This window comes from Trifolium pratense, linkage group LG2 (genome assembly GCF_020283565.1).
Source record: "Trifolium pratense cultivar HEN17-A07 linkage group LG2, ARS_RC_1.1, whole genome shotgun sequence".
NCBI lineage: Eukaryota > Viridiplantae > Streptophyta > Magnoliopsida > Fabales > Fabaceae > Trifolium > Trifolium pratense.
In genome coordinates, this window is record NC_060060.1 from 20,352,779 (window position 1) to 20,413,726 (window position 60,948).

At 34.1% G+C, this 60,948-nt stretch overlaps 6 protein-coding genes across 9 annotated transcripts in view; 4 read left to right on the top strand and 2 right to left on the bottom strand.

The window, feature by feature from the left end:
- LOC123904350 overlaps nucleotides 1-810 on the bottom strand; it is a 16,296-nt gene extending 15,486 nt beyond the window's left edge. Inside the window, exons 1-3 of the mRNA XM_045954028.1 lie at nucleotides 739-810; nucleotides 402-486; nucleotides 21-79 (exon numbers count right to left, since the gene is read on the bottom strand). Of these exons, the coding sequence (XP_045809984.1) occupies nucleotides 21-79; nucleotides 402-486; nucleotides 739-810 (216 nt within the window). The remainder of the gene's footprint in view (nucleotides 1-20; nucleotides 80-401; nucleotides 487-738) is intronic.
- A 15,631-nt stretch (nucleotides 811-16,441) lies between these two features.
- LOC123908624 (polygalacturonase At1g48100-like) lies at nucleotides 16,442-22,303 on the top strand. The gene is made up of 7 exons (XM_045959317.1): nucleotides 16,442-16,970; nucleotides 18,267-18,398; nucleotides 19,098-19,319; nucleotides 19,529-19,573; nucleotides 19,674-19,881; nucleotides 20,863-21,053; nucleotides 21,448-22,303. Exons 1-7 carry the CDS (start codon nucleotides 16,542-16,544, stop codon nucleotides 21,838-21,840), a joined length of 1,620 nt encoding a protein of 539 aa, XP_045815273.1. The 5' UTR covers nucleotides 16,442-16,541; the 3' UTR covers nucleotides 21,841-22,303.
- Nucleotides 22,304-29,543: 7,240 nt separating this feature from the next.
- On the top strand, nucleotides 29,544-41,348 carry LOC123908625 (phosphatidylinositol 3-kinase, root isoform). Of its 2 annotated transcripts, XM_045959318.1 has the most exons (18): nucleotides 29,544-29,855; nucleotides 30,097-30,193; nucleotides 31,360-31,456; nucleotides 31,674-31,826; nucleotides 31,938-32,147; nucleotides 32,796-32,974; nucleotides 33,591-33,738; nucleotides 36,386-36,481; nucleotides 37,057-37,192; nucleotides 37,282-37,403; nucleotides 37,854-38,048; nucleotides 38,236-38,406; nucleotides 38,613-38,750; nucleotides 39,348-39,502; nucleotides 39,876-40,019; nucleotides 40,124-40,271; nucleotides 40,348-40,529; nucleotides 40,885-41,348. In XM_045959318.1, exons 1-17 carry the CDS (start codon nucleotides 29,744-29,746, stop codon nucleotides 40,483-40,485), a joined length of 2,439 nt encoding a protein of 812 aa, XP_045815274.1. In that variant the 5' UTR covers nucleotides 29,544-29,743; the 3' UTR covers nucleotides 40,486-40,529; nucleotides 40,885-41,348. The 2 variants fall into 2 exon arrangements, with proteins under 2 accessions (XP_045815274.1, XP_045815275.1); XM_045959319.1 differs by lacking the exons at nucleotides 29,544-29,855; nucleotides 30,097-30,193 and having other exon boundaries at nucleotides 31,946-32,147.
- Nucleotides 41,349-45,051: 3,703 nt separating this feature from the next.
- On the top strand, nucleotides 45,052-48,383 carry LOC123906264 (ADP-ribosylation factor 2). Of its 2 annotated transcripts, none has more exons than XM_045956132.1 (7): nucleotides 45,052-45,216; nucleotides 45,539-45,711; nucleotides 46,637-46,707; nucleotides 46,843-46,962; nucleotides 47,504-47,622; nucleotides 47,707-47,788; nucleotides 48,041-48,383. In XM_045956132.1, the coding sequence occupies exons 2-7, from the start codon at nucleotides 45,564-45,566 to the stop codon at nucleotides 48,044-48,046; spliced, it is 546 nt and encodes a 181-aa protein (XP_045812088.1). In that variant the 5' UTR covers nucleotides 45,052-45,216; nucleotides 45,539-45,563; the 3' UTR covers nucleotides 48,047-48,383. The 2 variants fall into 2 exon arrangements, with proteins under 2 accessions (XP_045812088.1, XP_045812087.1); XM_045956131.1 differs by having other exon boundaries at nucleotides 45,057-45,216; nucleotides 47,707-47,791.
- A 1,249-nt stretch (nucleotides 48,384-49,632) lies between these two features.
- LOC123906265 (ADP-ribosylation factor 2) lies at nucleotides 49,633-53,214 on the top strand. Its single transcript, XM_045956133.1, has 7 exons — nucleotides 49,633-49,828; nucleotides 50,266-50,438; nucleotides 51,047-51,117; nucleotides 51,235-51,354; nucleotides 51,969-52,087; nucleotides 52,172-52,253; nucleotides 52,864-53,214. The coding sequence occupies exons 2-7, from the start codon at nucleotides 50,291-50,293 to the stop codon at nucleotides 52,867-52,869; spliced, it is 546 nt and encodes a 181-aa protein (XP_045812089.1). The 5' UTR covers nucleotides 49,633-49,828; nucleotides 50,266-50,290; the 3' UTR covers nucleotides 52,870-53,214.
- Nucleotides 53,215-54,577: 1,363 nt separating this feature from the next.
- Nucleotides 54,578-60,342, bottom strand: LOC123906263 (type 2 DNA topoisomerase 6 subunit B-like). Of its 2 annotated transcripts, XM_045956128.1 has the most exons (12): nucleotides 60,217-60,342; nucleotides 59,900-60,005; nucleotides 59,435-59,515; nucleotides 59,293-59,319; nucleotides 58,798-58,903; nucleotides 58,630-58,708; nucleotides 57,949-57,969; nucleotides 57,357-57,553; nucleotides 56,569-56,713; nucleotides 56,274-56,467; nucleotides 55,903-56,032; nucleotides 54,578-55,093 (listed from the first exon to the last, which is right to left on the bottom strand). In XM_045956128.1, the coding sequence occupies exons 1-12, from the start codon at nucleotides 60,250-60,252 to the stop codon at nucleotides 54,785-54,787; spliced, it is 1,431 nt and encodes a 476-aa protein (XP_045812084.1). In that variant the 5' UTR covers nucleotides 60,253-60,342; the 3' UTR covers nucleotides 54,578-54,784. The 2 variants fall into 2 exon arrangements, with proteins under 2 accessions (XP_045812084.1, XP_045812085.1); XM_045956129.1 differs by lacking the exon at nucleotides 57,949-57,969 and having other exon boundaries at nucleotides 60,217-60,334.
- Between the last annotated feature and the right edge of the window lie 606 nt (nucleotides 60,343-60,948).

Genomic DNA, 60,948 nt, shown 5'->3' on the forward strand with positions numbered 1-60,948 from the left:
GGACGATTGAAATCACTTACTTCCCAAAGCCTGATAACTTTTGCCTTAAAATTCCATGTAGCTTTGTCTGAATTAATCTCTGAAATGCTTGAAAAATATGTTGGATTACAGCGCATCAAAGCCATTTGAAAACAGAAGTAAATTTTAAAATACTTTTTTAAAAATTGCAATATTAAATTATTTTGGTTAAATAAATAATTAAGACCAACAAAGGATGAGAGAAAAGAAGTGCAAGCAAATGAATTGCTTGCGGCGCATTTTCACAACTGACCCCTAACCCCTTTATATAGCAAACTATGAAGCCCTAATTTCAACTAACAAATGAATAAATCTAATGAAACTAAAGGCGGGATTATCAGCAATTTCAAAATTCGAATTTCAATTTGGGTTTAGGGTTTTACCTTTCACCTTTACCGTGAATTTTTGTTGAATCGATGTATGTATTTGGTGGTATTTTCGTTGGTCAGAGATAGATTTTGAATCAACCTGCAACCACAAACAAAATTATCACTGAAATGGCCATTTTTTCAACCTTGGAGATTGCTTCATGTAAAGACAACAAAAGATTAGCATAAAACAGAATGAGATTTGAATATAGGTAAGGGTTAAGATTGGGATTTCTCCCGATATATGCAGAGTGAGAAGATGAAATTTCATGAATCAGTATTTGTGATATTTGATTATAAAGTTGAAGAAATATTATCAGGATGAGATTAGCCAAAAATGGTAGTCAAAGACTGATGCATCAGACAGAATGAAAGGGACGGATGGAACACGCTTCTGAACCCTCTGCCTCTGCTTGTTCTTCATTTTTTTTTTGGCCGTTAACAAATTGTTTCACTTGGGCCGGTCTATATTGGATGAGCCGGTTTATATTGGGCTTATTGCAATGGATCCAATGTGTTATGGCCCATTTGCTGAAACAATTAAAGGAGGGAAACCAAATTCAAATTGATACCCAAAGAAGCAAAAATTTTGTCATTTAGGCCACCTAGGATTTTTCCAACTTTGATTGTGAGCTTGACACTTGTAAAATTTTGCCATTTAGATGTGTTGGATGTGTGTAGTTGGAAGGATGATATTTTACCTGCAAAGCATAGGTTATAACATTTCTAAGAAAATTATTTGATACTTATAACTAATTTGATATGATTGGAAGTCACACCTATTGTGTATGAACAGATGTATCATAGTTCTTATCAATTAGGTGGATTTTAAATGAACCTGCCAAATATCACAATAAGAACCCAACATATTAAAGAACCACCACCAAACAAATTTACTTTAAAAAATGTTAATGATATTTATAAGAGTAACAACACATCACATTTATAAGAATAAACTATCAATTTAGTTTCTAAACTATTACTCACTCTTTAATTTTAGTATGGAAACTATATAGGATCTGGCTCTTCAAATTTGAGCAATCACTTTAGAGTGTAAATGTGAGTAATCTTAGTCATTGATAAATCAAAGTTTATAGGTCTTAGAATTGAGAGTTATGCCTCTTCAACCCTACCAAACCGGCTCGTAAGGTGAGGATTGTCCTCACTTATAAACATATTCATGTCATATTGCAACTGATGTGAGACTCTTAACACACTTCATTGCGCCCAACATTATTGGGCTTGGTGCGCGAATATAAATTACTGGTGGCCCGATCATAAACCTGATAGCAGGGATCATGGAGGAGACTCTAATACCATCTTAGAATTGAGAGTTGAGTCTAATTCAACCCTACAAAATCGGCTTGTAAGATGATGGTTGCCTCTTGCTTATAAATTCATGTCCAGAGCAACTCATCCGATGTAACACTTCTTAATAAAAGGATTCTAGTCTATCTATAAATATAATAAGTAGTCACTAAAGTATTTTTAATTTTTCGATTTAGTCTATGCTAGGGAAATGCTAACGAGTGTCTCCAGAATACTCTTTAAACACAATAAATAGTAGTAAGTTTTTGTGAAATTTTTGTGGAAATGTGTGAAGTCAACGCATTGAGAATTGAAATATTTTACTTTTTGAATAAATAATAATTTCTTTAAATGAAATGCTTAAAGAGTGTCCTAGGGGAACTCGTTAGCAAAAACCCATTACTTTTAATTAAGGACTTAATTAAGAGACGTATTTCAAGGATTAAATTGACATATTTTTAGGACTATTTATTTAGTTTATACACTAAATTAATGAAAAAAAATTGATAATTCAGAAACCAAATTAATGGTTTATTCTATCTATGAATAACTATCATAGAGAAAAGGAACGAGGTTTTGAAGCGACGAGAACAAAAAATCGTGAATGAAAGAGCGTGACGAGGTTTTCTCCATTCGAGATGTTAGCTTCCTCAAAATGGTATCCCATATTCACAAGTATCAACAAGGTTTCATCCTTCTCAAACGCAAAGTCATTTTCTTATATAGGAATCAATGTAATTCAATGATACATAGATAAGAAGGTAAAATGCTATTATAAACTGATATAGAGTATTACTTATACGGCAAGTATTCACATTGTAACCACAATGCGATTTAGAACCATGAACACTACTTGAAAAATAGTAACAAAAATAAAGCTAGAACAAAAGAGAAACAAAAAATAATCACCTAAGTTTCGGTATCTTAATCAAAACTAAATTTGTATTTGTATGGGTTTGGATATAGATTCATCGAATGAATAGTACTCCGTAGTAAACTTAGAGAGAGGACATAAACATGTTTAACATTCCATGACTTGGTTAAATTAACCGGTTTAATTTCATAACTCAGATATATGAATTAATCTTGACCGGTATTGAACCATTTCAGCCAAAATAAACCGGTTAAACGGACCTAAACCGTTTTAAAAACCCAAACCTAAAATTTGTTTACTCATTTTAAGTTCAGTTGAATAGAAATAAAGAAATTGGTTAACCATGCATACATAGGATGGGAGAGAGAATGATTATAATTTGTCATTGTCATATATGTCTTTCTTGCAAATGAATTTCTTACTTAATATTCCCTCCGTACCAAATTTTTAATCTTTTTATCTTTTTAATTTTATCCCAAAATTTTAGTCCTTTTAAAAAATCAATTTACATTTAATGATATTTTACCATTTGTATCCTTACAAAAGTTAAAACGTTAATTAAATATATTTTTTCTTTCTTAATAAAGTAAGGGTAAATATGACTTTACTTATCATTTCTTAATCTCCGTGCAAAACTCCAAAAAGACTAAAGTTTTGGGACGGAGGGAGTAACATTTTCTAGAAATAAATCCCTTACAATTTTGCACCACGTTGTATTTTTAAACAAGTCAAAATGAGATATATTAACAAAAAGCCTCCTTAGCACAAGATATGCCGAGAATGACTACAAGAGATAAAATCATTAGATGAAAAATTTATCTCACTAAATCTAATAATTTTCATAACTGTTGCAGTGATCCAAATCCGTCAATACCCTTTAGTACCACCGCTGCAATGTACAACCATTCGTTTTTAAACCACAGTTTAAGAACAAGTTTACCAATTAAGATTTTTATTTTTTCAATTGTCAAATTACTCTCAAGTTTCAACTAATATTACCATTTTTTTTATTGCAAAAAAAAAAAATAACAGTGCTACATTAACACTTTTTTTTTGCTTTCCCCACCAGTTTAATCTGGTTCGGGTCGGTTCTGTCATCAAATGATTTCAGCCCCCTCCAATTGCAGTTGCGGGGATTGAATCGTTGTCTTCCCTACCAAATTCAGCGCCAACCACCATTAAACCAATTAACGATTGGTTACATTAACACATTTGTTAGATGTAATCGGAGAAGGAAAGTCAAATTACAATATTAGTCCTCAAACAACTAGAATACTGCCAACCCCTTCTACTGTGAGGTTGATAAAATTGGATTGTGATATATTGGTTTTTTTTCTTTCTTAACAGAAAATACTATATTATTATAATAATTAGGTCTTTACACAACATGAACAAACATCCGTAAAAGAGACTACAAAATAAAGACGTTGTATATAAGCGTAACTATTGGGCCTTAAGAATTAATATACTAATAATATAATAATAACACGTGTTCTTGCCAACTAGGTCCAATTTTATATATGCAAAGTCTTTGTTCTTTAATTTTTATTTAATAATTTATTTACTATATTTTGGAGCTAAATCCAGTTGAAGTTTGAGCGGGTAATAGATTTTTAGTTAATAATAATAATGTTCTTATTTGGCTTTGTGTGGTAAAAGAGACACACACATGAGTTCTGCAGAAGAATTTATATAAGCCTTGCAAGACATTGACAGCGTGGTCCACCATATGGATGACTAATTAATTTGTTACACAAAAATATGCTAACAAACATTAGAGAAAGGAAAAATAACAAAGAGGACATTGTTTCTTCAACAGTTTTCTAATTGGTTTCTTTTGTTGTTTGTGTTAGATGCCATCGAAGAGGGGCGGATTTTAGGGTGGGAGACCCTAATAGGTTTCTCACCAATGTAACATATTTTTTAGGAATTGGATGAAATGGATTGAATGAGATGCATGATATTATGGTGTACTGTCAGTATTATATATATATTTTTTTACTCTATTTTGTATCAGCAATATTGGTTGTTTATCGCAACCAAATTTTATGTCCAAATCATTGGGGCCCAAATTTAAATTAATTTTTCTCAAAAAAATTGAGAACATTTTTCCCCGAAAAAATCGAGAACTTTTTTTCCAAAAAAAAATATCGGAACTTTTCCCAGAAAAAAGATCAAAAAATAATTTTCCGAAAAATGTTCGAAATTTTTTTCCGAATAAAATATCGGAACTTTTTTCCAGAAAAAACTCCGGAATTGTTTTTATTTGAAATCGAAAAAAAATTTCCCCCAAAAATCGGGAATGTTTTTTTCAAAAATTTTTTCCCAAAAAAATATCGGTAACTTTTCTCAGAAATTTTATTTTATTTTTTATGAAAATTATATAATACTGACAATATCCTAGAATCCGCCTCCAAGACGGGGTAGAGTCTGAGTGTAGTTTAGACCATGACATTAAGGTTTTTGATGTTTTTACGACCACAATGCAATTTCGATTAAAGTCGCATCAACTATATATATTTGACATTTTGACCATAATTCTAAGCAATACCAAAGATCACGCGTGATTGGTCCTCCAACTATGATCTAAACCCTTTCTATCAATTAATTAGGGTAGGATTATTTGACTACAAATTGAACATGACATCAAGGTTTTTATGTTTCTATGACTGCAACACTAGAGCTGTCAAAATGGGCTAGCCCGAATGGGCCGGCCCGCCAAGCCCGATTTTTTCCCGGGCTCGGGCCTTGAAAATCTTAGCCCGAATTATTTCCGGGCTTTTTAGCCCGGCCCGACAAAGCCCGATTAAAATATGGGCTAGCCCGAATAGCCCGCGGGCGGCCCGCAAGACCGAAAAAATTAAAATTAAAAATAAAATAAAATATAAATATAAATATAAATAATTTGTTTCGGATGATTTCAAATTAGTTTGTAATATAAATTATAAAATACCGTCTGCTACTTAAGTAGCAGGAGTAAAAATAGGGCACCTAAGAAACTCGTAGGTAGCGGATGAGTAAAAATAGGACGCGTGAGAAACTCGTACGTAGGGGATGAATAAAAATAGGGCGCGCGAGAAACTCGTACGTAGCGGATGAGTAAAAATAGGGCGCGCAAGAAAGTCGTAGGTAGCGGATGAGTAAAAATATGACGCGCGAGAAACTCGTAAGTATAGGGCGTGCGAGAAACTCGTACATAGTGGATGAATAAAAATAGGGCGCGCGAGAAACTCGTAGTAGCGGATGAGTAAAAATAGGGCGCGCGAGAAAGTCCTAGGTAGCGGATGAGTAAAAATATGACGCGCGAGAAACTCGTAAGTAGCGGATGCGTAAAAATAGGGCGCGAGAAACTCGTAGGTAGTGGATGAGTAAAAATATGGCGCGCGAGAAACTCGTAGATAGGGGATGAGTAAAAATACGGCGCGCGCCAATTATATAATATTTATAGCGGATGAGTAAAAAATAGGACGCGCGAGAATTATTAATGTTATTTATATAGTTGAGTTTGAGCACTAAAAGTAAAAAAAAAAAAAAAAAGAAGATAAACCGGGCCGCCCGAAAAGCCCGACTACCCGTACCGGGCCGGGCTCGGGCACTAATTTTGGTAGCCTGTTTTTTATCCGGGCTTTTTAGCCCGGCCCGACGAAGCCCGAAGCCCGACCGGGCCGGCCCGAAATTGGCCGGGCCGCCCGTTTTGACAGCTCTATGCAACACAACCTTGATTAAAGTTTTGCATTTTAACCGTGATTCTCTATAATATTAAATAGACTTAAATGCACTTTTGATCCTCCTATTTTTAAAAAAATGAAGTTTTGGTCCCCCTATTTTAAAAACCAACTTTTTAGTCCCCCAATTTTATTTTATTTTGAGTTTTGATCCCCCATTCCATTTTAAGGCTAATTTTGTTAATGTGGCATTGCCACTAATGCATATCATCATCCAACTTTATATAAAACCAATCTAGAATTCAACTTCAAACTTAAAACAATTTCTGGGTTTTCATTCAAAGTCATAAATAGTTTAAAGAGTATGAGTAATTTCTATTGAAACACAAAATCATCTCTAATTTCTTTTCGTTTTTAAAAATCCAGAAATTGTTGAGTTTGAACGGAAACCATAGGATTGATGAAATCCGTAAGGAAGGATTCTCTCTGACGGTGAATAAAATTCTAGTAATTGAAGGTTTGATAATTAAGGTTTCAAATTTCATATTTTATAAGATTTAACAATTATTATTTCAGTTGAATATATAATTCTAATAATTAAAATATTTTATAAATAAAGTTTTATTGAATTTAAAAATATATAATAATGACATGGATATTAAATTTGTCCACATGAATGTTGCCACATCATTAGTTACAAGGCCACATCAACAAAATTAACCCCAAAATAGGATGGGGGATCAAAACTAAAAAAAATGAAAATACGGGGACTAAAAAACTGATTTTTAAAATTGGGGGACCAAAACTTCATTTTTTTTGAAAATAGGGGGACCAAAAGTGCATTTAAACCTATTAAATATTGTGATATTATCAAGTAATTGTTCTCAAATGATTAATGAGTTCTCTTAAGAACGAAATGTCCAGGAAAACTCAAATTTAATTTCTAATAAGAATAATTTTTATAAAATTTTATTTATCTTGCGTCGAAACTCTGAATTACCAGACGATTCCACTATAATTATATATTTTTTAAAATATTTCAAATTAATTTTTTGTATTTATCTCTCTTCAAATTGAATTACTTTCCATTTTTTTTAAGGGTGACTTGCTTGAACTTCAAACCTAAAATGGGTAGCCATTGCAATATCAAGGTCACATGGGTTTCAAACTTTCAACTTTGAACAAAGTGTAAAATGATATATAGATGAGATTTTAGCATCTTTAATTTACTTCGGAACTTGGATATATGTGATTATAAAGACAATACATAAATCACTATTCAACATGCAGATGTAAAGGTCAACACTAAATAGGACATATCATCCCTCATTTTTGTGCATCTCATCTTGAGTGCATTCCTTTGGACCATCTTAATCTTTAGATTCCACTCCAACATACTCTCGTGTTACCTAAGCATAAATACTGGTCCACCATAGTAAGAAAAAAACAAATGGTCTAGATTCTACTTATTTTAATTGAAATTAAACAGGTAATTACTTAACCACATTAACCATCAATTATTGAAAAATTATCTATGTTATAGAGTATCATTCTGCCAAATTGTTTAGAAGAATTAGAAAAACGGCTTTGTCTTTTCTTTTGTTGAGTTTTGATTGTCATTGATATGTCTATGCATATATGTATGTCATCATGGAAAGCTAGGGTCCCCTATCTTTTCCTCTATTTATAGTGACAATTGATTATATCAAGTGTTACATGATATAACTATGAATGAATGATTAATTTAAAAGAAATTTGTATTAAAAAAATATAAGCATTACCTTATGGCTTGTTCAAAAAAAGCATTACCATATATATGGTTGGGAATTTTACAAGGAAGAATTTTAACGAACTACCATATGGGTTCTTACATTTTTGCAAAGCTTTCTTGAGTTGCAAGATTTGTTTTTCTCGATTGATATTTTATTAAACTACTTTGATAAAATGAACAAATAATGTTTTTTTCAAACAAAATATAATCAAACATCAACCTACTTAATTAACTACAAATTTTAAATTTATATAAAACTTTGTTTTTGATCATTGACATATAATATGACAATATTCAACGGTTGAACTGGTGTTAATTATATTATTTTTTTTTACAATAAAAAACTCATATCGTTTCATTAGCTAATAAAGAGTTAATACAAATAAATAGGTGACAAATCAAAGATATAGCGACGATGTCATGTTAATTATATGTTTAGTCACTCTATTTTTTCATTGTTTTTTAGTCTCTCGACTTAGAGAAATACCCAATGTGGTATAAAAATTGAACACCATCTAAATTCATAGACCATAAATATAATAAACTTAAATTATTTGAAAATGTACAACATCGATCGATCTTTTTCTCCTGCATAAGTTTAGTACTTGTGGACATAGTACTTATTTGGAAGCTCAGATCTAATCTAAAAGACACAAATGAACATTCTATATATAGTGACAAAAACCCAAAAAGGTCACATGGATGGGTAAAGAAATTACACACTCTTAAATGAAGTTATTGTCTCATTGTGAATGTGTCACTTCGTTATTTGCCGTGGGATTAGGGTCACGTTTGCACACAAATAAAATCTCTTACTCCAAAGACTTATTGATGAAGCAATTGATTAGAGTTCAAAAGTGATCCGTGAATCTATATTGCTAGCTAATATGTCTTTCTGTAAGGAAGTTGGGATACAGACATAAAGATGAGGGAAGTTCGCGCTTAATCAGATCATAACTAAGCTAGTTGATTCTCTTTCGTCTATCGGTCCCGACTTTAAGCAACCTTCACATTTTTTACTGAGATCCCAAAAGTCTCCATAAAATGAGGACAATCATACATTTCTTTGTACGATGGACTTAGGATGAACTTCGATTATTTGAAGGTCCGACCTGAATATTAAAAATAGACTCATTAATAAAAAATGAAAAGAAAAAAAATGCATGGAGGGAGAAGAAGATACGCGTGTTTTGTTTGTGATACAGGGCACATATTTTTTTTTGTTCACTTTTTTTCTTTTTCAGTTTTTCTAAAGCATCAATGGGGTGGCAAAACGGGTTGGGCCTACCGGACCGACCCGTTTGACCCATCATTTTTGGCGGGCCGGGCTGAAGTTTTCGGCTCGCTACCTTAAGGTGGCCCGCCCCTGCCTAACCCGCCTAAAAAATGGGGCAGGGCGGGTTAGCCCGCGGGCTTTTAAATTTTTTATACTTTTTTACTTTTACTGAAAATTGGGCTTGGAATGAGGAGCCCAAATCTCAATTCAGTAATATTTTTCTCTCATATAAAACTTCACGTTTCTTTTTTTTGCCAAAATTAGGATTGTTTGTTTCATTCATTCATTTCATCCGCCGTCGTGCTCCCTTTATGCTAGTATTTATCCTTTTATCTTATATTGTAATGAATTACTTATTAACTTAGTTGATGTTTCTGTTAGTTTAATTAAGGGTAATTGTAAGTGTTAGTTTAATTAAGGGTAATTGTAAGGAATTACTTATTAACTTAATCAATGTTTTTATTAGTTTAATTATCCCTATTCTTTGCTGCAATCTTCTCTCAACTCTTAATTATCCCTATTTTCTGTTAGTTTAAAAATAGGAGGTAAGAATTTTAAGGAATTGTGAAGTTATAATTCAACTTGCTTAACTTCACAATCTTCTCTCAATGCAATCTGCTAGTATTTTTTTTAAATCAACTAGGAGGTAAGAATTGTGAAGTTATAATTCAAACTATTAAAAAAAAAAGTATTTGGCGGGTCGGCCCGCCAACCCGCCAACTCGCCAATAAACGGGCGGGCTTGAATTGTTGAACCCGAACACCTAAGTTGCTCCGCCCCGCCCCGCTTTTAGGCGAGCTTAAACGGGGCGGGCCTAAACAGGGCGGGCATGCCCACTTTGCCACCCCTTATGTACCTAGTCATTTTAGGTTGAGCCTTTCAAATAGTTTTTAACCAAGATAGATTAAAAAAAACATTGTCCATTTTTATTCTAATTTTTCGAATCAGCTTTTTCATACTTTTTTTAGAGACCTTCCTACCATATAAATTTCTTTTAGGCCCCAAAAATGGAGGTCTAGCTCCATAGGACACCTTGCATATGTTGTAGGCCAACCCGGGATGGAATCATATTTGACTTTAATTAGGGTGGCTTCATGGGTAATAACACTAAGAAAACTATCGATCATTTTAATTTTTAAGATGATATCAGTGTCTTTTCAAGATTAATTATTAGATTATTTACAATTAGATTTTCGTTATCCAATCGCTTACTATTTATATCCGTACACCAAAATCATATAGAACATGAAATGATGTTAATTAAGAGTTTCACGTTGGATGAGAGAAGACCCAAAACTATGTTTCTAAGTGACTATAATCTTAATTTTCTTCTTAAAAAATGATTTTATAAGAATGAATTAGACTCAACTCAAAATTTTAAGAAAATAAGAGGATAAAAAATTTAACAAAAAACATATAAATTGTGTAAATTATCAAATTAATATTTTGTTCACCGAAATTGCACAAAATAAAAAGTTGTATGTTCAATACCATAAAAATTTAGGATTTAATTGATATGCACCGACGGTGTAAAATAATTTTACACTATCAATACCAACCATGTTTTCCGCCACATCATCTCACTTTCTTGACATGACATGACAAAATGATGGTTATTTATTGGAAGACCGTGTAAAACTATTTTACACCGCCAGTACATATCAATTAAACTCAAAAATTTATCTTATATTATTCTATTGTATATTGTCTTTGTTCAATACTTAATAATTATTTTTTACAAATTAAGCGGACTCTATATAAATGTTAATAAGTGGATTACCAAATCCAAATCCATAAATAACACGTTGTCAAATGGCTCATCTTCCGACTGAAATTTCACATGCACAAGAAGCCATGATATGAATCTGCATTGCTGCTTGTGAATACACGTATAACCAACCTTTTATAAAGATGTGAAATTCATTCAGCTTCAAATTTCTAGTTTGATCCGTGAACCAAAAAGCTGTTACTATCTAGAAGAAGTAGAGTATAACCATTTATAGTGTAGCACATTTTATACTATCATTACCAACATTTGCATTTGTATATTATGATTGCAAGCAACAACGTAACAAAACGTTCTAGAGTATATGCTTTAAAAAAAAAGTTCTAGAATAGTTTATACCATGAAAGCACCAAGGTGTTTCATATTTGGAATATTCCAATTTTCTCAATCATTTGTTTTTTTTTTTTTTTTTTGGTTACAGTTTCTCAATCATTTGTATTAGTGAGTAAGAAAATATTGTGTTAGCCCAAAAGGTTTTTATATTTGTTGTGTGTTTGGAAAAGTGTAGCGTGTACTTACCAAGAGATATACTTTGATTAAAGGATTAAATTTTATTATGTGTGAAAGAATCTTAATATGTGTAAAATGATCTGATTAATTTTTCCTAAGGAAGCAATATATACCTATATTTATTGTGTAGGCCACCCAATTGGCCCATGTCCAACAAGCATGAAATTATTTATCACTATTGGTCACACAAATTTTCACAAATTAATAATTGAGCAAAAGCAACCCTAATAATAATATTTGTGCTCATTAATGTTCACGAGTTAACTTAAAAAGCTCACGAGATGGACACAAGCACAAAAAGACGTTTAAGAAGGACGTACCGTACTCCTTAATTTCTCTATTTTCTTTCAATTAGACTATATATTATTTTTATAGTCAGCACATAATAAGGGAGGAGTATGCAAACTAATACAAATTGGAATTAAATAAAGGTATTAAAAGATAATAAGATTTGGCATTAGGAAAAAAAGTATACATGTGGGTTTTTCATGTGTCCTCAGGTATAGGAAACATTTCTCAAATTTGTATGTATGCATGATCAAGTTGTGTGTATAATATGCAAAATATAATAGCTGGGATTTGATTAAAAGATGTCAATTCATGATCGCATGCATTCTTTCAAAAAAAAAATAGTTTAGTATATTAAAATGGTAATCAATTCGTAAGGGTGATTCAGTTGGTAGCTATTAGAGATATATTGAAGGGGTTGGGGTTTAAATTTTGAATTTGCTATATTTATAGTTTTTTATTCTAATCACTAGACTACTAACAAAAATGATAATCAACGAATCTCGTAAATACAACTTATAACTAATAGCTAGAAATATGTTGATATGTAGTGAGGGTATCCTCTCATGTGACATTTAATTTGTCATGTGAAATTTCATCCATTCATCTTTTTTCGCAACAAATATTTTTAATTATTAAAATGATAATTGAAGGTTGAGAACGGAGACCGGACAATTTCCAATTAATAGTACAAGGGAGAGAATCCTTTTCCCGATATGTAGTGTATTAGTTTGAATTTGAGATTCTATATTTCTTTGTATTAAAAAATGAGGCCGGCCGCTAAATAATTACATAAAAATAGTAATCAATGAAAAGGATAGAAAAACAATTAATTGCAAAAACACTCAATTACTACGCGCCAATTAGGGGTGGACATGGTTTGGTTCTGAAAGAAAATTGAACCGAATTGAACCAAATTGTTTTCAAAATTCATAGTAACCAAACTGAAATGAATTGTTTGTCTTTTGAACTGAACCGAACCGAATTGTTAAAATGATTTAGTTTTATGGTTCTGAACCAAACCATAACTAATTTTTCACAAAAGCGAACCGAACCATTAAAAGAACCGAACCAAACCAAACTGATAACCATGAACCGAACCGAACCAAACTGATAACCATGAACCGAACCGAACTATTTCAGTTCAGTTTCAAAACTGTTAGTTATGGTTTAGTTTTTTTTGGTTTGGTTCGGTTTAGTTCGACGGTTCAGTTTGGTTTTTTTGCCCACCCGCGCCAATGACATGTTGGAGGTAGTCTCAATTGTCAAGACCCCATATTTAGACTCTACTAATTACTAAACCGCTTAATTATATACCCCTTTCTTCCATATAAACCAAATATATTAATATATTAATTATACAATAAATTTAAAAAATGATTTTTGTTTATATTTTAGCGCGGTCTCTTAAGCATAAGAGCATGAATAAGAGGATAACTATGATCAAAGGGAAAGAGATGGATGGAAATTTGTAAGGGGTTCTGAAATGCACATTCTAAATGATGAGTGGTTTTGAGGCAGTGGCATTTACGTTGACAATCCACCGGCATAGCTGACATTCAACCAGCACCTATTCTGAGTGACTATAGTGAACAATATGGAAACAACAATAAATCCATTTTTCATTATTGAAGATGTATTTATTCATAATTTCTCAAGTGAGATAGACCACAATGGATGGTAAAATTCTTCCTAAGTTGAAAGATATCACTTATCATATCATCTATTTAGTGCTCTTGATTTTTTATACTGATAGTATATACAAAATAATTTATTTTTTACTTTTTATTTATATTTTATACCAATGTCCATAAACTCATCTTCCGACCAATTCAATTCATAAACTATTTAATTATAATAAATAGTTCCTTAAATATATGAAATCCGTTAATTTAGTTCTAAACTATTACATTTGTCCCCAAATATAAGATTACCTTAAAAAATTACGGATATTAAAAAAGTTGATTGTAATATTAATTTTGTTGACAATTAGTATTTTATATTTTTATAAGACAGAGGGAGTGACATATTTTATATATTTTAGAAACTGTTGACTACATTTTTAAAGAGAATGTGATAAATGGTCCTTCAAGTTGTGCAGCTACGATAATGTCAGATTGATTGTGCAAATCCAGCTCTGAATCTGTTGTTGTAAAACAGTACTATGCCTCTTAATCTTGCGTTAAATTAATGCATTCAACATTACTCCCTTACATAGGGATTTTAACATGATCTTAGGAAAAGTAATATATATATTTTTTGTTCATGAGCTTATTCTTTGTAATTATTTCACTTTATCCTATTTTTGGGGCCTCAATAGATTTGAAAAGCATATGCACAGAAATTTTGTTCAGCATTAGCAAGATATTGTACTTTTTATTTTGTTTTATTCACTTGAACAGAAAATGTTGTCTACCAAAACCATATTGATGAAAATAATAAGGCAATAAAACTATGGGCGTAAAGAGGGTTTCTTTTCTTGTCCAAAAACAATAGGGTTTCTTTCAAATGCTTCCTCTCAAGTCTCAAGTACTAATTAACCTAGTCTTTAAGATATTGCACATAGCAAGTGTTTGGTTTTGCGGCGAAAAATATATTTAATTTTAGTTAAAAATAACTTAAATGTAAAATATAAGAGAGAGTTTGAGAGTTTAGTTCTTGAGATCGACAAAATTAATTCTGATTGATTTTATTTAAATGTGTTAAAATCAATTTATTATTATTTTTTTTGAAAAAATTCTAGTTCTTTCTAATGCCAAACCAAATACACTTATTTAGCAACTATGTATTCAAATTGTACAAAAATAAATTGACAACACTTGATTTTGATGCAGTCATGATGCAGTTAATGCATCAGAGTCATCATATGGCTTAAATTTAAAAGTAGTTTTGAATTTTTATAAAATTAAAATTCTAACCTTAAATCTAAATCGCCTGATCTTGATCAAGCAGTCTTGATTTCACTGAATGCATATAATCATAGGTACTGACTGAACCCAATTCAAATCCAAATTGTACACTTAAGAGAGAGCTTAATTTTAATAATGATTGATATCTTCTTGTTTTGAAGTAAATCAAATATAATTAGATTCATGCACTTTTACTTAATTGAATTTCTATAATCGATTATGTCACTAGCAAAATAGCACTTTTTTGATGTAACAAGTAAAAGAGGAACAGAAAGACCAAATTCAAGGAAATAGACTAAGAAATGTTTTTTGTGATGAGTATAAGAATGACTTAAGAAGACAAAGTACACAAAAAGTTTTGGCCCGTGAAGTTTGCATGTGATCATTAAGAGCTGTTATAATCAGTGCCTTTGACACCTTATAGACCCACTCACGTGTATCACTTGTCTTTTGCATCAAATCTTGATTCATATTATTATATTACTAACACAAATTTAAGTTATAATTTAATAATTTTTTAATATGTTATTTGTATATGAAGGAAGCAAACAAGAAAAAATTTATATATGTTTATGTTATAATGTTCACTAATCACTCTTCTTGGTTGGTTAGGACCTTAGTGAAAATGGTAGATTGTTTTAAGCTCTTACCAATGAAACAAGTCTTGTATCTACACAAGAAATTTTTTAGGACCAATCATGAAAGTTTTTAGGACCAATCATATTTGGTTTCAATATGCATGATAAAATAGGCCAAGCCTTGAAGGAATATCTTATCTTCAATGCATTATTCATTAGTTTTATATAATTTGTAATTTGATGATATTAAGCAAATAACTAGTAAGATCATGAAAATAAAGTATAGGACAAGACAACATTTAGATACTGCCCTCATCCAATAGTAGTATATGTTTGACTCTTATGCATCTATGATCAAAAGACATTTATAACTCTAACAATCAACATGGTGTTATATTGTAATAAAATAGATAATTATATCTCTTAAACATGTGATCAAAGATTAGTAGATTAAAATCGAGGCATATGGACTAGAGAGGTTAAAATTTGGATCAATTTCTTAAATAGATTTCAATATTTCGGAGGATCAATTTCTATCTGTTAGATAAATCAACTAATAATATCTAAATTTTTGAAGAAAAAAATAACAACCAATTAATCTAATCACAATATGGTGTTTTTCCTAGTCTTAGATTATATTATGTGATAATGTAATGTGGTGAAATATAATTCCCAAATTCCCTTTTTCATTCTCATTAGGTACAATAGGACCACACTTGCAATAAAGTATTTAGTCACATGTATTAACATTTTGGATTTTGGATATGTGGCAAATAAATAGTAGTCCTATTGATCACAGTAAACAAAGTTCACAAAAAAGAAAACAAACTAATTAATAAAAGATGAAAAAGAAAGAAGAATTTTGGATAAAAATCATAAATGGCCGGAATTGTCAAGAATATTTTACATTTTTTATCTGCCTGAACAATTATTATACCAACATTGACATCGATGATAATATGAGAAAATGACATAATTAAATATAGTTACATGATCGTATTGGTATCGGGTACTGATACGTGTCAACACCTAATACGTCTTCTATTACATGTGACATTATATTATAAGTCTTGAAAATGTCTCTCACTATATAAACAAAACCGTCACATAGTTTTTTGCAAATAAAAAGAACACTCTCCTCTGTTTTCTCTCTGCCTCTTCACTCACATTTCAACATTAAACCACTAAAAATGAGTGGTTTAACCTTAAAAGGCTTCACATATATGCTTCTAATTGCATTTCTAATTTGGTCTTCTAATTTTGAGTGCTGCATTGCAAGAAGAGGTAAGCATTGGAGAAACACAAGAACTTTTTCATCTTCTTTGTTTAAGAAAAAAGGAAAGAGTTACAATGGAAATAGTCATAATAAAAATCACCACCATAGTGGAGGATCAAATTCAAAACCAAAGTCTTCACCACCATCACATAAAAGCACTCCACCACCATTATCACCAAAAGCTCCTCCACAACATAAAAGTGTTCCAATATCTCCACCAATTTCTAAACCAAAATATTCTCCTTCAATTCCACCACCAAAAGGTAACAATGGAGAGCATTCAACTTTCTTCAATGTGTTAGATTATGGAGCTAAAGGAGATGGTAACACTGATGATACTAAGGTAACAAACTCCTTTGAATTTCAATGCATTCATAAAATGGCTTCATTTTATCACAAAATTTAGTTTGTTAGTGGAAATTAAGGGACATGCAGGGTAATTTTTTCCTTGATTCCTATGCTACAAAATTAGAAAAGATTGACTCTTGAGTGAATAAAAACAGAAAATGTTAAATGTACTTAGAGTATTGTATAGGAAATTGTGCATTTATTATTTTCATTTATGTTTGATATGTACTTTTAAAATGAAATTTCTTTTTCTAATTTTTTTTTTGACAACTTTTTCTAATTTTCTTAAAAACGACCCTTAGAAGAAGAAAAAAAATGACCCTTAGAAGAATTACAATAACTTGTATAATAAAAAATACATTATTTTTTGTTTGCGTAAACTAAGTATTCTCGGGCAACTGCAAAGACCAATCTTTCGAGCCTTTGTGAGACTCAAATAGGCGAAAAACTCTTCCCGAAAGTTTTAACGTTACTGCCAAAGAAAAAAAAAACTACATTAACAAATACTAATACATACATACATACCAATAGAATTGTAGTAAATTAAGAATTTAAGTATATTACTTCTGATAAGGGATCACCAAAGTTTATGAATGTACTCATATTTTTACATTTTTCTAAACAGAGAATCCATTTTATTAAGAGTTTTTTTTTTCTTTTCCTAACCATGAAGATTGGAGTATATAAATAAGTAATTTCCTTTTGTCTTCTCTGTTTAGGAAGAACTACTTGTGACTTGAGAGTAAATTAACTATATAGAAAGTTTAATGTGAACATAAATCGATTAATATAAAATTGAAAACGGAACAGTAAAAGATACAAAGAGGTAAAAGACACAAGAAAAAACCAAAAAAATTGGGACCCTCTTGACGATTGATTCTCGTTACAGGTTACAGCAGTTACTAGGTCACGATTCCTACAATAATTGTATTAACACATACACACATGCAAAAACTAACACCTAACCTTAATTACAAGAAAATTATTTGTTGTTACTATGGTCTAAATTTTGTTGTTGTTATGTTACTATGGTCTACACCAACATAGGTTGGTCCGACCAGTCCGATTGATAAAAAAGTTGACTTATATATCACAAGAGCATGATTCAACTTTCACTTCTTCTAATGTAAAGATTTCCTTAGTGGATAATATGTAAATTTTTTGTTCTGCTCTGGCGAACACCTGAGACTCAGCTGCTCGCGTAGCTAAATATTTGTTTTATAAAAAAATATTACATATTTGTATTGAAATTAAAGTTGAGATTGAAATTTTGCAATGCAATTCAATGCAGGCATTTCAAGCAACATGGGCAGCTGCATGTAAAGTAGAAGCATCAACAATGGTGGTTCCAGCAGATTACATCTTCTATGTGGGCCCTATTTCATTCTCTGGCCCATATTGTAAGCCCAATATTGTTTTTCAGGTAAATGCAACAATCAAGAGTAAAACTAGTAAGCAACATGAACATTTTATTATTCTTAATTACAAAAATAAAGAAAAAAACAAGACTAGGTAGGTAACACGTGAATACAATAACATGCGCCTGTCTTTTTCGCCAGTTCAGAAAATCACATAACAATGCATACAACAGTTAGTGTATTTTTTTTGTCCTGCTTAACTACCACCATTCTTTTTTCACTAGTCAAATCCTATAAACCACGGACACAAAAACGCCACAGACACCAATACAACATGTAATCGTTCATGTTAGTATCGGATACTGTGAGACGCTTAATTCGAGTAGTATCAGATACTATGAGACGCATTTTAGTTCTATGTATATCTCTCGATTATGCAATTTTGATTTCTTAATTTTTCAGTTACGTGGTTGATTTCAATGAATTATGTTAGTAACACGCTCTCTAAGTTTGTGTTAAAAGAGTGTTGGCCACGTTAGAACTTAGAATACAATATTATACCGGAGGGTTGAGTTGATGACAACTCAATCCCTATAAAATCGAATTGTAAAGTGAAGATTGTCCGCCACAAATGTAATGTGAAACTTTGAACACTAACGAGCAGGAAACTTGAAACCAAATTCGTGCAATCAAAATATCATTCCAAAACTTCACAATTATGATAATGAGGATTGAGGACTAACATTAAAGTGGTAATGTGTCAGCTTGATGGTACAATTATTGCACCAACAAACCCAAATGCTTGGAGTGGAGTAACACTACAGTGGCTGGAATTCACAAAACTAGAAAAAATTACCATTCAAGGAAATGGGGTCATTGATGGAAAAGGCTCAGTTTGGTGGCAAGATTTTCCATATGATAATCCAATAGATGATGAAGAAAAGCTTATAGTTCCTTTAAATCACACTCAGAAGCCTCCAATGCCGGTAATTTCACTTCTTCTTTTTCTGGTTTTTAACCCTCTGGTTCTCAGGGAAATAGCCCGATGATTCAGAGTTCAACCGCAGGATATGTAAAGTCTGACCAAGAATCGAACTCGGATTCTTTATAATTTCACTTTTAATCACTAGCTAGGATTTGTTAATTTACTTATTATTACACATTAAGCTAATTATTTATGCATTTGAAATAATAGGTACAAAATGAGATGGGAAGAAAAATGCCAAGCAACAAGCCAACTGTGAGGACAACTTTGAAACTTTATAACTAATTAATTTGGACTAATCATGTTTATAAGTTTTTTAATTTAATGATTTTGTAATTTTATTTTTGCTGGACAGGCACTAAGGTTTTATGGGAGTTATAGTCCAACTGTGACAGGCATAACAATTCAAAATAGTCCACAGTGTCACCTAAAGTTTGATAATTGCAATGGAGTCCTTGTTCATGATGTGACCATTTCATCTCCTGGTGATAGCCCTAACACTGATGGAATTCATCTTCAGAATTCCAAAGATGTTTTGATTCGCAACAGCAAGTTAGCATGTGGTAATTCTTCGATTCTTCATAACTGATTTGTAGCGAATTTATAATCAATGTTTTAAAAATCGAACTAAACATCAATATCTGATAAGACTTCAAGATCAAGGTTCAACTCTTTTACTGTTCAACCGTTGAACTGTTCGAGTGGTCTGCTAAGAAGTGACCAAAGCTCAGAAGCTAAGTTTGAGGATCGAAGATAAAAAAACTCGTCGACTTCAATATAACCTTTTTGAATTTAAGAGTGAGAGCAATTAGTCTTACATTAGATAGATTTATCGTGTCGTGTTCTCTTTGCTGTCATAATCATTAGTCTGTTGTTGCTCTCGTATGGTACTCTAAAATAATTTATATCATAATGTGTGACATATGGTCATTAAAAACTTATATCTAAAACCTGTGAATGTGGTCATTAAAAAAGCATGACATTATCTTATCTCATCCCTTGGCACATTGCAGTTAATAATGTCTCAATGCTTTGCAAATTATAGCCATAGGTTACATTTGATTAAAAAAAACACCATAGGTTACATGACAGGTGTCAAATTCAAAACCCATCATGCATCATCCAATGTTTTCCTGCCATATACCCCCAAACATAAACTCTTCTTTTTGTACTTTTTCTACTATTCTTGTTTCATCAGAAAATGGAGCTTCTTATTTTTGTTTTTACTTACCAACCATTTATTAATCGAGACCCTACATAGCAGAACATAGGACTTAATTATTATATAGAACAAAAAACTAAAACATAGTAATGTTTTTAGGCGGAATTAGATTTTCAGATAACATTTTAACTGTTTTTAAATATAAATGGTCTAGATATTTAGACCGTTGTATCTTAATCAAATGGTCTAGATATGAACGATGGCAGTGCAGTCAACTCTCTCCGACAGCGCTAAATTGTAGACTATAGAGTTAAATGAAGTGGTTTATTTTTATGTTGGTTTAGTGTTGTTTTTAATTAGATTTGTGAACTATGATATGCAGGAGATGATTGTATTTCTATACAAACTGGGTGCTCGGATGTGTATGTACACAATGTGAACTGTGGTCCAGGACATGGAATCAGCATTGGAAGTTTAGGAAAAGATAACACTAGAGCTTGTGTCTCAAACATTACTGTCAGAGATGTCAACATTCATGACTCAATGAATGGTGTTAGAATCAAAACATGGCAGGTAAATGCATTCAATATCATGGTTATACCAAAGATCCCTAAGTAGAAGGTTACAAGACTAATACAAAAATAACCGTTTCACTAGCTAGTTTACCTAATAGTCTTCTGTAAAGTCATTTTTAACTACTACTAGATGAGAAATTGTTCCAAAGAGAATGATTAGATACTGCAATGGCATTGTTAGTTAACATGATCAGATACTCCCTCCGTTCCGACGTTAAATATGGCAAAAAAGTACATGTATTTTGGTGACCAAATATATCAAACACATGTATTTTGCTTGCTTATATTTAAGGTCAAGCGAAGTATATGATATAATTAATACAACATTTTAGAGTTGTTACATGTATTGATGCATTTAGATTTTTCTCACAAATTAAGTAAAATCTCTGCAGGGTGGATCTGGTTCAGTACAAGGAGTACTATTCTCAAACATACAAGTTACAGAAGTTCAACTTCCCATTGTGATTGATCAATTTTACTGTGACAAAAGAACATGCACAAATCAAACTTCAGCGGTGTCTCTAGCAGGAATCAACTACGAAAGAATAAAGGGAACATACACAGTTAAACCAGTACACTTTGCTTGCAGCGATAACTTGCCTTGTGTAGATGTTTCTTTAACCTCTGTCGAGTTAAAACCAATTCAAGAAAAATATCATTTATATGATCCATTCTGTTGGCAGACTTTCGGTGAATTAAGAACTCCAACAGTCCCACCAATTGGTTGTTTACAGATTGGGAAGCCGCCTAACAATCGAATTCAGACCGATCATGATATATGCTGAATCTTTGATATGTAGAGCGTGCTTGTATCAGCTGCAAAAACTTCTATCTCGTGTACCTGTGAAAACAACCAAGCTATAAAACTAAACTTCCACGTTGGCGTGGTTTTCCTTAATGAGCCGTACCGCCTGTACGGCCAAACAAAGGCGTAAATTCATATGGTTGTTGATGTACTTATAATTCAAGAAAAGCCAAGTCTCGCATCGCCCCAAGATATGACCTTAATCCTTATAGCTAGCATGTATATTCCAAGAGTACTAGTTTTATAGGAAATTTTTCTTCATCATGAGAATGTTATCATATGTTATATACTATTATTACTAGCCCTACTTTCTGCAAGAGGCTAAGAGTATATATATTTGTAGCTAAAATTTCCATTGTGTGTGATATACTATTTATTACAGAAGTGCTAGGATGCTAGCATATATGTGTGCAATAAAAACATTGACATCTTCACCACATTGACATATAATATTTAGTTTTCTCAAAAACTCATTCTGCAACTCAAGTAATCTATAGTCAGGCTCTTCTGCTATCGATGAAACCGAAAGAAACACAAAAACCAGTGCGTTTGGTATAGATCAAGAGTTGTATAGCTGGATTCTTTACTCATGACATACTAGGAAGAATTGCAGGAAATCCTCAACCGTGTTGAAGGCATTATAACTACAGTACTCTACCTCCAAAATCAAGATCTACATCCCGTCACTACCCTTTCAGCCCCATTTCGATCTACTTATTGAAGTAAATCCCCATGAAAAAGGGGCAACTTTCGTGTAGTTTGTGATTGGATGTACCTGTTAAGATTTTCTCTCGGATAAATCTTTCTCTTAATAGATCTCTTCTTGTTCCTTAATCTTCGGAGAATGCGGGTTGTATTATTGTAAGTTCTCTCTTCCGAACATTTCCTGAAAGTAGACGACAAGTTTTAAATTGCATATCCAGTCTGATAGCTTTGGTAGGGTCTACAAAAGAAGAGGAAACAAAAGGGATGTAGGATAATATTCTGTTGCAGTGAGTCAGGGGTGTGATGGATAGATGACAGAGAGATAAATGACTTTTAAACACCATTAATGGCGCAGATGGCAGAGAGAGAAAAACAGATATGACAGATTTTGGCATTATTAATAATGGACTCATCATTGGAGTCAGTCATGCTTAAGTTTTAGATGCTTCTATGCATGTGGAGACCTTGAGTAGCTCGAATTACTCAGTTTATTCTTTCATCCATTGTTATTTCTTTTACTATTCCGTTGTACTTCACAATTAGATCCCATTTGAACTCTAATTGGATTTCCAGAAACAATATACAGTCGTTTTCCTTATTTTCTATTGTTTCCCTACTGATTTTTGTTAGATTACTAAATTGAATCCTATCAATTTGGTATCAGAGCCTTGGTTACGTTCAAACGGTGCATGGAAATTACGAGAAGGATTATGGAGAATCGCATTGACCAAGTAGAACAAAGAATGGGTAACATAGAGAATTCTGTCGATGAGATTCGTAAAATTGTTTTAGAACAACAGTCGCGACCTCAAATAACACTTGAACAGATCCGTCAGCTCATTCAGGAGCAACCGGTTCATCAGCACCGTCGTCAAGGACGACCGTTAGGAAGAAGTAACCATGACGACGAGGAGGAGGACTGGAGCGAAGAGAGTACGATGTCGTTGAGACCAAGACGACAACCAAGGAGACACGATGGTGGGAACCGATTGGGTTACGCCGGAGGTAGGAGGAGGTTGGAGATCCCGATCTTTAAGGGAGATGATGCGTATGGATGGTTAGTCCGTGTTGAACGCTACTTCCGTCTGAATGAAGTGCGTATGCAGGATAAGGTGGACACGGTGGTGCTAGCCATGGAAGAGAAGGCTTTGAACTGGTTTCAATGGTGGGAGGAACAAACACCGTTGAGAAATTGGGAGGAATTTAAGATGGCAGTACTAAGGAGGTTTCAGCCAGGATTGCTTCATAATCCATTGGGACCTCTGTTGAGCCTAAGACAGAAGAGTACAGTAATGGAGTATAGAGATAAATTTGAGCAGTTGGTGGCACCATTACGTAAAGAAGATAGAGTGATGTTAGACTCTATTTTTTTGAATGGATTGAAGGAGGAGATTCAGGCAGAGTTGAAAATGTATGAGAGCCAAGATCTATCTGACTTGATGGATCGTGCCTTGCTTATTGAAGAGAGGAATGATGTGATGAGGAGAGGGGTTAGCTGGAAGGACAGAGGCAGTACCCATAGATTCAAAGATCCAGGAGATGTTAGTGGAGGAAAGAGGGAAAGTGAGAAAGGAGGAGCAGGGACCAATGATAAGTATAGAGGGAAGAGATTGGAACCTGCAGAGCTAGAAGAAAGAAGCAAGAAGGGATTGTGCTTCAAATGTGGTGACAAGTGGAATAGGGAGCACATATGCAAGTTCAAACACATGAGCTTGAGATTGTGTGAAGGCAGTAGTGGTGAAGAGGAGGTAGATGAGGTAGTAGCCGAGGAAGGGAGTGAAGCAGTAACTGTTGTGGAGTTGAAAACATTGCAGCTGTCATTACAAAGCAGAGAAGGTTTTACTTCCAACAAATCTTTCAAAGTTTGGGTACAAATTGGTGACAGACAGGTGCTGACTTTGATAGATTCTGGAGCTACTAGCAATTTTATCTCACCCAGTTTGGTGGAGGAGTTGGATTTGACATTAGTGGATACAGCCACTTATGTTATTGAAGTAGGTAACGGGGAGAAGGTGAAGAATCAAGGAGTGTGTGAAAATTTGAACTTCCAGATACAAGGGGTTAATTTTCAACAACATTTTTTCATCATGAAGTTGGGAGGGACAGAGATGGTATTAGGGATGGACTGGCTTGCAAGCTTGGGTAATATAGAGGCTAATTTTGGTAACCTTTGTCTGAAGTGGGAGTTGGAAGGAACCAAATATATAGTTCAAGGTGACCCGGCTATGTGCAACAGTCAAGCAACTTGGAAAGCTATGATGAAGGCTATTGTTAATGAAGGAGTAGGGTTCTATATACAACCTATCACTGATGAAGAGAAAGTAGCACCAGAAGTTGTGGACTTAAATGAATGGAAGGGAGTTTTGGAAGAATTTGCTGAGGTCTTTAACATGCCATCTGGTTTACCACCCACCAGAGAGCATGACCACGCTATAGTGCTCAAACCAGATGCCAACATTCCCAACTTAAGGCCATATAGGTACCCTTACTACCAGAAGAATGAGATAGAGAAGATTGTGAAGGAAATGTTACAAGCTGGCATTATCAGACACAGTACAAGTCCATTTTCAAGTCCAGTTTTATTGGTGAAAAAGAAAGATGGAGGATGGAGATTCTGCACCGACTACAGGGCTTTGAACAAGGTAACTGTACCTAACAAATTCCCTATACCAGTCATTGATGAGTTATTAGACGAGTTGAGTGGTGCTGTAATATTTTCTAAGTTGGATCTTAAGTCAGGTTATCACCAAATTAGGATGAGGGAGGGTGATATAGATAAGACGGCTTTTAGAACCCATGAGGGGCACTATGAGTACTTGGTTATGCCTTTTGGCCTTACCAATGCTCCATCAACTTTTCAAGCATTGATGAATGAGGTTTTGAGGCCATACCTTAGAAAATTTGTTTTAGTTTTCTTTGATGATATTCTAATATATAGTGCTAATAAGAATGAGCATGTGAAGCACTTGAGAGAAATTTTACAAGTTTTGAAAAACCATCAGTTATTTGCTAACAAGAAAAAGTGTTCATTTGGCCAAGAGGAAATTGAATATCTAGGTCACTTGATATCTGGTAGAGGAGTATCAGCTGATCCTAAAAAGATTGAGGATATGTTGAAGTGGCCATACCCAAAAGAGATCAAAAGTCTAAGGGGATTTTTGGGTTTAACTGGATATTATAGGAAGTTTGTGAAGAACTATAGTAAGATTGCGTGGCCTCTGACTCAATTGCTCAAAAAAGACAGTTTCCAATGGAATGCAGAAGCTCAACAAGCATTTGAACTCCTTAAGCAAGCTATGACAACTCTCCCAGTTCTAATCATGCCTGACTTTAACAAGGACTTTGTGGTAGAAACTGATGCCTCTGGTAAGGGAATAGGTGCTGTTTTGATGCAGGAAGGAAGACCAGTAGCTTACATGAGCCAAACACTGTCAGAGAGAGCTCAAAATAAATCAGTTTATGAAAGGGAGTTGATGGCAATTGTTATTGCTGTACAAAAGTGGAGACCATACTTGCTGGGCAAGCATTTTCAAGTCCACACTGACCAAAAAAGCTTGAAATTCTTGACTGAGCAGAAGGTGTTGGGGGGAGATCAGCAGAAATGGTTAGCAAAACTGATGGGCTATGACTTTGAAGTGAAATATAAACCTGGGAAGGAGAATAGTGTTGCTGATGCACTATCAAGGCAGATGCAATATCAGGCTGTGACCATGATTCAATGTGAAGCATGGGAAGGGTTGGAGAGTGAAATTCAAGATGATGATAAGTTGAAGAAGGTGGTACAAGATTTGATAGGGGAACCTCTCAGTCATCAAGGGTACCAATTGAAAGGAGGAAGGTTATATCATGAAGGCAGAATAGTCATTCCTAAGAATTCACCTAGAATTGCTTGGCTCTTACATGAATTCCATGATACCTCAGCTGGAGGACACTCGGGGTATTTGAGAACATACAAGAAGATATCGGGGGTTGTGTATTGGGAGGGAATGAGGAAATGCATCAAGGAGTATGTTGAAGCGTGTGAAGTGTGTCAGAGAAATAAATATCAAACCCTCAGCCCTGGAGGATTATTACAGCCTTTACCAATTCCCACACAGGTATGGACTGACATCTCTATGGACTTCATAGGCGGGTTACCTAAAGCTCAAGGGGTGGATACTATAATGGTGGTTGTGGATAGGTTAACTAAGTATGCTCATTTTTTGCCTATTTGTCATCCATATACAGCTAAAGAAGTAGCCAATGTGTTCATTAAGGAAATAGTGAAGCTACATGGGTTTCCAAATTCCATAGTGTCCGATAGAGACAGGGTGTTTCTTAGCTCATTCTGGACTGAAGTTTTTAAACAAGCAGGTACCAAGTTGAAATTTAGCAGTGCATATCACCCTCAGTCGGATGGCCAAACTGAGGTAGTGAATCGATGTTTGGAAACCTATTTAAGATGTTTGACTGGTAGACAACCTAAACAGTGGCCTAGGTGGTTATCTTGGGCAGAGTATTGGTATAATACCAACTACCATGCTTCTTTAAAAACCACACCATTTGAGGCTCTTTATGGGAGAACACCTCCAGTGTTGGTTAAGGGGAATGAAAGTCTATCTGCCATAGAAGAGGTTAATAGACTTACTGCTGAGAGGAATGTGGTGTTAGAAGAACTGAAGGATCAATTACTAAAGGCTCAGGATAAGATGAGAACTCAAGCTAATAAGCACAGAAGAGAGGTAGCGTATGAAGTAGGAGATATGGTTTATTTGAAGATACAACCTTACAAATTGCAGAAGTTAGCTAAAAGGTTTAATCAAAAACTTAGTCCAAGATACTATGGGCCTTTCGAAATTTTGCAGAAGATAGGAGCTGTAGCTTATAAACTACAACTTCCTGATGACAGTAGGGTCCATCCAGTGTTTCATGTATCCCTTTTGAAGAAGGCATTAGCACCCAACATTGAACCACAACCTTTACCTAGCTGTATGAATGAATCCTGGCAGTTAGAACCCGAACCGGAGGAAACCTTAGACACCAGAAGGAATGACACAGGAGAGATGGAGGTATTAGTGAAGTGGAAAGGTCTCCCAGCTTTTGAAAATTCTTGGGAATTAGTTGATAAGCTCAGGAAAGAATATCCAAGATTTCTCCTTGAGGACAAGGAGAATTTTGAAGGGAGGGGAATTGATAGCTTTGGTAGGGTCTACAAAAGAAGAGGAAACAAAAGGGATGTAGGATAATATTCTGTTGCAGTGAGTCAGGGGTGTGATGGATAGATGACAGAGAGATAAATGACTTTTAAACACCATTAATGGCGCAGATGGCAGAGAGAGAAAAACAGATATGACAGATTTTGGCATTATTAATAATGGACTCATCATTGGAGTCAGTCATGCTTAAGTTTTAGATGCTTCTATGCATGTGGAGACCCTGAGTAGCTCGAGTTACTCAGTTTATTCTTTCATCCATTGTTATTTCTTTTACTATTCCGTTGTACTTCACAATTAGATCCCATTTGAACTCTAATTGGATTTCCAGAAACAATATACAGTCGTTTTCCTTATTTTCTATTGTTTCCCTACTGATTTTTGTTAGATTACTAAATTGAATCCTATCACAGTCTTTCTCTATCTTTCCTTGGGGGAATGCCGCAACAAAAGGGGCTATGGAACTCGAACCCAATTCTGCCAACACATCTTCACAAACCCATGTGCCCCACTGACTTATTCTCTAATCCACCTATGGATCATGGATGGGCATATTCATTTTGCAACTCAATTGATCTATGTATACTTTTGTTTTCTCACAACCTCATTCTTCATTACTTTTTTTTTTTTGAACTGCAAAAGTATATATTTATATATAGTGCTCAAAAGTGAGAACGAGTACAAGTTGTAGTCAATCCAAATGACACATAAGTCACCAAAAAAGGTCTTAGGCTCTAAAATACACCACATACACCACCAAAATAGATGAAAACTAATTATCCCATGTACACTAGTTTTCTCAGCATACACACAAAAACCAGTGGGGGACACTATCTAAGAAGGCAAACAAGAGGAATTTTTTCCCATTCGTAAAACAGACATACACCACCATGTCTTGTGGCTATAAACCATTGAAGGGACCTATGCTTGATTGCATCCACAATGTCACATTCCTTCAATTTTCTACCTTAAAAAATAAGAGAATTCCTAGCAAGCCACAAGCTCCACACTACCGTTTGCCAAATCAAATTCAATCCTTGAACTCTTTTTTTGCATTTAAACGGAACCGCCGTTATCAAACCGAGCCAAGAGTGGATTTCGAGCCACGCCTCCACGCCACAATACATTTGGTGAATAGATGATCCTCTGATTCATCCTCTTCCGATAAATAAGGTGTCGTCTGCATATTGTAAATGCGAGATCGAAACATTGGAATTCTTAATCATAAATGGTTTGAAAAAATCCAAGGAGACCTAGTCCCTCCGCCACCAAAAGAAATAAGAAATGCGCCAATGAATCTCCTTGTTTAAAACCTCTAGCAATATTCACTTCAAGGGTTGGACTCCCATTTACCAAGACAGAGAGGTTACTGGCACAAACACAAAGCTTTCATCTCACCAAACCTAATTCTAGTCAACACATAAACCAAGAAACTCCAATTTACCGAGTCACAAGCCTTCTGAAAATCAAACTTAAAAATCATACATTTCACCTTAGGCCTTAGCCCTCTTTGCTAAATCAACCACCTCGTTTACCGTTAAAACTCCATCAACAAGTAATTGACCTTTAATGAACACCGATTGATTTTTCTGGTGCCAATTTCAATTTCTTTGGTGGTTAGTTCATACGAGTTAAATAAACTCGGGCTTTTAAACGGGCTTCCTCAAGTGACGGTGGGATTTGATTCTCTCGAATTAGTCTATCTTTTGGGCGGATACCGAATTTTCAAAAGGAAAAAAATAAATTATATTAAGATAATATAGATGAGTTCCTTTTTTTAAAAAATAAAAATAAAAATTAAAAATATAAATAAGGAAAAAACAGATTATTGTTCAGTTGCGTCGTTGAAGAAAAGAGTGTGATTTTAGGAAATCACTTTGCTTCAGCTCAGTTTTGAACTCCAATTCGATTAGCAACAGTTTCCGTCACCACAAATTCTTCAACGATCACGAAGAACCCTAACAATTTCCAATCCAAAAATTTCACATGACCGGCAACGAGTTTCGCTTCTTCTTGTCATGCGATATCAATCTTCCCGTCACTTTCCGTATCGAACGCCTCGAAGGCAATTTGCCCTTTCCAAAATCCCCTAATTCAGGTTAATTTCTACTCCCGTTGATTAAATTCACATATATTTCTAATTTTAGGATTTAAATTGACTTAGTGTGTTATTTGATTACTTAATCAATTAAACTTGATTACCATGCACTTATAGTTTCTTTATTATGTGATCGTGTACAATATTGTTATGCCTTTGGTTCCAAATTCCAATATTTGCTTACTGAAGTGTTTATTTTGCTTAGACCTATGTTCATGTTTTTTGTCTTTCTTGGTTGTAGAAAGTAATGGTTCTGCTGAGGATGGAACTGCAGAGTTGTATGTAGAGTGTGCGTTGCATATTGATGGCGCGCCATTTGGACTTCCCACGAGAACGAGGTTATCATTTTGTTATTGTTGAAATATTGAGCTGTTTATATTTCATAGAACTTTAAAAATGTTGGACAGTTAATTTTTAGGGATGATTGGGGAATCGGTTTGATTAAGTGTATGAGAGTTTATGTTATCTGCGCTTAAATTTGGTAAGCTACTTGCGTTAGGATGTGTATATGTGAAAATAGAATTTGGCTGGATTGAAATCAAAGAGGGGAAGGGGTAAGCCTAAGGTAAAATGTTTCTATAAGCTATATTGAAGAGCTTTATAAATAAGCTGAAACAACTTATGGATATATGTGTATAATTATACCTTTTTTTAACACTCACACAAGTGCTTATATTGTGACATAAGTCTACTTAATCCTTGTTGCTAGTGGCAAAGCGATGTGTGTCAACGGTGTGTGTCAATGGGGTAGCTTTGGCCACCCGAAAAATTATTTTTTTATTTAAATGAATTAGTATGTTTTGTAATTAGCTACCCCAATATTTAGCTAGAAATAGGAAAGCCAAAAGATATTAACTTGTTTGATAGATGTATTTCGTCATATTTTAACACTTCTGATCTTTTAAGCTACTGCAAAGAGAGATTTCTTAACAATAAAAATTGTCAAAAACAACACTCAAAATATATTTTATTTCTCTAGATTTGCCAACCTCGTAAAAAAGTGTCTAACTCGCCACTGCTTATTGCTTAACCAATTTCAAGTAACATGTTGACAGAATAATTATTTTTTTGGAACGGGTTGACAGAATAATTATTACTGGATTGTATTTCATTTTTTTATTTATCGCTTTAAGTATCCAATCTTATAAAAAATTTCCTTTTAATTTCTATGTGTTGAAACCTTTGTAGGCTGTGTTAAAATTAAATATTTTAATACAGATCAGATTTGGTTTTCTTTCGTCAGTTGTTTTTTTACAAAAATAGTAGCTAGTTGTTAGGTAATGGTAGTGGGGGGGTTGAATCACATCGCCTTGTCTCTCCAACTCCTATGTCCCTCCCCCCAAATCATCAAAGCACGTTATCACTATTGCTTTTCTTTTGTGAGTGTCATAATGTTTGCTCTTTATAGATAGCTCAATTCATTAACCGCCCAGTAATGTAATAATTTTTTACTGACAATTTATTATACCTATGGATTTTAATATCTTGAAATCATCGGGTGAAGGTTGGAGTCCATGGGACCATCATATTGTTGGAATGAGCTCATTACGTTGACAGCTAAATATCGGGATTTGACTGCTCAGTCACAACTTACTTTCACTGTAAGTTACAGCTTACAAGCTTATTTGTCCATCCTTCAATATGCGATATATGTCTATCTTTAAGTTTCTACTGGACAGTTTTTTGTCCATCGTTGAATTAAAGCAAGAATATAATTCTTGTTTTTGCTTTAACTTCATAAATCATGTGTTAATTTAATTTTTAAAAATTTTGTGGTACAATTTTTCAAGTGTGGTTTTTATAATCTTGTATGAACAGGTTTGGGATCTTTCTCATGGTGAAGGATTGATTGGAGGAGCCACAATTATTCTATTTAACAACAAAAAACAGCTCAAAACAGGGAAGCAAAAGCTTAGGCTTTGGGCAGGAAAAGAGGCCGATGGAACATTCCCTACTTCTACACCTGGAAAGGTTAATTTGCATTTTAAGTGGTTGTATTCATAGTTGTAACCTTTTGTTTTATGTTTACTTTTATGAAACCTATTCAAATGAACATACAGTACTCTAATATGTCCTCATTAGGTCCCTAGGCATGAACGTGGAGAGTTGGAGCGATTGGAAAAGCTTGTGAATAAATATGAGCGAGGCCAAATTCAACGAGTGGACTGGCTAGATCGCCTCACATTCAAAACTATGGAGAAAATCAAGGAACGCGAAAGCTTGAAAAATGGAAGTTCTCATTTGTATTTGGTTGTGGACTTCTGTAGTTTTGAGCATCGAGTTGTTTTTCAGGTATTCTTACCTCCAAGTTGTGACACTTCCTAAAGGATTAATTTGATAGTAATGTCTGTGTTACCTCGGTCAAAGACCAAAAAATCATAATTTATGGATTCTGCCTTTCTGCAGTTTATCAAATAGTAGAGTATTTGGTTTTTCTAAATTTCTAATGAATTTTTTTTTTCTTTCAATTTTCTACTGTGCTTACAAAATACTATATCGCTTAGGTGCTTGACTAAATAAATTATGTGTGGTTTCTTTGTATAATGGAAAATATTATGTTGGACTGCATACCTTGAGGCTGTTTTCCTAGTGTCATTCTCACACCAGTTATATGATATAATCCTGCATCAAACTCATGTAGGATCTCCATATCTAGTTTAGCTATTCGAAATAAATTCAAATGTGTGTGGGGTTCCTAGAATCTGGCCTTGAATTTGCATGCATCCTACATTTCTAAGAATGTTAACATTCCATGCATAAACCATCATAGTTATTGAGGTATCATATCCTACTTAATCACTTCAAGATGCCCATTTAACAAACAACCCTTAAGTTATTGGTACAGATGTTTTTGTTTATTTGTTTTCCTTTTTCAATAGTATAATTAATGCTGATATTGATCTTACATATGCATTAACCCTTATATGTTAAAACATATAGGAATCTGGTGCAAATTTTGTGTTGCCATCCCCTATAGCTTCAACCAATGATATTGTTATTGTCTGGGACCCAGAAGTGGGAAAGATTAATCCCTCTGAGCACAAACAGTTAAAGCTGGCTAGGAGTTTGACCCGTGGTGTCATAGACAGAGATCTTAAGCCAAGCTCAAATGAGAGAAAGTAAGCTTATACTTGACATCCAAATATGATTTTGATTTCCCTATTATATCTACGATCAGAATAATATTATGAAGGATTTACCTGCAGTGCTTCAAATGGTTAAATTGTTAAGTGGCATATAATAAACCAAATTCTGGTTCCAGTTGGTTAAATTATCCAAACTAAATTTTAGATTTAACTAGTATTGATTTTTAAAGTTTTTAAATTGCATGTCTAACTTCAATAAAATGTGGTCAAGATCTATCTCTGGAGTTTTGCAGTGCAGATATAATCTATTAATGTGAAAGTATTTCCGTAATATACTTGCTTCTAGGACCGTGGTCAGTAATTTTTTGTGATTTACACCCTGTGAGATTAATGAAAATTTAGTAAACCATCAAAAACCAGAGAAAATATTGGCATTGTTTATTCATTTATCATAGTTGCAAAAACCAGAAAAGTTTCAAGTGTTGTTTCTCTTTCTAGCATACACCTCTTTCCCCTAATTGTTTTTTGCTTAGTTCTATTATCAAGCAACTTTTCCTACTTATTTTTGTATTTTAATATTGCACTGTTTTTAATCATGTTTAGCATATAGGTGATCATTTAACTGTTTTGTTTTCTCTTTTTTGTCAAGGTCCATTCAGAGAATTCTAAAGTATCCACCAACAAGGACATTGAGTGGAGATGATAGGCAGCTCTTGTGGAAATTCCGCTTTTCTTTGATGTCGGAGAAGAGGGCTCTAACAAAATTCCTTCGTTGTGTTGAATGGAGTGATGTACAGGTTAGCCTATTGTTATTTTGGAAATTAGTAATAGATATTAGGCTAAATTGCATTTTTGGCCCCCTAAATTTCAGAAACTTGCGATTTTGACCCCCTATGTTTCAAAATAGCACTTCTGGCCCCTTATGTTTACCCCCTTTTGCAAAATGTCAATTTTGACCAAGTCAATGCTGATGTGACAAGTCACTTAAGTGACTCAGCTGCCACGTCAGCTTTTTTCCATCTAATAATTAAAATAGAAAATAATAAAAATAAAAAAAGGAGAGGAAGAAGCCATGTGATTCCACTCATTCAACCTAATCAACTTCATCCTGATCAACCTCAACCTTCATCACCTCTCCCATTTTCATCTACATCTGCTCTAATTCCACTCATGTCCTGCTCTCCAATTTTTTCCTTCTCTTCCATTGCAGCCGTGTTTTCATTAGCTTGTTTTAGTGTTGGTTGTAGGCTTATGCCAAGTTTGTTTTGTTGCTAAAATTTTGGCAGCAATTGATTCAGGATATGGTTTGACTAGCATCAAAATTTGACAACTTATACTCTGTTTCATTTTTTTATTAACGAAATTTTTTGCCGTTAAAGAAAAAATGTAATTGTTTGTTAGCCACTACACTTTTGATCCCTCACCAAAGTTATTTGTCTCAGTCAGCTATACCTTTCATATTCCTCCTATAGTATAAACATATTTTTATGATTTTGTTTCCTATTCATTCACCTTTCACTTTCCATTCTTTATATCCTGCATTCATTCATAACATTTATTTATCCTCCTTTTGTTTTTTCTTCTCTTTTCCCCCACAAAATTGGAGAGAAGGAAATCAGACGAGATGAAATATCCTGCATTCATTCATTCCTATTGTTTTTTTCCTATTCCTTCCCCTTCCTCTCCTTTTTATTTTTTTTTATTTTAATTACTAGATAGAAAAAAAAAGCTGATGTGGCCGCCAAGTCACTTAAGTGATTTGCCACATCAGCATTGACTTAGTCAAAATTAACTTTTTGCAAAAGGGGGTAAACATAGGGGGCCAAAAGTGCTATTTTGAAACATAGGGGACCAAAATCGCAAGTTTCTGAAACTTAGGGGGCCAAAAGTGCAATTTAACCTAGATATTATGATGTATGGTTTTGTGTGTGTTATAAACATGGTAGTTTAATGAGGTATTCTCATGATAATTTACCAAAATCTGAAATATTGGTTCCTCCATCCTGCTTTTACTCATCAATGGAAAAGAAAAATAAAATAGAATTCTATAATTTAGTGAAATAGATTATGCATTGGCCAATGTTCTATAGATGAATTGGAAATCCTAGTGCATCAGACAGGTACACTACACATTAATCTGTGGGTGGGTTTGTTAGGGAGTCAGTTAGGAGAAATAAGACATGTTGCATATAAATAAGAAAGAGGATTGAGAATGAGGGCGTCTTATCAGTTGTCATAATCTTGGGTCCTTTTGGCATTAGGGGAGCAGACCTTCAAAGCTCTGCAACATTGTAAGTTGTAATCAGGGAAATTTCCTCTATTTTCATATAATAAGATATCAGTTCCTATCAGCATCCTTCATCTAGAGTCAATTTTATTTCCTACGAGGGCTTCTACTGATCTAGTGTTGGAGATTCTGTTCTTCAGGAGAACTTGAGGATATATAGGGATGAGCCATTCTAGCCATTTGCTTTTAAACAATCATTTAATTAGCGCATTGTCTGTATCTTTTATGGGGTTTCACATAATCACATGCTATCGTCTCCATTCAAATATGCAGCTGTTTTTCTCTTCGACTAGCTGAGCATGTAACTGAGTCCTGGTTATCATAAGTTGGGTATAAAATAATATAACAACATAAACTGATAGAACTCATAGACGTCCTATCAATCAAGTGTGTGTAAAAAGGAAGCCAATCTAGTACAGTGAATAAAGTAGAGAAGTTATGTAACTGTTAGTAGTGTAGCAGAAATTTGTTAATTAGTTAGGAGGGAGGTTAGTCAGAGACAGTAATCCTATAAATAGTAGAGTTATTGGTAGAATAATGACTTTTATCAATTAGAAGTGAATTGGGAGGTTTCTGATTCCTCGAATAATCTGTGAAGTTTTTCGTTGAAGTTCAATAAAGTTCTAAACTTGCACAGAGGGAAATTACCTAGTGAACTGGTATCAGAGTCTGGTTCTCAGTGGCTCTTAAAGGGCTACCTATGGAGGGGCTGACCAGAAAGGCCGTGTAAAGTATTGTAGAGTGCCAGACGCCAAGACGCAGACTCTCAAGGGCTTGAGTATTATGGGGTGTCCAAGTCCCACATCGAGCGCTATGGATGCTCGGTGGAGTATTTAAGTGGATTGGTTCTCCCCCTTGATTGCTAACTGTTAAGGGCGGGTTCCCCAAGTCTGTTATCATAAATTAAATAAGATTTAAAGTGAAACTATTGAAAAAGATTTAGGTTTAAATGGCCTGTCAGAATATTTTGCTTTTGACATCGCACTGTGTTTCATTTGATCCACTTTGGCTGAACCCCCGCAGTGGGATAAACTTATCATATTGTTTTTGTGGATTGAACTTTGTTTGTCTCTGTTTGGTTTTCCCCATATTCTTGAATTCTCTTTACTAAAAACAGCTGTAAAATTTCTGATTTTTTGCAATTTTGTTCATCACAGGAAGCAAAACAAGGACTAGAATTGATGGGCAAGTGGGAAACGATTGACGTTTGTGATGCGCTGGAACTTTTGTCTCCAGTTTTTGAAAGCGAAGAGGTAAGTACGCAGAGTAGAGAAATATTTTGGAAAACTGTACTGGTGGTCTTTTATTTAGATTCAGTAAATTAGGCTAGCAGTACAATATAGTCCAGAAGACGTAAATACCTTCCACACATTAATCATGATCATAATATTCGCTGCACATTAATGGCATGTGTAATACATTCAGCTCTCAACAGACATATAGGGGAAAATGTTTCTTTTCAATTTTCCTATGTATTGTTTAAAAAATAAATAATGAAAAAAATATCAGATAGAAGAGAGGAAAATTACGAGGGACTGGGGCGAGGATTGAATAAGATATTTCCATTTCAGATACAACTAGATTAATCAAGAAATGGAAAATCAAACCAATTTGTCTGTAAGTTGTAGCTCCCTTTGATAGTTGATATAGCTATGAGTTTAACACCATAAGGGGTGTCATAAATATAACATTATAGTATTTCATAGCAAATGTAGGGGCAAAGATGCCAAACTTCCCATGCACACCTAGGTCTCGGCCTTTACATTTGGTATAGATGTATCACTTGCAACTTTTTTTCACAAGGAGAAATTTGTACACCTCTTTTCAGGTCCGGGCTTATGCAGTGAGTGTTCTTGAAAGAGCTGATGATGAAGAGCTTCAATGTTACTTGCTTCAATTAGTTCAGGCTCTTCGGTTTGAGCGGTCGGACAAATCTCGCCTTTCTCAATTCCTTGTCCAGCGTGGTATGTGCATGAGGGATTAAGTACTAGTTCTGATGCTGATTCTGGTTATATTTGGCTCTTGTCTGAAAGAAACTTTTGAATTTTAACAGCATTAAGCAATATTGAGTTGGCAAGCTTTCTTCGCTGGTATGTGGCTGTTGAACTTTATGACCCTGCATATGCAAAACGATTTTACTGCACATATGAAATTCTGGAGGAGAATATGATGAAGGTATGAACTCATAAGTTTCTAAATACTTGAGTATTTGCTTTAGTAAGTTTTGCTTCTTGATGCTTATTATCATGATAACTAATTTTGCCTTTTACCTGTATTTGGAAAATGTGTTTGACGGGATATTGTGTTTTCCTTTAATGTTACAAGTCTGGCAATATAGCTAAACCATTTCTGCTTCATTTGTACTCTGACATTAGAAAATATTTTCATTTTTTAATGATTCGTTGTTGAACCAGAAAAGCTGCTTGTGTTAACTTATGTACTTGCACTTCTTAATTTCATTTGTGTAGCATAGAAAAGTCTTCAATTGTAAACATTTTTTTTATAAAGGAATTTAATTAACACTGGTCTTGTGATTTTAAAAATTAAAGGTAGTGAATGTGCTAGTTGGAATAGTTCATTAATTTTGGAATTTAACAACTATAACACCCCCTACCCCAATCTCAGATGGGAGCTGGTGCAAACGGAGAGGAAGATGGATTTAAGCGGTGGCAGAGCTTGGTACGACAGACAGAATTAACTGCTCAGTTGTGTTCTATCACTAGAGATGTAAGGAATGTCCGAGGTAATACACAGAAGAAAATTGAAAAGCTTAGACAGCTACTTTCTGGTCTTCTTAGTGAACTTACCTATTTTGATGAGGTATTAGTCTAACATTAAGCTATGTAGTCATTTATTGTTTTATCTTCTTTTCCTAGCTTTAATGAATGATACATCCGGAAAAAACTATTATATTTCCTCAATTTATTTAATTTCCAACATTTACATCTCGTGAATTTTTAGGAAGTTTCTTAGACGCATGTTTATTGATGCCGTGTTTCATCTGCAGCCAATACGGTCACCTCTGACACCAGGTGTGCTCATCACTGGGATTGTGCCCTCAGAGTCATCAATATTTAAAAGTGCACTGCATCCTCTGCGACTTACTTTTAAAACAGCAAATGGTGGAACCAGTAAAATAATATTTAAGAAAGGGGATGATATTCGCCAGGACCAGTTGGTATTCCTGCAAAACCTTCCTACATCCTCTGTGTGTGTGTGTGGAAATGGATATTATGCAATGTGCATGTGTGCATTGGCGCACAAAACACACACACACACACACACATGCATACACACACACACACACACACACTATCACATGCTTTTGGAGATAGATGTTCAGGAAACGTGAGTTCAATTACATAAATAACTGTCTTTTTGTAGGTTGTTCAAATGGTATCATTAATGGATCGATTGCTTAAGTTAGAAAATCTTGACCTGCATTTAACGCCATACAAGGTTCTAGCAACTGGGCAAGATGAAGGCATGTTGGAATTCATTCCATCTCATTCATTAGCGCAGGTAGGGTCATTTTTTTAGATGTTTTTTCTTGTAGTCACTGCTTCCTCTTTTTAATTTGGATTTTCTTCGGCATTGGTATTTAGCAACTTTCTACTTTATTTTAAATATATTCTCATTTTGAATCCCATCTAGCATGATATATTTGATAACTTACAATGGCTTCAAAGCTCATGTGATGTCTCTGTCTGAATGTTATGAATAATGAATCTTATTTTTACTTTTATTTTGTATCAGCTTGTATTTGTGAATAATTTGGAATTATCAGTAGATGGAATTGAAAGTTATTTATTATGCATTTAACTTATCACTTACAGAAAATGTTAAAAACCTCTGGAATTTTGTATACCATTGTTTTTCAAATGGACAGCTGATTGATGTATTGGCAGTTTGGCACGATTTCGTTACATGAATGTTTTAGTTGCTAGTAATTTTTTGAGAAAGATTTTATAGGTAGTTTCTTTTTGGGGTTCATTTGATAATATTGGGTGCTGAAGTTTTGTTAATTAGATATTTTAGTTGTGCTCCAAATGATCATGGTGATTGTAGGATATTCTATCTTCCAGTTGCTAGACTAATATGTAATCCTCTCATGTCCAGATTTTATCAGAGCATCGCAGCATCATAAGCTATTTGCAGAATTTTCATCCTGATGATAATGGACCTTTTGGAATTACAGCCACCTGTCTCGAAACATTTATAAAAAGTTGTGCTGGATACTCCGTTATCACATATATACTTGGTATTGGAGACAGGTGATTGTTGATTTTGGTACTTCTGCTTTTGTTTTGGTGATGTCATGCTGAGTCACTTACAACAATATCTCCCAAGACCCCCCCCCCCCCCCCCCCCCCCCCCCCCCACAATAAAATGGGGGAGGAGTTGGTCATTAGGATTGGATAGGTTTGGACTGGGGATATTAGTCAAACAGAAAATGGAGAAGTTCGTCTTTTTGGTATTGAAATTTAACATATCTCGTCAATAAAAAAAATTCTACAATCAGGATGTGAAAAGACAGTATATTTTCTGAATTCTATCATGTTATTCTGTATTTTATGAAATTGGCATGCTACTGTTCACCAAATTTATATTTTCTCTCAATTTGAAATGACAGTTTTCTTTTCTTAGGCACTTAGACAACCTCCTCCTCAGAAACGATGGAAGTCTTTTCCATGTTGATTTTGGTTTTATTCTTGGGCGAGATCCTAAGCCATTTCCACCACCAATGAAGCTTTGCAAGGAAATGGTTGAGGCTATGGGTGGAGCTGAAAGGTAAAGTTCCCATTGGATGATTCAATTCAGATTCACCACCTTGGTTGTGTGATTGGTAGCTTAAAAATTGTTTGAAGGTGATTGATTTATTTGTACCCGTGCAGCCAATACTATACAAGGTTCAAGTCCTATTGTTGTGAAGCATACAACATTCTTCGCAAATCCAGCAACCTAATTTTAAATCTATTTTACTTAATGGCCGGTTCCAATATTCCTGACATTGCTTCTGATCCTGAAAAAGGGATTCTTAAAGTAAGCTCCCTTCTGTTTCAATAAATAGGTTACAGCTGTTCTTTTGTTCTTACACCAACACTTTCTTGTTGTACAGCTTCAGGAAAAGTTCCGGTTGGACTTGGATGATGAAGCCTGTATACATTTCTTCCAGGATCTTATCAACGAGAGTGTGAGTGCATTGTTCCCTCAGATGGTTGAGACCATTCATCGCTGGGCTCAATATTGGAGATAACCCTAATACTTGTTGGGTTTCGTTGCACTATTGTAATTAATCAGGTGAGCTCTAGTTGTATTGAGTATACAACTATAATTTTTTTATAAATTTCATTGCTTTTTTAGCAACTGTGTAGCATGGTTTTGAGCTTTCAAATTAAAACATAATCATTTGTCTTTGATTTCTGAAAATGAGATCTGACATGATCATTGGCACTAAATTGGAACATGATGATGTGCATTTTTCATTCCTATTTGAGTGAATCTACAGCATTTTCTATTCTTTATAGTTGTTGTTAACTTAAAATAGAATGATATTATCTACTGAAGATCTCTGCATTCTTAATCTTGACAAATTGAAATGGATATTTTCCATGAGCATCTTTCTCATTTGTCTCTTGTCGTTTCCACTTTACAGCATCTGATGCTGTCTGGAGGCTTCTGAAGCAGTTGTATAATATGTGCAGCTTTATATTCTCTTGGAAGTTGGAACTCCATAAGCAGAGTAAGACATCAGACACGACTGCAGTTTTGCTGACAGCTCTTTGCTGCTCTAATTTCTGAACTACTTATCCTGGCGGCATTGAGGTTGTCTGCAAATGTGTAAATAAATTGTTGCTTTTCCATTCTTTTGAATATCGTATCAAGACGCAGTATTACTTGTAAAAACTTTGTCCTCTGCAAAATGGTTATATAGGGTAAACTAATCTTTTGCTATTTGTATAGAAGCTCACTTATCTAGTCACTAACCAACACATATTATGTAAAATCTTCAGCTATAATGCCATCTGTTTGCCCAATTGGCAAGATACAAATTGCCAAAAGTGCATCCTGCTTACATTTTGAATACTGAAGAGGGCAACTATATATTTTATTAGTGTACACTGTATGCTTTGATACTGAAGGCCGCAATTCTTATTTATTAACCTGGTTATTCTAAGTGCCTGCGAGGTGTATACCAGCAGCATCTTCATTGTAAGTTATGCATGATGTTAAAATGAGTGTTTAGTTACGTGTATTGGCATGTCCACACAACATGACGGGCCTTGGTTCTGTTGGCATGCCCATACTGCGATGCAGGGTTAAGTTCAAGTTTTGCACATGCTTGACTGTGCTTTACTCCGTCATTCAGTGGCTCCAATTATCCATGTTAGGGGTCTATTTTTCACTTGATTGTGCATTCTGTTTTTCAACATTTTTTATAAATTTAATATTAAAATGAAAATTTGAGTAAACAAGCAAAATGGAACTTTTTTTTCTCCCGTGAATTTTCTGTCCAGTCCAATGACACTCATCCATTTTCTTTGACATAGAAAATTTTAATTATTAAAAAAATAATCAAGGGCAGGGATTAAACTGGACTGTGTCCAGTACGGGAGAGGATCTGCTCTCGGCAAAATGATTATTAATCATGCCCAATTTTTTGCTATTCAAAGCCTTATTAAATTGGCGATTGATCAGGTATTATTGATAGCCTTAGTTGGGGTCTCTCTTCATATTGGAGCTTTACTCTGCCATCTATATATCATCTCTTGTTTGTGGACCAAGATCAGACTGTCATATGATATTGTTTCCCCTTTTTGCCAAATGTGGTGTTGGAAGGAAACCAACATTTAATTGGAAATTTGCATATTGACAACTCGTGACCACTCTAGAGCAGCGAAAGCGGGGAATGACAAGAAAATTGCTTTTTTCGCCCCCCATGTTCCTCTTAAACCCCCCCAAAAATCCCAAAATAACCTTGAATTTGGGGGGTTTAGGAAACTATGGATCTTAGGATCCGAAATATATTATGTTTGGTTTGTGGGATCCGAAACAAGCCAATTATAGATGGGAACACGTTGGGGGGGGGCGAAAATTGTGCTTATACGTTGGTTTGGAGTCTACAATCCAAAACCAATTATGTTTGAATTCTGCGAACCGAAATGGTCACAAAAATCACAGGTTTGGATCCTGCGAACCGAAATGGTCACGAAAATCACAGGTTTGGATCCTACGAACCGAAATGGTCACTAAAATTACAGCTTTGGAGTGTACAGTCCAAAATCAAGCTTTCTGCAGAAATTTTTTACAGTTTTACAGGCCAACATTATGCATGTTCGGAATTTGCACTTTTGCACTAAATTAAAAGTTAAAAATAACCATTGTCATTACATACGATAACTTCAAACATAATCAAATAAATCACAACTTCAAACTCTAAAACGTAAATTACAACTTCAAACTTAAAAACAATTCAAGCAAAATGAGTTCGTCTTCATTTGGCTTCATTATAGCCTCTTTTTTGCACCATTCGATCATCTCATCTCGGACCTTATACTTTTCACACTTAAAAAAAATAATAGGCAGTGTTAACCAAAATATTTGCGGGTTCAACTACATTAGGTTGTGCAATGTCGGGTTCATCGATGTTCGGTTTCATTTCAAACAGAGGTTCGGCCATCACAAACCCTACCTATCACAATAAATTTCAAAATTTTTAAAAGTTGTCCAGTTTGGCATGTGGGATCCGAAATGGGTTCGGATTGTATGAGCCAAACGCGACTGCGATCATAAAACCATGAAAATTGAAAAAATGAACGGTTTAAAGTGCTTATTACCTCTTGTATGACTCCGATTGAGTATTGCGCCCCTCTTTGAGTGAATAAACGTTGCTTTCAAGTTTCTGATACGCCAAAAAAATCGCCCTAGCTCCAAAGCTCCCAATTGAGTGTCCAAGTGGTTATGAAAGTGCAACTTCTGAAATATAGGCTATATAGACTCTATTCGGATCCTACACACCGAATATGAGCGTTTCCAGTTGGTAGAATCCGAAATGATGCAAAATTTTAAAAATCAAAGCATTTCGGATTGTACAGTCCAAAATCAAGTTTTCCTGGGCAAATCATCAACGATGTACAAGTCAGGCATAGCCAGCCAATGACTTGTTTAAACTGGTTTCGGATTGTATGGTCCATATCAAACAAGTTTCGGCTTCCATACTCCAAAACTGTTAAAAATAAGGATGTTCGGATTGTACAGTCCAAACCCAGGTTTTCCAGGGCAAAACATCACGTACAAGGCAGGCATAACCAGTCAATTGCTTGTTTAAACTGATTTCGGATTGTATGGACCATAACAAACAAATTTCGGATTCTAGAGTCCAAACGCATTTATAGGGTCAAAATGGTCACTTTGGGGGGCCTTGGAGGAAACAATGGGGGAAAAAAGCAATTTTCGAATGACAATGGTGTGTATATATGTCCCCCCCGGATGCCTCAACTTTCTTGAGAATATTATGCATGCAATAATTATTAGCCACTAATGGAGACTTGGTAAAAATTAATGTGGCTTGGGTCTTCATGTTTGATTGGATAATTTAATGTTTCTTATGCATTGAGTGTTGATATTTATTGGCTAGTCATTGTGTGGTCATTTTGTTAGAGGACAAATAATATATTTTCTTGGAATTGGATTACATGTAATTTGATTAAAATTAGACGGTCCAAATTTTAAGACGGTTTTTTATTTTTGTTTAATATAAAATTCCCATATGACTATCACCAAAAAAAAAATTCCCATATGACTATCTACCAAAAAAAAAAAATCCCATATGACATCTAGATTGTGGCGATCAAGATCAGACGACTTGAAACTTACTGACTACATGACTGCACCGATTTTCGACTGCACATAATTTAGGTCCATATTTTCCTCCAATACGAATTTCCTTCGAGCATAAGATTTTGGATTATGTCAAGATCATTTCTCAAACTTTTTCCACCCTAATTTAAGTTGAGGAGAGAGCTACAAATATCTTGGAACCTTTTCTTATGATGATCGATTTTGACTAAATTTTAAGAAATAGTTTAAACAAGGCTTAATAAGGCTTAATTAGTAAACTGGTCCCTTAAAGACATTTTTGATTTCATATTGGTCTCTTAAAGACATTTTTGATTTCATATTGGTCCCTTAAAGAAAAAAAGGTCTGAGTAGGTCCCTTAAAGAAAAAAAGGTCCGAATAGGTCCCTTAAAGACATTTCCGTTAATCAGTTTGGTCCCTAAAAAAGGTCTGAATATGACCAAACTGATTAACGGAGATGTCTTTAAGGGACCTATTCAGACATTTTTTTTTCTTTAAGGGACCTACTCGGACCTTTTTTTCTTTAAGGGACCAATATGAAACCAAAAATATCTTTAATGGACCACTTTACTAATTAAGCCTTTAAACAAGCATTTTACAAATATTTACATATCATTATTTTATTAGATACAGGTGTACAAGTTTTTTGTTGTTCAATAACTTAGTGACTAAACTCACACACTATATATATAAATGTAGAGAAGTGTAGAAAATCCGAATTTTGAACGTTGATTTCTCCGTAATTTGCTTATACCTTGCAAAGTTTTACTATGTATACAAATTAAATTGAATAAAATTATACCACGTTAAATTTTTAATAGAAAACAGCCTAATATTTGTACCCAAAAATAATAATTAAAAAAAAAAAGTCTAATATTATTGGCATAAAGTATTTGGCTTTGGAAGCTTCCAAAATCAGAATCTTTGTTACAAGGGAGCTTTTCGATATTTTAAAGCTAAGCGAGGGAATGACATAATCCCGGTGCTACCCTTGCTTTTCCTCTCATAAATAAAAATCAATTTTCTAACAATTTTCTTTCCCATACATACATATTTCGCGTCACTGCAAAGCATTCATTCTTCACACCTCTCTCTCTCTCTCTCAACCCAACCTTTCTTTTCCAAAAGGTAAATTCAAATCTCAGATCCATTCTCTTCTTTCAAATCGATTTCAGATTTTCACCTCGTTTTCCAATCGCACTTCAATTTCGTACGCACTCATTCTTTTTCCTTCGATCTAAGGGTTTTCCGATCAAACTCTTCAGATCTTCAGATCCATTCTCCTTCTTCCGAAATTCACTGTTATTGTTTTGATTTCAATTTCATTTCATTCACTACGAATCGATTTGCATGCAACTTTTAATAGATTTGTGTGAAGAAATTGTGAATAATTTTATGAGATCTTCATATTTTGATTTGTTATTTTTTCTTATTGAAATTATGAAATTAGGGAGGATCAACGAAGTGAAGGAGAAATGGGGCTAACATTCACGAAGCTGTTCAGTCGGTTATTCGCGAAGAAGGAGATGAGAATTTTGATGGTTGGTCTCGATGCTGCTGGTAAGACAACTATCCTCTACAAGCTTAAGCTTGGAGAAATCGTCACTACGATCCCTACCATCGGTAAGTTTCTATGTTATACATACTCTTTTTATTTATTTATTTATTTATTTATTTATTGTAGGTATGCATTTGAATTGAAAATATGTGTGTTCTTTATCAGTATGATATGATCCATTTTTACATCTTGTGAAAATATCATGTTTTAATTAATCAGGATTCTAGGCCTTTTACCTTGCGATCTTTAAAATGGAATGGAATCAACATGTTGCTAAATACTATGTGAAGAAACCTTTAAATTTCTAACTGAGATCCAAAAGTATGTTGGTTAAATACCATATGATATACTCCCTTAGTTCCTAAGTAGCAGTAATGAGTAATGACCATTTGACAACTCTCATAAGGGGAATTGAACTATGTTCCTTGTTGTTACGATGTTAAACTCTTACCGCACTAACACTTTATGGACATTGTGTTTTAAGGTTGTTTTACACAATCCAAGAAATAACTTTAATTAATAAGCAACTTTGAAAATATACCGTTAGTGTAATCTTGAAATTTGAAAATAATAGATTAATAGGAACAATATTTTTCCCAACAAATTGACAGTTAAAAAGGAAGGGAGGAAGTCATGCATGATGCTTTGATTGAGGCCTAAAAATTTCCATATACTCTTCAACAACTACAATACTATTTCTAGGGGGGGTTGGGTAGCTCAAGTGGTTTGAGCTAAGGAGTTAAGGTGTAAAAGGACAGGGTTCAAGTCCCTGTGAAGTTAAAAAATAATAACATTAATAACTTATTACTGACTTTGGCTGTTTTTTTTAAAAAAAAAACCTGCAATACTACTATTTCTGACAAAGCTTTCTTTGATGGATCATTGGTCATTATTATTATAATAAAACTATTATGCAGTTTGTTAGATTGCTGAAATATTGTGATGTTATGTGAATGCTTTTAAATATTTATTTATTTTGGTCTGTTTTAGGGTTCAATGTGGAGACCGTTGAGTACAAGAACATTAGTTTCACTGTTTGGGATGTTGGAGGTCAGGATAAGGTATAAAATTTTGTTCATATGCTCTCTGTAAAGTTACAATTTACAAGATGTTTAGTCCAAACAACTGAACATATCCCTGAGAAGTGTCTTGGCAATCAGTGTCTGAAATCTTAATACTTGTGTTTTCTTTTACAGATCCGTCCCTTGTGGAGGCACTACTTCCAGAACACTCAGGGTCTTATATTTGTCGTTGACAGCAATGACAGGGATAGAGTTGTTGAGGCCAGAGATGAGTTACATAGGATGTTGAATGAGGTACTTAAATTTAGTTGATTTATTTTCACTTTTTATGCCATGACTTCACATTCATATTTGTTCATGTTAAACGCTCCTATGGCATATAGAGGGAATTCATTCTTATAAACAGGTTTAGGATCACTCACATATGACTTAAACTAAGGACCTTTAACTAGAGTGGAAAAGATTGAAAGGTCAAGAATCATATTGACCTATGAAGAATATTCATTTATGTATCTCAATATTTTTGGGTTCTTTTGAATGGAATGCTCTGTTTTAATCAGAAACTGTCAACATTTTTATGTATCTTGCTCTACAATACAGCTGTTCCCCCTTATTGACTTGATCGTAATTTCTGATAATAACTCTTATCTGTTGATGTGACTTCGTTGCATATTTTAGGAGTTTAGTGCTTCTATTTGAATTGGTTTCTGTCTCAATTTTAATGTTTTCAAGGTTCATGACATGAATCATCAGTCCTTGCTCTTTTGCTCTCTGTTTTTGTGTTCTTGTGATGAAATGATATTTTTTTAAACCTTTCTTTTAATTGTCTTTTCAGGATGAATTGAGAGATGCAGTATTGCTTGTTTTTGCCAACAAACAAGATCTTCCAAATGCAATGAATGCTGCCGAAATTACTGACAAGTTGGGTCTTCATTCTCTGAGACAGCGCCACTGGTAAATATTTTGATAACGAATCTCCTCATGTCCGGAATTGATGGATATCAATTGTGATCTAAGACACTCTTCTGGTTCTTTCAGGTACATCCAGAGCACTTGTGCAACATCTGGGGAGGGTCTTTATGAAGGTTTGGACTGGCTTTCCAACAACATAGCCAATAAGGTAGTTGTTGGTTTCTCCTCTGCATTTGTGTGCAAATGTTGATTTGAAAGAAATGCATGCTAAATTAAAAATCTAAACCTTAAGCTCTTTGGATATGTTTGCATAAGTACACAATGCAATGTACATCTGGTGTTGTTTACCCTAGCCTTGCATTTTTTTATTTATTTAAAAAATAGCATATAAAGCACTTGTTGTCCTTACTAGTTTCTAGAATTACTCGGGTCACTTTTCCTGATTCTTTCTACCTTACAGGCTTAATGCTTATTGGGAGTATTTGGATTGGCGATTCTGGATGCAGGGGTGAATATTATCTAGCTTTGCTTTTTGAGTCATGTGGATCGGTAATTCTGGATGCAGGGGCAAATATTATCTAGCTTTTATTTCTTGGTCATCTTCCGAAACAACTTGAATTTGTGTTCATGTATTGTGGTTTAGGATATCTTGGTGGCTAAAATTGTAGTAGGAATTTGTTTCATGGGATTTGTAATATTTCTGACTTCTGCGCTTTCTATTGGGTTTTTGACACTGTCCATAACTGTAATGGAGATACAATTAAATGTGCCTCAAGTTCTAATATATAGTTTTATTTTGGTCATATACCTTTCATATAATGGAGTATCTGTTGAGTAATTTGTTTGCAAGATTCCATGTAAATAAATTGTTCTTTTTAAGTCGTTTATGCATGCTTAATGTTTTTTGGTTAGATGAGTAAAGAGTATATGCATGCTTGATGTCATACACAACATGCATTCAACTGCCAAGTTGAAGCAAAGCTTAGTTGAATTTTTGCCCTACCCATAGGTTTTGATATCTAGTCGGGATTCAACCTTAAAATATATGCAAATTATCTTGAAATGAAATGCCTAGAAAATGTAGTGTACAAATGCTTTTTTTTTTTTTAGCTTTCACCACCAGTTTAATCTGGTTTGGAGGTCGGTTCTAGTATCAAGTGATTCCAGTTCCTTTCTATCACATTTGCGGGGATCGTATTTTTTTTTTTTGTTACATGAGTAGAGAGTACATGCATTGTTTAATATTGTGCCATATCTGCATTCAACAACTGCCAAGTTCTCTTCATCTTTTCTAGGATATGTATTCGTATGTATTTGTGAAGTATATAGTAAAATAATTTTTAAAAATTTAAAAAGTAATTTTGATACTCTTATAAATCTTAAATCGAACCAACCTAAACTAAATTTGAATGTTTTAGTTTGGTTTTGTACCTGAACAAAAAAAATGTTCAACTCAAACATTGTAGATTGGTTCTAATTTTTCCCAAATTGATGTAAACATCTAATTCCTAAAGAAGAATCCGCAAATAAATTATTTTTAAGAAGATTTTTTTGTAGTCTTTTATGTTTTTAATCCTTCACAATTTTCTGTCAACTTAATATAGTCACCGATTAAAATAAAAGGCTTAATTAGTAAAATGGTCCTTTAAAGACATTTTTTGTTTCAGATTGGTCCCTTAAAGAAAAAAAGGTCCAAATAGGTCCAAAGAGGTCTAAATAGGACTAAACTGATTAACGGAGATGTCTTTAAGGGACCTATTCGGACTTTTTTTCTTTTAAGGGATCTATTTGAAACTTTTTTTCTTTAAGGGACTAATCTGAAATCAAAAATATCTTTAAGAGACCATTTTACTAATTAAGCCAAAATAAAATCTAAATTAGTCTATAATATTTTCATTTGTACCAAATCTGAGATTAATTTACCCTAAATATAAAAATGTCAAAAGAATAATTTTAAATTTTTTTTGAAGGAAATAATTTAAATGTTATTTTTGTTTTTTTTACTCAAAATATGATTAAAACATTATTTTTCTTAGACGATTAAAATGGATTTTCAGTCCTCTTTTTACTAAGCAAAGGAAAAAGAAAAAGAAACATTTGTTTGTGGTACCCTTTTGGCGTAATAAAACCAATTCTCGCACTCGTCTCTCTTCTCATTTCTTCGCGTTGCTGCAAAGCATTCTTCTTCTCTTCTCTTCTCTTCTCTCTGCGCTTTCTGCTACCCAAACTTTTTCATTCATCTCCAAAGGTAAATTCTATTTTCAGATCCAATCTCTTCATGCAATTCCATTTATCTCAAATCGCACTTCACTTTCACTCTTTTCTTTCTCTATGCTTTTTTTTTTCGATTTCTTCGATCTCACAATTTCCCAATCAAACTTTTCAGATCGTTCTGTTTTTCTCTCCTTCAGATCCTTTTCTTCTTTTATCGATTTATTTTCTGTGATTTTATTCTCTGCGATCCATTTCTATTCTCACGAAATGATTAACGGTTCGAATCGATTTGCATGCTACTGTGTTTTTGTGAAGTTTTTCATGTAGCTTGAGATCTGGTTGAATCTTGTAACATTGACGCAATTTACTTTAATAGATTTGTGAGAAGAAATTGTGAACAATTTTATGAGATCTTCATATTTTGATTTGTTATTTTTTGTTATTGAAATTTTGATTGAACTATGAAATTAGGGAGGATCAACGAAGTGAAGGAGAAATGGGGCTGACATTCACGAAGCTGTTCAGTCGGTTATTCGCGAAGAAGGAAATGAGAATTTTGATGGTTGGTCTCGATGCTGCTGGTAAGACCACCATCCTCTACAAGCTCAAGCTTGGAGAGATCGTCACCACTATTCCTACCATCGGTAACTTTCTCTACTATGCTTTTTTATTAAGTATATGTAGGCTTTTTGTACATTATGAGTTTGATCATATGAAGCACCGACACTTTACAGATTAGGTGCGTCCCAGTGTCAGACACACGATTGATTATATTGAATCATGTCATTTTCTTAAATTATTATCGGTGTAGACTTCTTAGTGTCTGTGTTGGGCTTCATAGGTTTGATCCATTTTGAAATTTATGAAATGTGACTTGTTTACTAGTTAACTCAAGGATCTTTTAAGATGAGATGTGAATGTGATCAATACATTGTTAAATCTGTGAAGAAGTGTCTTTAGAATTCAACTCCGAAACCCCAACTTATGTTGTTTATGTTAGGTGCTGTGATGTGCAAATGTTTTTCAACAACTAAACTATAATGGCTTAGTTTGGATTATATTTTACCTTGTGAGAGCTTTTCTCAATTTAAATATGCATTTCGTTCCTGAAACAATTTTTTTAATAAGCTTGTTGGTGTTTATGGATACTAGAAGGGAAACTTTTATTTTTGTAGGAGTGCTTGGTAAAAAGTTTTCGGATTGTTGAAATGCTGTTACGTGTAGAAATTTAACTTTTTGTTTTTTAATCTAGGGTTCAATGTGGAGACTGTGGAGTACAAGAACATTAGCTTCACTGTTTGGGATGTCGGAGGCCAGGACAAGGTGTATATTTTTAATCGAATTCATTCTAAAAAGTGCACTTTACAAGATATTGTATCCCTTCACCCTTTATGTTTTTCACTGTAGTCAGTGGCTAAATACTCGTGTTTTCTTCTACAGATTCGTCCCTTGTGGAGGCACTACTTCCAGAACACTCAGGGTCTTATATTTGTCGTAGACAGCAATGACAGGGACAGAGTTGTTGAGGCCAGAGATGAGTTGCATAGGATGTTGAATGAGGTACTTTGTTTATTTAGTTTGGCATGTTATCCTGTGTTTCCATCTTCATATTTTTCCATGTTAGATGCTTTCAATCATATAGACCATGTAGTGGCCGAAAGAAAGGATCCACAAATTAGTTGATATAGAAAGATCTAAGAATCATGTTGACCTATGAAGAAGGATCTGGGGCTGTTTGTTTTAAGCAAAATATATTTTCTGCCTCTGCTACATCTCTGACTTTGCTAGTGATACATTAGTCTAAGATCATAATGTTCATGTGCTCAATGGGTCTCTCTATTGATGAAGATGCATTTTTATTGAACCTTTCATGAAAATCCTTTCCCTTCATCATTGTTGCTGTTAATTCATCTGTGTTTTTGCTGGATCATAATTTATGATGACTGCTGTATATTGGTGGGACTAAGATACATGTCTTTTGAAAGTTGAATGGCCACTTCTTCCTAGTCAATACCCTATAATGCTTTTTATTGAATGAACTCCTCTGTCAACTTCAATGTATAAAACGTTCATGGGAAGAATCATTAGTCGCATCGAGTCCTTGTTCTTTTCATTCTTTTTTTAGTGTTCCTGTAATTAAATGACTGTTTTTAAACCTTCAATTATAATTTCAGGATGAACTGAGAGATGCAGTGTTGCTTGTGTTTGCCAACAAACAAGATCTTCCCAATGCAATGAATGCAGCTGAGATTACAGACAAGCTGGGTCTCCACTCTCTCAGACAGCGCCACTGGTAAGTATTTTAACAATGAAGTGCTTCATGTTTGTATTAATATCTATTCTGTTTTGATCTTACATGCTCTTCTGGGTCTTCCAGGTACATCCAGAGCACTTGTGCAACCTCTGGAGAGGGTCTTTATGAAGGTTTGGACTGGCTTTCCAACAACATAGCCAATAAGGTACCTATTGGTTTCCTCCCTCCTTTATTTTGCAATTTTTATTTTTAAGCGTTAAATATGTTTTTGGTCCTCTTATAAAAAAATATATATGTTTTTGGTTCTTATAACATCAGCAAATGTTGATTTTAATCTGTAAATTTTATTTACATAATTTTAGTCATTAAAATTGCAATAATTGGGTGCTTTGTTGTCCCTGATTTGGGATTAGTGAGACTAATTTTTTGTTGTTAAATGCAAGGGTTGAAATTCTAGAAATGTTTATACAGGGGATCAAAAATAACATTTCCAATTCCAACTTGATCAGAACCTTTTTTAAATACACAATAAATGACACATAAGTTATTAGTTTGTTAGACGTGGTAGGGTTCTTTTCCTTTGTAGAGTCACAGTTTAGCTTTTTATTGTGGGGGGTTTTCCCCCTCATGAACACCTAAAAAATGGTAGAAATGTGGCATAATGCAACTTGTCTCTATTTCATCTTTTACCTAGATAGTCTTCCTAGTTCCTAGTTAATAATAAACAGTGGAAAGAAAGAAATGAAATCAAAAGTTGTGCTCATTCTGAAATTTTTCTGGTCGTTTCTTTTCTTACTGGTTTTCGATCATTGCAGGCATAATGCTTTTTGGGAGTCTTTTGGATCGGTATTTCTGGATGCAGAGGTGAATATTATCTAGCTTTTATTTCTGGGTCCTCTTCCGAAACAACTTGAATTTGTGTTCATGTATTGTGGTTTAGAATATATTGGTGGCTACAATTGTTGTAGGAATTTGTTTCATGAGATGTTTTAATACTTTTGAGCTTTCTATTGGGTTTGGATGCACCCTAACTGTAATGAAGATACTAATTCTATGCACCATCAGGTTCTGATTTATACCTGTCATACCTTTCCTATAATGAGTATCTGATGGAGATTTTGTTTCTTGTAAGATACCAAAGAAAATGATATTCATAGTTTCATACAGATTTTGACGCTGATGCTTAACTTTGCGCAATTCAAATTACTGAATTTTATGGGAGATTATTTTGATAATATAGTAAAGATTTAGGAATGTACGGTGATTGTTTATGCAAAAAGTGATTTTTGAATCAATTGTTTTTGAAAAATTATTTTGGTTAAAGTTAAGTTTGAGATTTAATGATCGATATTTGGATGTATTTTCTATGAAAGTTAATTGAATGTTAAATTAACTCTAAATACAGAGGCTATATTTTATCGCCCCCAATTAGGCGCCTTCTAAGGCGAGGGTTCTACCAAGTCCCTCACCAGTAGTGGACCATCATTATAACAGTTATGAGCAATTAAATTATTGGAACACAAATTTCTTATTATACACCAAATACACTATATCATACTTTTCTTCTTCTTCCTCTGATTTTTCACTCTACATATCAAATAATTTCTCTTCTCTCTCGCTCTCTTTCCCCTGTCTTCCTCCTCCGGTCTCCACTAAAAAATTTCAAAACTATAACATACCAAGCTATAGTGCATATTTAACATCGCAGCAGAGAAATGATAAAAAAAATTGAATTCAATTGACATGACCAAGAAATCTCACCAAACATGCATTCACGTTTCGTCCACAATTAAAAATCATTCACTTAATCCCTTCCTATAATAGAGCATAATGGAGGAAGATGATGCCACCACTGATTTGCGGGAACCATGACGAAAGGCTCTTATGGCTGTTACAAAGTTTGCCTTTAGTCCCGTAGCGGCGGCTGTTGTTGCAGCAGAGGGAAAGAGGAGAAAAAAGAAGGAAAAAAAAAATAGTTGTGATCTAGTGTGTATGGAACAGGAGAAAAAAGAAGGAAAAAAAATAGTTGTGATCTAGTGTGTAATGGAATGTGAGCTTGATTAATCTGATGGTTGTTTTTTATGTTCCACCGGTGAGGGACTTGTTGGAGCTCTCACCCTAGAATCCACCCTCTAATTAAATCAAATTTGGAGGAAAAATAGTTTTGCCTGATAATCAAATAGTACGTTTTATGCTGACTAGCTCATGGCGCATTTTGGAACCAACAAGATATCGATCTAAGAGGAGTGTTAGACACTGAGAAACACTCTTTTCAACACTCGTTCTCTAATTAGGTGAAACTCATGTGGGTCTTATTAATTTTTATGGGACCTTTTTCGAAAACGAGGGATCTATATTGATTCTTACCAATAAGTGTGTTATAGTGAGTGTTGACAAGGGAGTGTCGTGAGTGCTCCTCATTGAATTAATTTAAATTGATTTGGAGCACAAGTTTAAGGAAATGGATCCTCTTCAAACTTTGTGTTTAGTTCTGCACTGAATCCTAATTTAACATGTACTCATTGTATGTATAATAATCTACAATCTGAATTTATAACATAAAATGAACATAATCCTCTTCAAGCTTTGTAACAAATCTGAGTTTATCGCAACTGCTTTAACTTGTTAAATACCATTTTACCAAAACTGTATGTTAACAGCATCCATATAGTCCTACAACGACCCCATTTGCTAGCCATGTATATGGAATTTGAAATATGGACGTGTAAAAAAGCCTTAAAACATATCCATGTCCAGGTCCAAGGGACTGTAATCGCTTTCTTGAAACTCTACTTCAAGTTCCTGGATATGATCTTCCTCTTCGAAAAGAAAAGGCGCAATTTCTTTAGATTTGTCGGACTCCTTGTCGTTCATCTCTATAACTGAAACAATCTTTTCCTTGATACTGTTTTCCATGATTTCAGTTCCAACATCTTGAGACTGTAATCCAAGTAGAGAAAAGCATTCTCTCTGGAAATCTAAGTCACTTGAAGACATGATCAGTCCGGCAATTGTTTGAGCAAGATCAGGTGCATGATTGCGAATCTGAAAGTAAAAGACCATTATTAAGCTGCAAAGTTGGTCAATATATTAATGAAAGTGAATTATCTGAAGGGTTCAGCATAGATATGATAGTGAATGTTATACTATATAGTATTCCTAGACATAAAGTCAGATTCTAGATGATAATCCATACAATGATGACATGTTATGAACTTATGAAAAACCTTGCACCAAACGACGCTGCAAAACGTGTAGTCACTACACTAGTCAGATTCTGGGTTTGTTTTCTTCGTTTTAATTGTCTTAAAAGAATGCAAGTGTGATTGACCAATTTAGTTTCGAGGATTTTACAGCCTAATTTCAATCCTCACCATCCCTAGTAGAAAAGAAGGAAAACTAACAATCCTATAAAATTTGATGAAGAGTGCAAATTTTATAGGGCAATGCAAACTCATACTCTGCTCGAGCCGGGAAAGGTTGCTAATCACTAAAACATGAAGGGACCTGGCCATACTAGGATAGACTGGACAGTTATACATTAAACAAACTCTGATGAAAATTCAGTTCATTGAATGGGAAATCAAGATGTTATGTTATGAACTAGACATTTCAGTTTATTGTCTTTGCTGTGGATGCTTTAATTCTTTTGAAAAGTAGTGGTGGGTGGTGGATGCCCCTTGTAGAGGGAGGTTCTATTGTGTATAAACCAGTGTGAGAGGCCAACAGATCATAAAGTGTGTGTGTGTGTGTGTGTGTGTGTGTGTGAGAGAGAGAGAGAGAGAGAGAGAGAGAGAGAGAGACAGAGAGACAGAGAGACAGAGAGAGAGATAAATAATTAGATATGAATTTACCTGGACGGCGCGGGAACTTAGAAAATCCCCAGAATGCTTATCCTTTAAGTCATCAAGAGAAAGTTTAACAGCTTTTTTAAGAAGGCTTCTATCAAGTTGAGACATTTTCCTTGGTGCGGGTATCACGGTCTTATCAATACGTCAAGGAAGTAAAATTCACATACAGAACAATAAATTTCAACAGACTTACACATACTACACAATGGATGGAAATTGTCATATCATATTCACATTCAAATGGTCATATCATACTTAATATTCATGTAGAGAAACAAGTATGTTATTTTGACTATATATGTATTAGTATTTACCTATATGTAATTTTAACACTAAAATTTAGAGCAAAAAAGGATCTGTCCAACGCTGGATATTGTTTGAGATATGAGTGGAGGACAATATCAATGTGAGTATCAGTAGACAAGTTTTCCCATTCTAGTAATGCAATGCCATCTAGCTCTACTATACCCCCTAAATGCAAACCATATCTTTTCCAGTCAATGCTTTTCAATGCCTTCATAGATATTTGAGGCATTGCACATGGTGAAAAGTCCTTGAAATACAAAACCTGATATCAAACATTGTTATCGTCCAAACTAATTAGCGGATAAGTAAACTTTATACAACAAAACGAACTGAAGAATATAATTTAAGGGACTAGTTCAGGACCTCTGTTTTGTTTCCATATTCCCTGAAGCACGTAGTGTTCTGAATTGACATATTACTTATTACTATGACTGCTTCCATCACCACTTCAGTGTGTAGACGGTTTACAGTGCAGCAAGCCACTCCACTCCCAACTTTGAGTTCCTCCCTAACAAAGATTAAAAAAAATCGGTAATTTAATTTATTTTTTTAGTGCTATAAATTTGAGAATCTTGGGGCCTTATTTATTAAGCATGATATATCCACCAAGAAAGTAAATATTGGCGAAGGCTCATTTTTACCAGGCAAACCAAGTTCTCACATTTACTTCTATACATGATGCATTTTCTTTTACAATTTGTTTGTATGCAGTGTTACAGACATCAATTTAATGGATCAAATTAATAATATGTTATAAATCACATGTAAATGGGCCAACAGTTGTGAATACTAGACACCAAAAAGTGTCTGTAACATGTTGGTGTTAGTCTTCTATGTAACTGACTAAAACACCATACAAAGAACTGAAAACTACTATGAATTAATACAAATAACTGAAAACTACTATGCATTATACTGAAAACTGTAAACAGGGAGTTTTATTTTTCGACTAATAATCGACATATGCAAAAAATTAGAGGATTATATCCACAAATAACCAATCATATTTGAAGTATAGGATAGTAGAGATGATATCTTCCTAAATCCTGAGCAACTTACCTTTGGGAAAGCAACCAAACTACTGATCTAGAACAAACACATTAAGTTTCTAAATGATAAACACAGGTGCTGACTTGAGATTAGGAATGTACCAACTTGTGAAGCAAGAATTGCATATGCTACTTAAATTATTTCCATGCTTAAGTACATAGTCTTTGAGGCCTGACTGCATCTTTTCAAGACTTGATGCTGAGATTGGTGACTGCTCGGATGTATTTGCAAGAAAAACCTTTTCATACCGTGATTCAGGTACATCGTAATCTTCTGATACTAATTGAATTGCAATATTCTGGACACAAAATCAAAGTAAATTGCTAAAATTGTGTCAGAATCAAAATAAAGTGTTTTGCATAAGTTTGTATGGCTGCTGGTGATTATATCAATGATATGAAGTGCAATTTGCACTCTGATTTGTGAAATTATTAACTGTAGATAACATATCAAACTGAAGCATTAAAACCATGTCAATGTTTTTTTGACAATTGGTGGTTCTGCATTAAATTTATAAGGTTGTTTCAGATAATATCAGTGATATGGACTTGCAATTATGCAATCTGATTTGGAAGAATTGTTAATTGTTGTAAGCATATGTGATGAAAGGAAAATGCTCTCTAGCTTATGTTTGTTAGTTTGAAAGAATGTGAGAGCCTTTGAGACTTCTGCAGTAACGACAGTTCAACTTACAGGATTATTTAGAATCAGCAGCTGCAAAATAAAAAATAAATATATAAACAAAAAGAAAATGGAAATTGAAGAATATTTCACAGAGAAATAGTGTGATGTTAGAACTTCAATAAGTTCCTTTGAACAATATAGCTTCAATATTGATGTTATGCATTAAAGAACTAAGTCGCCACAAGCATGGCAGTTGGCACACTCACGCTTAATAAAGCTACCTTTATATTTTTTTGGTTGTGAATGTTTATCACTACTTCGTTTTGGTTCTTTTATCTCTTATTTACCAAAGTACGGCTTCCTGTTTTTAGTGCGTCGTTTTAGTAAATAGAAGTACTAACATTCTTTGATTTCTCAATATAGGAACATCTGATATGCCAAAATTGCATTACATACTGCCCCAATGGAGAAATGCAAAATATATTCTGAAACCTCTAATGTGCAGTGTTACACACTGTCTTGAACTGTCAGTGCTTTCTAATAATTGAAGCATTTGTTACACCGCATAACAATATTTGTTTAAAGCATAAATATAAGTATTCTCGGTGTACTTCCAAGTGCCAACCAAGAAGAGTATGCCCTAATAGTTTCAATCTTGGTTCATACCTAAAAATTTTCCATGAGGATATATGAAATGGTAGTCATTGCAACAAAAATAAATCCCACCAAGTAGGCAATTAGTTAACATACCTTCTCTAGGAGGCTATGAATGTCAGCCAGTAAGAGATCAGGGTTAACAAAAGAAGAAGAGAGGCAAACTTCACTGCCACTGCAAATTAAGATGACCACCCATTTTTTTTTAAAAAACTTAACCCACAAACTAATCTTAAATCAATGAAGTTCAAGTAACCCGCTTACCTGAATATTGCACCATTTTTTGTGTCTGACGGTAGTCTAGTTATTCTGGAGGAACCACTTTCTTTCAGATTTATCTGATAATTGTGTATCTCACTATCACTGATACCTACCATTTCCATAAGCTGTGATAAGAATCGTGATAACGACTAAACTAACATGGCAACATATTAAATAGATGAAATCTACGTCACTCTTAAACCACGGCCATAGAGCAGTACAATGATGGCACCAAGGAAATACTTAAAACATTTGTCGGATTTCCACACGGCTAATGAAAATTGAGTTCATATCAAAAGTACCTATAGCCATTTAATGATATACTAAAAAGCAAAACCACTTTCCTCTAAATATTACCCCCACACTATCAGCAAGAGCTATTGAGTTGTCCAGATACAAGAATAATGATTTACTTTTGAATTTGTGCATGTGGGAGATATCGATATGTATATGTTCAATGAGATAAAATGACAATTACAACAAGAACATTGAACTTACTAGTGGTTTTGATGGAAAGCATTCCATCTGTTTCACAAAATAAAAATCATCAATACATATCTGAAAAATGCAAATGACTCAAATGAGGGGGGGGGGGGGGGAAATCATAAAATCTGCTGAAAATCATGACTTGTTCAGTTACCCCAATTTTCAGCAACATTTGTGAAAGAAACCTTCAAATCTTGAAACTCCTCTAAGCTGCTCCCAATGCCAGTATCAGAAACTGCTCGCAAGAAATTCGAATATTAATTATAAACCAAAACATTACTCTTATAACACAGATCACTCCAGTTTGAAAATTGAAATTACTGATAGAAACCATTTCGCTAAAATTCAACACGAAAAGTCCCCCAAAATTACTGATAGAAAGCACATAGCTAAAAATTGAATGCTAAATTTGAACACCAAAAATTCTTCTAACATTACTGATAGAAATCTTTTCCCTAAAATTGAAATTATAGCATAACCTAGCCATAAGGAGAAATTCCAAACAACAGGATCTAAATTTAGTATGAATATTATATTATAATGCTAAGATAGTTTTAAACAATTCATCCAATTAAAAAATTCAGCACAAAATTATATAATTAGCGAGCGACGAGATTACTAGAAATTTGAAGAGAAGGATCTGAAGATGAAGAGCGAGTGAGACCAACTGCGAGTCTGCAAATCTGATCCGATAATCGGCATCTCTGATAAGCTGAAGAAATTAACTGCAATCGAAAATTAGAATCACATAAGTTACCGAACAAATCGGAAAATCAGAGAAACTAAATTTGAACAAAATTTGCTGTGATGAGAAAATGAAACTCGCATTCAATGTAAGAATAGATTCATTCAAATAATCGATCAACGAATAAATCATAGGAAAGTAAATACATGTGAAGATTTCTCTGTGAAAAGATTAAGAAGAAGAAAACTCACGTGTAAGCAAAGTTTCTGTGCTGAAGAAAACTCCATTTCCAGAATTAGAACGATCTCGTTCGCGCGCTGAAACTAAGAAATGGTTTTGAAAATCAATATTTATACCGGAAAGAAAATATGTTTTCTATTCAGGCCCCTCATAGCCTAATATTCTAATTTTGCCCTCCAAATATTCTAATTTTGCTGTTGATAAAAATTTCGGTTCGCAGAAATCAAAGTTTTTTCTACTTCAAATTCGGGAAATATTCGGTTAATAGAAATTGAAATTTTTTTTTTCAAGGCAAAAAAAATTCGGTTCATAGAAACCGAAGTTTTTATGTAAGGGCAAAAAAGTAAAATCTCGAGGGGGAAAAAGAACCATGAGGCCTAAAGAGAAAACATTGAAAGAAAAACTATGCAAAGATGAAAATTTCTCATCTCACCTACTCAATTTCTCACCCACCCCCTGTTTTTCCATTTTTGCCTTTGGTCAAAAAATTCGGAACGCGTTTTCTGAATTTTTTTGCCTTTAAAAACAACTTCGGAATGTGTTTTCCGAAATTTTTCCAAATTTGAACGAAAAAAATTCGGAAAACGCGTTCCGAATTTTTTGACCAAGGGCAAAAATGGAAAAACAGGGGGTGGGTGAGAAAGTGAGTGGGTGGGATTAAATATTTTCTGCAAAGATGGTGGATCCGGGTAAGTAGGCCCATCTACATGTTATGGGCTTCGGTCTAGTCCATAATGCATACT

Bases quoted from the DNA above. Each gene is read 5' to 3' on its own strand.
- LOC123908624 (XM_045959317.1), top strand. From the start codon at position 16,542: ATGAGTGGTTTAACCTTAAAAGGCTTCACATATATGCTTCTAATTGCA. The intron at 19,574-19,673 runs GTGAGGACAACT...TTTGCTGGACAG, and splicing joins TGCCAAGCAACAAGCCAACT to GCACTAAGGTTTTATGGGAG. The intron at 19,882-20,862 runs GTAATTCTTCGA...TATGATATGCAG, and splicing joins CAACAGCAAGTTAGCATGTG to GAGATGATTGTATTTCTATA.
- LOC123908625 (XM_045959318.1), top strand. From the start codon at position 29,744: ATGACCGGCAACGAGTTTCGCTTCTTCTTGTCATGCGATATCAATCTT. The intron at 32,975-33,590 runs GTAAGCTTATAC...TTTTTTGTCAAG, and splicing joins CCAAGCTCAAATGAGAGAAA to GTCCATTCAGAGAATTCTAA. The intron at 39,503-39,875 runs GTGATTGTTGAT...TTCTTTTCTTAG, and splicing joins ATACTTGGTATTGGAGACAG to GCACTTAGACAACCTCCTCC.
- LOC123906264 (XM_045956131.1), top strand. From the start codon at position 45,564: ATGGGGCTAACATTCACGAAGCTGTTCAGTCGGTTATTCGCGAAGAAG. The intron at 45,712-46,636 runs GTAAGTTTCTAT...GGTCTGTTTTAG, and splicing joins CACTACGATCCCTACCATCG to GGTTCAATGTGGAGACCGTT. The intron at 47,623-47,706 runs GTAAATATTTTG...TGGTTCTTTCAG, and splicing joins TCTCTGAGACAGCGCCACTG to GTACATCCAGAGCACTTGTG.
- LOC123906265 (XM_045956133.1), top strand. From the start codon at position 50,291: ATGGGGCTGACATTCACGAAGCTGTTCAGTCGGTTATTCGCGAAGAAG. The intron at 51,355-51,968 runs GTACTTTGTTTA...TTATAATTTCAG, and splicing joins TGCATAGGATGTTGAATGAG to GATGAACTGAGAGATGCAGT. The intron at 52,088-52,171 runs GTAAGTATTTTA...TGGGTCTTCCAG, and splicing joins TCTCTCAGACAGCGCCACTG to GTACATCCAGAGCACTTGTG.
- LOC123906263 (XM_045956128.1), bottom strand. From the start codon at position 60,252: ATGGAGTTTTCTTCAGCACAGAAACTTTGCTTACAC. The intron at 59,320-59,434 runs GTAACTGAACAA...TTTGTGAAACAG, and splicing joins AAATGTTGCTGAAAATTGGG to ATGGAATGCTTTCCATCAAA. The intron at 58,709-58,797 runs GTAAGCGGGTTA...CTTAATTTGCAG, and splicing joins AAAAATGGTGCAATATTCAG to TGGCAGTGAAGTTTGCCTCT.